Source organism: Cervus elaphus, chromosome 18, assembly GCF_910594005.1.
Source record: "Cervus elaphus chromosome 18, mCerEla1.1, whole genome shotgun sequence".
NCBI classification, from domain to species: Eukaryota; Metazoa; Chordata; class Mammalia; order Artiodactyla; family Cervidae; genus Cervus; species Cervus elaphus.
Window position 1 is genome coordinate 14,497,431 of NC_057832.1, and position 72,089 is coordinate 14,569,519.

Consider the following 72,089-nt stretch of genomic DNA (forward strand, 5'->3'; position numbering starts at 1 on the left):
TAAAGACTCTAGGTGAATGTACATATCTGAGAATTGAGAACCACTGCCTAGGTCATATCCTAATATCTCTCCAAACCTGCCTATTGTGTAGTATAGTGACCAATGTGTCATTTCTGTCTGTTATATCTTAAAATATTTTTCTGAGTTTGTTCTTTTGTTACAATTTTATTGTTAAAAAACAATAGAAGTTTAACAATTCTATTCAGGTCAGAACTTCAGGAGTGATGCCCTTCTGCACTTCCTATGAGATTTTTATCAGGTAGAGTCCAATCAGAGAAGCAGAAGCAGGAGGAAATGTCCACTCAAAGATTTATCACAAAGAATTGACTAGGCAAGTGTAAAATCTGTAAGACAGGCTGTCAGGAAGAAGAGGCTGGAACACACAGGCCAATAATGTTGTTCTCAGGCAGAGTTTCTTCTCTCAGAGAAGCATTAGCCCTGCTTTTAAAGCCTTTCAACTAAAAAAAAAAAAAAAAAAAGAAAAAAAAAAAAGCCTTTCAACTGATTAAATCAGGCTCACTCCAATTATCTAGGATAACTTCCCCTACTGTCAATTGATTATGGACTATAATCTTCAATTACATCTACATAATACTTCACCGAAAGGTTATTCATTTAAACTCAAGGTTCTGATTTTTACTGCATTGTTCTCTGATGAGTAACCAAAGTTATCAAATTCAGATTATGAAGCATGATGGAGACTGTTTCTCTGTTGAGGATTAGCTGTTTTCTCTGATCTTCCATGTTGCCAGGAGGTGATGCCTGGTGATTTCATCTGGGTGTCTCTCATCACACACCTAGTAGGTAATCTGACATCATTTCTTATATATTCAGAGGTGTGTGTGTTTGTGTGTGTGTGCATGTGTGTGAAAAAAGAGAGGGAGTGGATATAGACTATATTTAAGAACTTGAAGAGTTAAAATTTGATCAACTGGTTTTATTTACCTAATTAACATTTGTGACAGCTTTTAATTTGTTTTTGCTGACATTTAGTTCACTGCTTTAATCGATTTATCCCTCTTTCATAATCAAAATTTTGTACATTCATATATATCCAAGTTCATCAGCACCAATTTCTCTAGAATATTTTAACAAGCTAATGTTAAATATTAGCATTCAATGATACTCTTTTAATGTCTTGTAATCAGTAACAAAATCTGTATAATAGAAGATAGTAGTTCTAATCCCACTGTAAATAGGGGGCCTATACACATGACAAAAAGCCAAAACAACATCTATATAAAAATATAATATGGTGAAAATGTACATATACAACATACACATTTAAAAGCACAAATTAAATGGGATATGCACATAAAATTAAAGCAATATACATGTAAACGTGTGGTATAAGAAAAAATTAAATACAATAACATGGGAACACTTCTGAGGGCTAGCAACTATTATAGATTAGGAATAGTTAAGGAAGTTTAGGCTATTTCTGAGAGTTGGCAGATTTCATAGGTCGGGCATATTTAGGGATGCTTACCTGAAAATACAAAAGAATATTTATATTTATTGAGTTGTTTCCAAGTACCATGGTAAGTTGCTTCAGTCATGTCCAACTCTTTGTGACCCCATGGACTGTAGCTCACCAGGCTCCTCTGTCCATGGTATTCTCCAGGCAAGAACACTGGAGTGAGTTGCCACTTCCTCCTCCAGGAGATCTTCTTGATCCAGGGACTGAACGTGCATCTTGTGTCTTTTGCATTGGCAGGCAGATTCTTTACCACTGAGACACCTGAGAAGCTCGTTTCCAAGCACAATACCTCATATTATTCCCTTGTAGCACACTTCAGTTGGATTGAATTTAGCAGGAGCTAAGCTTCAGGGAGATGGAGAGATTTAACTGACCATAAGTGAAGGAGCGGGCAGGATTCCAACCCAACCATATGGATTCCAATTCCCACCCTATGGTTGCCTGTTTTCAGAATCCTCCATATTCCCATTTCTATTTGTCCTTTCTCCCCAGGAGCTTTGTTGCCAGACAGTAAATATCATGAGAATGGATCAAACTCAGCTAGAATTGGCAAATATTCCCTTAAATGTCTTGTACATTCCTTAAAATGTACATGACTTTTTCAAGTTCCTTTGTTATGCATTCATGTTATAATAAGAAATAAGGTTTATAATCAGGATCAAAAATCTCTTAAGTCTCTGCCTGACACCAGAACATCACCTCTCAGCCCAGATACCATGCTGCAGTATAACTTACGGGGGCTCATCCTCTATTGACTTCCCCTGAAAGAAAGAGAAAATGATAGTGCAGTTAAGAACAACATAACTGAAGAGCTAAACACACAGGAGCAAGAATACATGTTGTCTAGGAACTCAGCTCTTCCCTCCCTCATTTCAACCCAGGGCGAATTCAACCAGGCATCATGCAAGAGTGAGTGCGAACTTGCCTCCAGATTCAAAAAGCACCTGCAGGCAGATGGGATGAAATGTTAGCTAAACACAGTCCCCCAGTCTCTGGGCTTTCATATGTAAATAAACTGAAATTATCTTGAATCTTCCAAATGAGACATAAAGATGTAAAGTGTATTTTAGGAACATTTTTCTGACATTGTGTCTCAGAGTCCAAACACTGAGAGTCTGGCCAGAGTAGATCCGTGGAGAAACATGTTGCGGTGTTCTGTCAGGAGGAAAAGCAGTGTGGATTCCCTAAGAGGTGATATCTCCCTCCTTTAGGAACCATCCTCGCTTATCTTAACACAGAAACATGTCAGGACATTTCCAAGCCTCCCCTGATGGGAGTAGATGCATTTTGGGGAACAAAGATAAATCCCTTTTCCATGCGGACATCTCTTCCTTTGCTGTCTTCCCTTGAACCCTGCAGGATGCATTTGGTAAAGACTTTGGATGCTTTGGCTTTGAATTTCTAAATAGCACTTTATGCTTTTAGAAGTACGCTCACAACTCCTGCTCTTGCCCCAGCCTAGCTAGATAGTTACCTGATTGATAAATAAGTGTGTATTTCATTGGAGCCACTGTACTTGCAGTCTATTTTGTTTCAGCTATATAGCCTCCCCAGGTAACACAAAGAAGAATTCCTGAGGAGAGGAAGGTTTTAAGAAGTAGAGACCAAGTAATACACAGGATTAAAAGTAATAACACAATTGCTTTTAATAAGCATCTGATGAGACTCAGAAATTTTACATGTAAGACCTTGTATCCTGAAATCAGGGGCTTCCCAGGCGGCGCTTGTGGGAAAGAATCCCGTCTGCAATGCTAGAGACTTAAGAGATGCAAGTTCGATACCTGGGTCTGGAAGATCCCCTGGAGAAGGAAATAGCAACCCGCTCTAGTAATCTTGCCTGGATAATCCCCATGGACAGAGAGTCTGGTGGGTCCACAGAGTGACAGGGTCAGACATAACTGAAGTGACTTTGTGCACACACATACACACACACACACACACATCCCAAAATCAGGAGCTGCCAGAAGTAGCTTCTGTTTTTCCCATTTTATCAATAACAAAACTGAGACTGAGACCTATCTTACTTTATGAGATAAGAAAATGTGCTTGATGTGATTCAATTTATTTCAATTATGACTTCAAAAATGCATGCTTTTCACAAATGCCATACTCAGATTTTCCATACATACTTGTGAGATGAGGAAAACAACGTTTCACTCAGCTTTTGTCTCCCAAAGAGAATCTACACTTCATTTGTTCTGAAGAGAATCTACACTTCATTCAGATTGGGAAATTCAACAAAGGTTAAAGAGGATATACCATACTTGAGAAAGTGACTCTTATCTCTTCGATGGTTTTAATTGTTTAACAGTGTTATTGGTCTTTGTTTACATTATAGAAATACTGAAGCTGTCTTCACTTGAGAGAAAACACAATTCTTAAAGTAAAGCCTTAGAGACACTTAGTAGCTTACTAGACTTTTAGTAGAGCACTTCATCTGCAACTTTAATAGCCTTATGCTTGCAACAAACCTTTATAGACATAAAACAGGTTTCCTTTGGAAGACCACAGTACCATATCATTTCAGAGGTAGGAGGCCACTCAGAGGTCATGTGGCCCAGCTCCTCTATTTCAGATAGTGACAGAAAGACCCAGAAGTGGAAAGGAACTTACTCAATGACGTAAAACTTGCTTGAGACAAAAGCAAGAGCCTCTCTATTCCTTGTATTACTTATAAGATTTTTCCTCTGCCTGCAACTGACTCACTGCTGGGTTCCCATCTGTCATAGTCTTCTTCAGAGAAAGGAGATAGGCCCGATTTAAGCTGCAGAACATAGTTGGCTTTTCTAATACAAACACGGGCTTCCCTGGTAGTTCAGTGGTAAAGAACCTGCCTGATAGCGCACAAGACATAAGAGATGAGAGGTCACTTACTGAGTTGGTAAAATCACCTGGGGAAGGCAATGGCAACCCGCTCCAGTATTCTTGCCTGGGGAATCCCAAGAACAGAGGAGCCTGGTGGGCTACCATCCATGGGGTCACAAAAGAGTCAGACATGAGTTAGTGACTAAAAACAATAGAAACATTGCTAGCTTCATGAAAGGTATCTATTGATCAGCAGTATGTTTTATAGAAAAAGCAAGGGAATTCCAAAAAAATAATTACTTCTGTTTCATTGACTATGCTAAAGACTTTTACTGTGTGGATCACAACAAACTGTGGAATATATTTAATGAGATGGGAATACCAGACCACATCACCTGCCTCTTGAAAAACCTGTATGCAGTACAAGAAGCAACAATTAGAAACGGACATGAAACGATGGACTGATTCCAAATTAGGAAAGGGGTATGTCAAGGCTGTGTATTGTAACCCTGCTTATTTAATTTATATGCAAAGTATATCATGAAAAATGCGGGGCTGGATGAATCACAAACTGGAATCAAGATTGCTGGGTGAAATAACAACCACCTCAGACCTGCAGAAGATACTACTTTAATGGCAGAAAGTGAAGAGGAACTAAAGAGTCTGTCGATGAAGTGTAAGAGGAGAGTGAAAAAAGCTGGCTTAAAACTCAACATTTAAAAAACTAAGATCACAGCATCTGGTCCTATCCCTCCATGACAAATAGATGGAGAAAATGTGGAAAGAATCAGATTTCATTTTCTTGACTCCAAAATCAAGGCAGACAGTGATTGCAGCCATGAAATTAAAAGATGCTTAATCCTTGGACGAATAGATGACAAACCTAGACAGCATATTAAAAAGCAGAGACATCACTTTGCCAACAAAGGTCCATATAGTCAAAGCTATGGTCTTTCCAGTAGTCACATATGAATGTGAGAGTTGGATCATAAAGAAGGCTGAGTGCTAAAGAATTGTCACTTTCAAACTGTGGTACTGGAGAATATTCTTTACAGTCCCTTGGACAACAAGGAGATCCAAACAGTCAATCCTAAAGGCAGTTAACCCTGAATATTCATTAGAAGGACTGATGCTAAAGCTGAACCTCCAATACTTTGGCCACCTGATGTGAAGGGACGGATCACTGGAAGAGAACCTGATGCTTGTAAAGACTGAGGGCAAGAGGAGAAGGGGTCAACAGAGGATAAGATGGTTTGATGGCATCACTGACTCAATGGACATGAGTTTGAGCAAATGCAGGGAGATACTGAAGGACAGAGAAGCCTGGTGTGCTGCAAAGAGTAGCATGGGATAGCAAAGAGTCAGACATGACTTAGAGACTGAACAACAACATGTTTTATTTTGCTGAAGTTTATTATGTCAATTTTTATTTTATTTTTATAAGACAAATTTTATATTTATTATATATTCTTAGATAATTATATTATATAGCTAGTATATATTTATTTTATAAGACAAATTAAAGATGGATTTTTATATGCTTGTTTTTGGTTGAAAAGCAAATAATCTTCAGCTTTCCAGAAAGACGTTTTTAACTCTCCACCTAAGTGCAGCTGTTCAAAGTTATCTTTTGATGTCAAGGAGAGAGAAAGAAACAGAAAGAGAGACAAAGACACAGAGAGAGGCAGAGAGACAAACAGAATGAATGTCCTACTCTAAATGTATACCCCATCTAGGGCTTAACACAGGGAGGCCTTGAAGGGCTATTTGGTTATGTGAATACAAATGTCTCATTCATTTGTGTTGATTGAATGTCCTACTTAGGATCTCTGGGGCAAAGTTGGGTAAACATGATGACATCTCTAACCGTAGTTTCATCACCTATCCCAGCAAGAAAACTTCTAATATGTTATTTTTTGGAAGATGTCTCATAGAGTATTAAGAAAATTATAGCTTGTTTATGTTTTATTTTAATTATAAATGAGTTTCAAATTTTATCAAACTTTTTTGTATGTCTGTTAAGATTATCATACATATTTCTTCTTTTTATTTGGTTAGTGTTGAAATTAATGTTCTCTATATTGTTATATTAAATTTGTTCATATTTTCTTCAGGAACATGCCTTGTTGTTTAAGAGAAAAACTGATCACATTTCACTGTGATGTACTTTTCCAGAACTGGAATCAACATTCTGCTGACCTCAAAAAATCAGTCAGGAATAGTCTCAAGTTTAAATTTGGACGAGGCTATCTTTATGGCTTTATTCTTTAAATGTTTTACTCCTTATGTGCTGTTCCTTAAATAAATGGAATTTACTAGAGAAGTCATCTGAGTCTATAGATGTTTCATGCAAAGTTTTAAGAATAGGATGTGATGTAGTACTATTAAGATATTTTCATTTGTTTTTTCATCAGTTATTATAAACTTTTAGCCAATGAATTTAGGCATTCCTCTTAAATAAGTAAATTTGAAATTTATTGACAAAAAATGTTCATATTATCCTTCTAGTTTCTATTTTTTTATTATCAGAAACAGAAATGATTCTTGAAGTATTATTAACTAGGGGATGCTCTTTTTTCTTAATCTTTGTAAAGACTTACCAAATTTTATATGAAATGTGGAGAAAAGTTTTTTACTGAATTCCTTGTTTCTATTTTATTAATTGCTTTTATCATTTCTGCATCTTTTTTTCATTATTCTGATTAAAACTGTTTATATGGATGTTTAATTCATTGATTTCTAGCTCTTCTGGATGACAAGCTCAAATTTGTGGATAATGTTGGTCAAAAATTCTATTTGCTTTATAAATTATTGAGATGTTTGAAATATTTTCTACTACGAGTTTGAATTCCATTATTCATCTTTGAAATTCATGGACTTAATAGTACATATAAGTTGAAACTAAATTATTAGACATACTCAAAACAAAAATTGCTAGATTTTGCATTTAAATAGAAATTCCTCTCAAGTATCTCAATTAATTCCCAGAAATGCTTATTTCTTCTTCTCTTAACTATGTTTTTTTTTAACTTTCTGTTACTAGTATGACTATTTCAATGTATATTTCTGTTTGCTTGATGTAACTTTTTCCTTTCTTTCATTTTCAGCCTTTCCATGTCTTTCTTTTAAACTGAATTTCTTGAAACTAGCACAATTTTTTTCAGAATGATGCATGTTGCTTTTTATGTGATATTTTTAATACACTTAAATTCAATGTAACCAGTAACATCAGTCAGTTCATTCACTCAGTCATGTTCGAGTCTTTGCGACCCCATGGACTGCAGCATACCAGCCTTCCATGTCCATGGCCAACATCCGGAGATGGCTCAAACTCATGTCCATCAAGTCGGTGATGCCATCCAACCATCTCATCCTCTGTTGTCCCCTTCTCTTCCTGCCTTCAACCTTTCCCAGCACCAGGGTCTTATCCAATGAGTCAGTTCTTCACATCAGGTGGCCAAAGTGTTGGAGTTTCAGCTTCAGCATCAGTCCTTCTGATTATTCAGGACTTATTTCCTTTAGGATGGACTGGTTGGATCTTCTTGCAGTCTAAGAGAGTCTCAAGAGTCTTCTCCAACATCACAGTGCAAAAGCATCAATTCTTCGGCACTCAGCTTTCTTTTTAGTCCAACTCTCACATCCATACATGACTACTGTAAAAGCCATAGCTTTGACTAGATGGACCTTTGTTGGCAAAGTAATGTCTCTGCTTTTTAATATGCTGTCTAGTTTGGTCATAGCTTTTCTTCCAAGGAGCAAGCATCTTTTAATTTCAATTCTAGTCTCTACTCTCTAAATATTAATATTTCAATAGTTATACTAAATATCACATAATTTCTAGTCTTCCATTTTTTAAACTTTTTATATTATATTTCAATAGAGTTGATTAGCAATGTCGTGATAGTTTCAGGAGGATAACAAAGGGCCTCAGCGATATATACACATGTATCCAATTCTCCCCAAACACCACTCCCATCCATGCTGCCACATATCATGGATTAAGTTCCCTGTTCTATAAAGTAGATCCTTGTTTGTTATCCATTTTAAATACAGAATTGTTTACATGTCCATCCCCAACTCCCTAACTATCCCTTATCCTTATCCTTCCACCCTGGTAACCACACACTCATTCTCAATGCCTGTGAGTCTGTTTCTGTTTTGTAAATAAGGCCGTTTTTATATTTCTTTTTGGAATCCGCATATAAGGTATGTTTTAAAATATTTCTCCTTCTCTGTCTGAAGTATACTTTTAACACATCTTTAAAGGCTGAATGTAGCCTGGCATCAGAATTCAGCATCCCTATATCTCTATGTCCCAAATTGCTATTTGATCCTTTTTTATACTCTTCATTTTTCTGCTGAAACATCTTATTTGATCTCGCATGTTGTGGACTTTTTCCATAAGAGCCTTTAACATGTTGATCATAGTCATCTAAATTCTAATAGTTTCAATAATCCCCATCGCAGTCTGATCCTGATGATCACTGTGTATCTTCAGATGGTGCTATTTCTTCGCTGTTTGTACGCTTTGTAATGTTCCATTGAAAGCCAGAAGCACTGTATAGTACTCAGATGCATAATTATGCTTCAGGATAAGCACACACTTCCTTCTGCTGGGACTCTGCTGTGTGGATTTTTGTTTATCTGCTTAGGAGTTGTGGGCTTCAAGTGTGCTGTTGCTGTGGCTATCCTCAGTGCGACGGAGGCTTCCAGTCCCTCTAGCAGTGAATCCCCAAGGACAGGACCACAGGGGTTTCCACACTGTCTAGTCTGGGTTTGGCCTTAGGTCCTCCCCAGAGAAAATCCATCTCTTGCAGCTCCCCTGATGTATTCTACTTAAAGCTTCTCAGTGTAGTTGCAGGGCAGGGGAGGGTGCATTATGTGATGTTCTGAGGAAGCCTCAGAACTAGGAAGGGCCGCTGTCAACCAGAATTTCTTCTGCTTCTTTTCTGGATTTAATATTGAACCTATACCTACTGCTGCCCCTAAACTGGGGTAGAGATTTTTTCTTTTCTCTCTTTCCCTCTCTTAATTACAGTGATTTTTCACCATGTGCTCAGCAATGTTCTCAATAGTTTTTCTTGCCTTTCCTCCTTCAGATTAAGGCTTTGGCTCCATATAAAGAAATATGGAGGGATGTTTCTGGGCAGAATTATCCCAGAGACTGCTGTTACACTCTCCTAGTTCTACATGGGAAACTTTCCAAGGACTCTCCACAGTATTCCTTGTAAGCACCAGGTGTGTGCAAACCCACAATGAGGAAAAGCTTACAAGAGGGTCCAAATGCCTCCACATCTGTAGCCAACAAGGGCTTCACTCCCAGGCTGGCCCATAGCAATCCATAAGCAGTTGGTTAGAAATATCTGGCTGAACCTTCCCATCAGCTGATATGGCCTTGATGATGTCTCCCCAGTAAGAAAATCCCTAGGTCCTGCTTCTCTCTCCAGCCCTCTATCTTTCTAGATTTCAGGTTAGCTGTTTGCTCTGTAACATCAGTTTTCAGATAATTCCAAGAAACCTTTATAATTTGCTGTTTGTCCAGCTTTTCACTTGGTCGGATGGAAGTAGCAAAGACTCTCTCCTTGACCAGACTCCCGGCAGGGCCTTCTGAGTCCTCTTCTCAACTAGCCCTCCCCCTCAGCCCCTGAAGACTTGGACAAACACTGACATAGTTTCTAACAGCTCAAGGCTGCCTTCCTTGATATGCCTGCTTGAAAAAACTCAAGGCTTACAAGGAATTTGCTGTTTGTCCCAGCCAGCACCTGAGACGGGGCTGCTGTCCCCTCCCCCCACCTCCAGAAGGGCCAGGTGGAAACGCTTGTGTGTCACAGGTCAGCCACCCCTTCCCGCTTTCTGCAACTTTCCACTTCCCTGATTCTTTGGAGCCCCCGGTCACCCCATTCCCGCCTCCTTTCTTTGCCTTAAAACGCCTGTCACCTGTCCACAGATCACAGTGGAGTTCAGTTCACTGCACCTTTCCTACTGCCCATTAAGATCTGCCATGATTACTCTCCCTTGCCGCAGGCTTTGTTGATGTTTACAGAGCACCACTCTTTCCAGCCCTCTGTATTTCCGAGCTGAACCTGAAAGTGTGAATTATGACATGGGTTTATGTGCACTTAAATACAATGCTTTTCTTATTTATAAGTACCTCCTGTATCCCATACGAACATCCTTGACTATCCACTCAATAGCCTGAACAGAGAACCTTCAATGTCTTGAATATGTCCAACTGCAGCCCTGAGACATAAGTGTCTTATTTCTGAGAGTACCTAACTGTCCCGCCAAATAATGTATGAATATAAATGAGACAGAAGTTCTGAATTCTTTAATTCAGAACTTTAATTCAGTCTAAAAAATCAGTCTTCCTGGTAATTCCTTGTTGCAGAAGCTGAAAGTCATCCCTAGACTTACCTAATAACTTTTCAGTTTCTAACTAATACAGAAAAGTGAAGCTTTATACCTCTTGAACATAAAAGAAATGACTTTTATTTCATTCCCAAGATCTGTCAAATTTAGCTTTCCAATTCAATGCAGAAGAGTTATATCTCTGCATATTTACTGAGAGCCAAAACCTTAGACTTGTGTTTCTCACATTTGAGTGGCTCTCAGAAGTACAGTGGTTGATGAAGTAAAATGCCACTTTCAGTGACTTGTGCATCTAAAGCAAAATGCTTTCTGGGAAGTCAACTGAAATGCTTTCGTTACTGATGTGATCACTTTTATGTTGGAACTATAAAGTTAATAAAAGCACAGTGGAGGGTAGTCTACCATGCCCTTTGTTTTATTTTATCCAAGGGGAGCCTAACTTTTGCAGTTACAGTAAAGTATGGTGCTGTTTCCATTATAAATTCCAATTTACATGACTTTATAGCATAGCTCTGAGAGTTCAAGACGGACTCCAATTTCCAAAGCAGCATCAGCCCAGGAGCAAGATTGGAAATGGCTTGTCCCTGTTATAAAATTCAAAGGACGGGAAATATGAAATAGGAGTTTTCTTGACTGCATGCCTTTTTCCTCTGATAAAATACATACCAATAACTGAAAATATATGCTAGCATATTGAATGCAGTATTGCAAGTCATTTCTGTTTATTGTGTGCTGCCGGGTCCTTGAATATGATGTCAAAATAATAGCTTGCATAATAATAAAACTTTGAATAGCCTCAAAAACAGTCAGTACCAAAAATCTTATTTTCTCCTAAATTCAATAACATAGTAGCTGAAGAAAAATTAGAATAGGTGGCATAATTATAAATAGTGCATTATAATTTATTAAAATCTATGACTATGAACAAAAATAACACATTATTAGAGTAAAATACTAAGCTTGAATAAAGAATATTCAATTCCAGATTCTAAATCATACATATCTAAATGTGTGGTGCTCTACTTAACATTGAAATTGAACTGGATTGGAGAGTCTAAGAAAATAAGACTCTGATAATTTTGATAGTCAACATAATGGTCAAATATGCAAAAATAAAAAGTCTACCAAATCTATTCCTTATGCAAAATCCAAATTATTTTAAAATTAATGATAAACATACTTACAGATGAGAGTGAAACTAAAATTATGAGTGCAGGTTAATAATTGCTCTTTTAGGAATGGATTTGGTATATGAAATCACTTGAAATACTGTACACTTTTCTACTGCTTATTAATTTCATTTGTGAGAAAGCAAAACTTACAGATTAGTTTGTCAATCTTGTGTCTTCCTTTCAAAAATATACATTAGGGACATCCCTGGTGGTTCAGTCCAGTCTTTAAGAATTTACCTTCCTGGAAATAGAACTGCCATATGACCCAGCAACCCCACTTCTGGGCATACACACTGAGGAAACCAGATCTGAAAGAGACACATGCACCCCAATGTTCATCGCAGCACTGTTTATAATAGCCAGGACATGGAAGCAACCTAGATGTCCATCAGTAGACAAATGGATAAGGAAGTTGTGGTACATATACACAATGGAATATTACTCAGTCATTAAAAAGAATTCATTTGGATCAGTTCTAATGAGATGGATGAAACTGGAGCCCATTATACAGAGTGAAGTAAGCCAGAAAGATAAAGACCAATACAGTATACTAATGCATATATATAGAATTTAGAAAGATGGTAACGATAACCCTATATGCAAAACAGAAAAAGAGACACAGATGTACAGAACAGAATTTTGGACTCTGTGGGAGAAGGCGAGGGTGGGATGTTTCAAGAGAACAGCATCGAAACATGTATATTATCAAGGGTGAAACAGATCACCAGCCCAGGCTGGATGCATGAGACAAGTGCTCGGGCCTGGTGCACTGGGCAGACACAGAGGAATCGGGTGGAGAGGGAGGTGGGAGGGGGGATCTGGATGGGGAATACATGTAAATCCATGGCTGATTCATGTCAATGAGAACACCCTTAGTAGCTGTTATTTACTAATTTATATAGAGACATAACCTTTCTTTTTCATCCTCTTTTTGTTATTTTCTCAGATACTCAGAGTAAGTTTTGGAAGAATCATGCTGGTATTTTAGCCTTAATTGAAAATTTTAATTTTTAATCCCAGCCAAAATCAGTTGCTTCATTTGGAATTCAGAAACATTTACTGTACATAGTTTAATTGTGTTTAACATTTGCAGAAAAAAAAAAAGTAGAATTCAGAAACATAGAATTCTGAGTCCAGGTGGAATTTTCCAAGAAAACAAATATACATAATTGATTTATTAGAAAATAATGAAAAAGAAGTAAAAATGAGCATCTTTCTTCAAGGACTCAGAGAGCAAATTTAGCAGCAGTCCTATACATTTATACTTGGGTTAGTCATCACATATGCAAATAAGTATACAAATAATTTCTAATTCTACATATGTTGGTAGCTGTATCATCATTGCTAATGTGGCCAAGTAAAATTTAATTTTAAATCATATATGTTAATGTAATAGCTAACTAGGACTCTTTCAAATTAGGAAAAGACAATTTTACCAATTGTCTTGGTATTTACTTTGTATTTACTTCCCACTATTTCCTATTTCTAATATGCATTTAGTTTTTAAAGCATGAAGTCATGATATCACTGCCAGGAGAGTAGTCTTCTGCAACATTTTTAAATGTTTTGTAAAACAAGAGCAAGAACATTGCTTTCCTACAGCAAGACATTGAAAAGAACAAAATCCTAAAGGGTGTTTGTAAAGCACTGTAGCTGCTATAATGAGTGTGACAAATTGTTCTCGGCACCACAGTGGATGAGAAAGCAGCCTCCCTGAGCTGCAGCAGGGCAGTCAGGAACCTCAGGCTGCTATTTCATGCTCTGAAAAGCACCATCTCTGCTTATTTCTAGAAAAGTGTTAGGGGCTTCTGTTCCTTGAGGGTGCTCATCCACCACCCTCCATGATGGCCTAGGGGATGAGACCACTTTCAGGTGAGAAGGGTTCATTTGTTTGATAGAAGATCCTCTCAGTTCTCCTTCTATGAGCTGAGAAGACAAATTTGTATAGTCTTGGAGGCTCCCCCTTTCTCAGATTATGGTAACTTAGTGAGAGCTGGTCCAGCAAATCTGAGGTCAGATCAAAATTGCAAGCACAAGTCATTAGGCTTAGAGCCTCCTTTCCTGGTTCTGGACACTTTCCTGATTACACAGTCACTTAACTCCCCTGCGCTTCACCCATAATTATGGACTGCATGAATGGGGTGGGTCTTTTTTGAGGGAATGCTGGCCAGAGGGCCTGCTGACCACCTATATCTGACCTGAAATGCCAGCTGTGAAGATGTCCATAGAAGGTGGACCCTGTATCACTTCTTTACCTGTTGATGCCTCTTTTTTTTATATACTACATTTTAAAAATTTCTATATTGAGAATTATATGAAAATATCAATTTCTCATGCAGTATAATTTTAGTTAAAGAACATTTTCTACAATAGCACAATCATATCCATTTGCCTCTGCTCTATTTGGAAAAAAAAAACAATTATCTTAGTGATACTCTTATTAGAAATTATCCCAGTTTCAACATATTAGCATTTTGTTTCCAAGTTTAAATTATAGTATTTTAGGCAGCCATGCATAATGACATGTCCCTACACCAGAGTCACAAAGTTGAGTGGATGAAAATGTATTAATATTCAGATGAAGTGAATTGCCTAGGTCACTGCCACATGGAAAGAGTCAGGAACAAAGCCATAACAAAGACCATAGCATCCAATATCACTGAGGAAAGTAGATTCAAAAATCCATAACAAAATTCTGCCAAACAACATATTAAAAGGATCATACATTGTGATCATGTGGGCTTTATCCCAGGGATCTAAGGATCCTTGAATATACTCAAATAAATCAATGTGAGAATCCATACTAACAAATTCAGAAATAAAAATCATATGACCATCTCAATAGATGCAGAGAAAGCTTTGAACAAAATTCAATACCCATTTATGACAAAAACTGTCCAGAAAGTAAGCACAGAAGAAACCTAACTCAACATAGTAAAGGGCTTACATGACAAACCCACAACAAACATTATTCTCAATGGTGAAAAATTGAAAGTATTTCTCTAAATTAGAAACAAGACAAGGGTACCCACTCTTGCCACTATTATTCAACATAATCTTGGAAGTCCTAGCCATGGCAACTAGAGAAGAAAAAGAAATTAAAGGAGTCCAGATTGGAAAAGAAGTAAAACTCTCACTGCTTATAGATGGCATGATACTATACAGATAAAACCCTAAAGATACCACCAGAAAATTAATAGAACTAATCAATGAATATTAAAAAGTTGCAGGGTATAAAATAAATGCACAGAAATCACTTGCATTCCTATACACTATCAATGAAAAATCAGAAAGAGAAATTAAGGGAGCAGTCACATTCACCATTGTAACAAAATGATAAAATACCTAGGAGTAAACCTTTGTAAAAAGACAAAAATCCTGTATGCAGAAAACTGTAAGAAGCTGATGAAGGAAATTAAAGGTGATACAAATAGATGGAGAAATATACCATGCTTTTGGATTGGAAGAATTGATATAGTGAAAATGAGTATGCTATCCAAATCAATCTACAGATTCAATGCAATGCCTATCAAACTACCAATAATATTTATCACATAACTAGAACAAAAATTTCACAGTGTGTATGGAAACACACACACACACACACACACACACACACACACGCACACACACAAAACCCTAAATAGCCAAAGCATCTTGAGGAAAAAAAAAAAAAACAGCTGGAGGAGTCTATCTTCCTGACTTCAGACTACAGTCATCAAGACAGTATGATACTAGCACCAAAAAAAAAAAAAAAAAAAAAGACCAATGGGATAAGATAGGAAGCCCAGAAATAAACTCATGCACCTATTGGCACCTTATATTTAACAAAGGAAGCAGTCACAAAGGGGGCAAGAATATACCATGGAGGAAAGACAGCTTCTTCATTAAGTGGTGCTGGAAAGCTGAACATCTATGTGTAAAAGAATGAAGTTAGATGGCTGATATCCAAAAGTCTACAAGCAATAAATGCTGGAGAGGGTGTGGAGAAAAGGGAACCCTCTTACACTGTTGATGGGAATGCAAACTAGTACAGCTGCTATGGAGAACAGTGTGGAGATTTCTTAAAAAACTGGAAATAGAACTGCCATATGACCCAGCAACCCCACTTCTGGGCATACACACCAAGGAAACCAGATCTGAAAGAGACACGTGCACCCCAATGTTCATCGCAGCACTGTTTATAAGAGCCAGGACATGGAAGCAACCTAGATGTCCATCAGCAGATGAATGGATAAGGAAGCTATGGCACATATACACAATGGAATATTACTCAGCCATTAAAAAGAATTCATCTGGATCAGTTCTAATGAGATGGATGAAACTGGAGCCCATCATACAGAGTGAAGTAAGCCAGAAAGATAAAGACCACTACAGTATACTAATGCATATATACGGAATTTAGAAAGATGGTAATGATAACCCTATATGCAAAACAGAAAAAGAGACACAGATGTACAGAACAGAATTTTGAACTCTGTGGGAGAAGGCGAGGGTGGGATGTTTCGAGAGAACAGCATCGAAACATGTATATTATTTAGGGTGAAACAGATCACCAGCCCAGGCTGGATGCATGAGACAAGTACTCGGGGCTGGTGCACTGGGCAGACCCAGAGGAATCGGGTGGAGAGGGAGGTGGGAGGAGGGATCGGGATGGGGAATACATGTAAATCCATGGCTGAATTGACATGGCTGAGTCATGTCAATGTATGGCAAAAACCACTACAATATTATAAAGTAATTAGCCTCCAACTAATAAAAATAAATGGAAAAAAAAAAAAAAAGAATGAAGTTAGAACATGTCCTAACACCATGCCAAAAAATAAACTCAAAATGGATTAAAAACTTAAATGTAAGGCCAGAAAATATAAAGCTCTTAGAGGAAAATACGGGCAGTTCACCCTTTGACATCGATCACAGCAAGATCCTCTTTGACCTCCTAATGTAACAGAAATAAAAGCAAAAAATAGACAAATGGAACCTAATTAAACTTAAAAACTTTTGCACAGCAAAGGAAATAATAAACAAGACTTTAATACAACCCTCAGAATGGCAGAAAATAATGGCAAATGAAACAACTGATAAAAGATTAAGCTTCAAAATATATAAGCAGCTCATATAGATCAATAGCAGGGGAAAAAATTAAAACATAGCCCAATCAAAAAATGGGTAGAAGATCTAAACAGACATTTCTGCAAAGTAGACATGCAGAAGATCTAAACAAACACATGAAAAGAAGCGTAACATCACTCATCATTAGAGAAATGCTAATCAAAACTACAATGAGTATCAACTCATAAAAACTCTACAAACAATAAATGCTGGAGAGGATTTGGAAAAAAGGGAACGCTTCTACATTATTGGTGGGAATGTAAACTGATACAGCCATTATGGAGAAGAGTACGGCATTTTCTTAAAAGTCTAGGAATAAATCCCCCAAATGACCCAATAATCTCCCTAATGGGCATATACGCTGAGAAAGCTACAATTCTAAAAGACACATGTACCCCAGTGCTCATTGCAGCACTGTTTACAATAACCAGGACATAGAAGCAACCAATGTCCATTGTCAGACAAGTGGATAAAGATGTTGTGGTACATATACAAAATGGAATATTACTCAACCATAAAAAAAGAATGAATTTGAGTCTGTTCTGATGAGGAGGATGAACCTAGAGCCTGTTATACAGATGAAGTTAAGTCAGAAATAGAAAAACAAATATTGTATTTTAACACATATATTTGGAATTTAGAAAAACGGTATTGATGAACCTATTTGCAGGGAACAAATGGAGACACAGATGTAGAGAATGGACTTGTGGACACAGTGAGAAAAGAAGATCATGGAATGAACACAGAAAGTAGTATCAATGTATATACACTACCATATGCAAAATAGATAGCTAGTGAAAAGTTGCTATTCAACACAGGGAGCCCAGGCTGGTGCCCACCTGGATGGGTGGGTTGAGGGACGGGAAGGAGGCTCATGAAGGAGAGTGTACATATAATTATGGCTGGTTTGCATTGTTTTATGGCAGAAACCAACACAAATTTGTAAAGCAATTTTCTTCTAATTAAAAAATAAATAAAAAATTTCAACCCTCCCCGAAAAGAATAGGCACATGTATAACTGAATCACTTTGCTGTACGCCTGAAGCTAGCACAACATTGTTAATTAACTGGACTCCAACATAAATAAAAATTTTAACAATAAATCAGTTAATAAAAACCTGTCTTAAACCAGTTGCTATAGGGTCTGGCATAAAGTGAAGCCCTAATGAAGATTATCTTTGTTTTTCTCTATTGCTTAATATTTGTTAATAACTGTCAAGGGATTTCCAGAGTTAAATGGGTTTTAAATAATTTCTGTCCTTAATGCAATATTAGTTTTTATTATTATTATTATTATTATTTGTACTTATCTATCGACATGTATCTCTTAACTGGCATTAAAGGCACATAGTAAATCTGAGGTCTGGGAAGATTTTTCACAATTTAAATCTTTTAATATATTGTTAAGGAAATGCTGGAGCCTCAGTTGGGACCTAGTGTCATTTTTCTCTCTGACCAAAGATATGCTATTGGAACACAATGGTAATTCACTTACATTAATCTTGGCAGATTTAGAAGCCAACCCTTGCCATGGCTTTCGGTTCTACTTTGCTGGGACTACATTATATCAGTGTTTAGGCTTCATTTTTAATCAACTTTGCCAGATGATTCAAGAGCTCTTAAGACTTTATTTGCTAAATGTTAAAATGGACAGAGTCCTCAGCGGGTATAATAATACATACCAGCTACAAAAGCAGCACTCTCCTGATTTGTACCCAACTTTCCAACTCATGTGGCCCAACGATCATGCTCAGAATTGTACCATGGATACTTTTGTGCATGGTGGTCCTTAAAAAGCATTGGTTTCAGAAGCTGAAGATGAATACAAAGAGAGTCACTGTCATATCTGTGTAGTGGATTCCAGTGTCAGAAAACATTAGAGGTTGCTAGCTGTGCTGAAAACTGTTGAAGAACTGAAAAACAGTAATTTATAAGCATGATGCCCCAATTTCCTAATTTACAGAAAGTGATCAACAACATATTCTGTGAAGGATAGATGCATGACTGACATGTGACTGAGGAGGTAGGGAACTTACCATGTTTCACTGATGAGCGTTCATTCCTGTTGGCTCTCCTCGAGTTGCTTTATGTACATTTCCTTTTTCAAAAGCTTAAAGCCTGGCAGTGAGGGAGCCATACTCACTTCTGAGAAGTGCTGAGTGTGATGCCTGTCGTGATGCCTGTCATGATGCCATTAGGATGCCTGCACTGGGGACTATACTTCCTCCCCAGGATGCGATGGGCCTCTGCGTCCTGCAGGCTCTCACATTAGGTGTTTATGCATTTACCTTTTCTAGCTGGTTCTGTGAAGGTGTGCATCTCTTTTATCAGACAGAATTACTATAAGCACATGAAAACAACCTGTTTTCTACTGGAGAAAGCAGGTTTTTTTTTTTTCTTGTTTATTTCACATACCTATTATAGCATTCTGCATTTGCATAGTATTTGGGAAAGGTGTGATTAGGGTAAGATTTCTGACAAAGGACAGCTTACTCTTCTGAAAAACTTTATACTGAATTTATCTATCTGTAAAATAGATATCATCTAACTATGTATTGTTGTTGTTGTTCAATCACCCTGTCATGTCTGACTCTTTGTGACCCCATGGACTGCAGCACCCAGGCCTCCCTGTCCCTCATCATCTCTCAGAGTTTGCCCAAGTTCATGTCCATTGCATTGGTGATACCATCCAGCCATCTAATCCTCTGACACCCTCTTCTCCTTTTGCCCTCAATCATTTCCAGCATCAGGGACTTTTCAATGAGTCAGCTGTTCACATCAGATGACCACAATACTGGAGCTTCAGCTTCAACATCATTCATTCCAATAATTATTCAGGGTTGGTTTCCCTTAAGATTGACTGGTTTGATCTCCCTGCTGTGCAATGGAGTTTCAAAAGTCTTCTCCAGCACCACAGTTCAAAGGCATCAATTCTTTGGCATTCTGCCTTCTTTATGGTCCAGCTCTCACACCCATATGTGACCCCTGGGAAGACCATAGCCTTGCTTATATAGACTTTGTCGGCAGAGTAATGTCTCTGCTTTCAACACACTGCATAGTTGTCATAGCTCTCCTGCTAAGAAACAATCATCTTCCAATTTCGTGGCTGCAGTCACCATCCTCAGTGATTTTAGAGCCCAAAAAGAAGAAATCTGTCACTACTTACACCTTTTCCCTTTCTATTTGCCATGAAGCAGTGGGGCCAGACGCTATGATCTTAAGATTTTTTAATATTTACTTTTAAGCTGGATCTTTCACTCTCCTCCTTCATCCTCATCAAGAGACTCTTTAGTTCCTTTTCACTTTCTGCCGTTTGAGTGGCATCACCTGCATCTCTGAGGCTGATGATGTTTCTCCCACCCGTCTTGATTCTAGCTTGTACTCCATCCAGCCCCGCATTTCTCATGATGTGCTCAGGGTATAGATTAAGCAAACAGGGTGATAGCAGACAGCCCAGTCTTACTCTTTCCCCATTCTTGAGCCAATCAGTTGTTGCATACAGGGTTCTAACTGTTGCCTCTTGACCTACATATGGGCTTCTCAGGGGACAGGTAAGATGGTCTGGTATTCCCATCTCTTTAAGAGCTTTTCACAGTTTGTTATGATCCACATAGTGTGGATAGTGTGCTAGGTGAAACAAAGATAGATTTTTTTTCTAGAATTCCCTTGCTTTATCCATGATCCAGCAAATGTTGGCAATTTGACCTCTTGTTCCTCTTCCTTTTCTAAACCCAGCTTGGACATCTGGGATTTCTTGGTTCATATAATGCTGAAACCTGGCATGTAAGATTTTTAACTACATTCAAGGGATTAGATCTAGTTAACAATGTGCCTAAAGAACTATGGACAGAGGTCCACAGTACTGTGCTGGAGGCAGTGAACAAAATCATACCAAAGTAAAAGAAAAGCCTGAAGGCAAAATGGTTATTTGAGGAGGCTTTACAAATAACTAACAATTATCTATCCACATTAAGAGAAAATGACAGTAAGGATAAGAGAGAGGGCAAATGTTCAAAGCTAAGTAAAAGGTATTTATACTATTAAAAGCTTCCACATTTCCAAAAATGCAATTTTATGTGCCTTTTAGTCATAAGTTTGATCATGAATTTCAGAATTTTCAGTACATTTTTAATGTTTTATCTTACATTTCATAATTTACTGAAAGTTAGAGTAATTCATTCTAAGTGTTTTCTGCATTTACCTTGTCTAATGCCTTATATCTTTGAAAAAGTACACTGTTTGTATTAAAGCTACACTTACCACAAGATCAGGGCTTTAACTTTTCTATTTCAACATATGTGAAATAATTAAGGAATATATGATTAAATATTTAAATCATTTCTGAAGATATAATTATTCCTGAAATGAACATGTTCTGTTTACATCAGTATGTCTAAGCAGTATTTTCCCCCTGTTTGTCTATCTTATGATACTTCAAAATTCTGGGTGGGTTTGCAAAAGCAGTTTATGAAGTGAGTGAGAGACTGCCCCACTGTGCCCAGAACAGCCCTCCTCTGTGCAAGTTGTTCCAACATAACCAAGAACCATCTCTTTTCCTTCTTCAGTCTGGACAAATAATTACGTCCTTATGCATTTTACTGGTGTTTGTGTACCATGTGAATCATTGTGTATTACTAAAATGCTATACACAAACTTGAGGAAATCTGGCCAGAAAGTGACAAAATTTAGTGTGAGATACCTATTTTTGTGTATTTTATATAATTTAGGTGACTATTTTAAAAATGCATTTCAATATTTGAGTTATCAATTTCAACTGTTCTCACTTTGATCCTGCCAACAAGTAAGAGATTCCTTCCAAACACATAAAGGAGTGACCTATGTGTGAATGTATGTGTTTCCTACAAATGGGATTATTCAAAAGTTTAGATTAATCAAGCATGCATGTTTTGAACCAAACAAGGCCCCATGTTCAATATTATAGGTTTACCAAAATTAAATTAGATACAATTGTTATAAGGAGTTATCATTTATTTGGGTGAGCAGAATAGAATAGATATTCATTCTTACTGATTTCTATGCTTTCCTATGTTTTTCTACTCATGGAAAAATGTTTCTGCTGTGGGTCAAATGTGTACCCAGGAAAATGTGATAGAAGATGGCAAATTTGATGGTGAGCAAAGAGATAAATTGTGGTTTTACTTTTGCTCTCTGTTATTGTACTTTTCAACCACTTCTCATCTCTCATGCTGCCACATACAGCAGTAAGAGAATGTATCAATTCCCTTCAGCCAGCACGGTTAAAAAAAGCAGTGAAGATGTAGCGTTTGGCCACCAAAGACTATGCTCCCTGTTAAGCATCCCTTTACAGAAATCGTCTGTGTTACATGGAATGATACCCAGCATCACTTAGGTGAACTGAAATTATTCCTCCAGCCACAGCAGGAGGACCGGGCCATGAAAGTCTAGGATTTAGTGACTTAGGATTCAGTTATTTTGTTTTTCCCCTACAAGGTGACAATTCCATAGGAAAATAGAATTTGCAGAAGTGTGAAGTTCAAAAAATTCCATGTACATTTGGGTGAACTCCAGGAAATATCAGCTGACAGAGGTGTAGAGAGCCTATTGGAAGGAGCAGAATCTGAACATGGAAAGGCAATTTGAAGATATATTTGTAAATCTTAAATTCCAGGTTATGGTGACTATAACATATTTTTGAGCATTAGAAATATTACTATATAATAATAGCTAAATGTAATAAGAAAGACTGAAAAGGTAAATGTTTCACTTTTTTTTAATTTCATTGGCAAATTAAAATTAAAGCTATGTTTTCACAGGTTATAAAGGTAGTGAAGAAGAAGATACTAATAAATAATTATATAAAGTATGCATTTGAAAAGGAATACTTTAGTGTAAATCTACCATATTGCAAAACTCAAAAGAATAACATTTCATGCTGCAATCTGTATAGGGAAATGACATTTTTATTGGAAGAAAAAAAGATGTATCTTGGGCTCTGAGGTTGATCTAAAGCAGGGATTCATTTGTATCTCAGAGAGAAGTAAAATCCTGACTTCCTATTCTCATTTCTGCTTTTGTTCAATATGCTGCCTTTATTCTGGTTTCTCAAGAAAGAAGATTGCTTTACCCACATGGTGTAGAACATGGCAACCAACTTTCCCTTCATTTTATTTTATGGCTTCAATCATTGAATTTAGAACAAATTTACTGTCTTAGTTCATGTCCAAATCTCCCAAAGAAAAAGATGGGTATACAGAGTCATATGTTACTAGCCTGACATGGGTGTTCTGATAACAGTATGTGCATACAAAAGAACTGAGAGAGAGGAATAGCAATTTATTTTAAGAGAAGAATGCATACTGATAAATAATAGATATGAACTACAATCATGGGCATATAATGATTTGCAGGTGCTACTTGATTAATTTAACAAATTTGTATTGAGGGCCTATTATAAGTCATACACAATGACAGACAATAGAATACTATATGAGATAAGATTGAGTTCTTTCCCTCATGGAGGGCATAGTATACATTGTATTTTTAAAATAAATTCTTAGATCTAGATTTAACTCCAAGGGTGTGAGAAATTAAATGAGTTTACCTAGGTAAAGAATTTAAAGTCCCTGGTATATAGTATCAATAGCATGAAGTGAAGTGAAGTGAAGTCACTAAGTCATGTCCGACTCTTTGCGACCCCATGGACTGTAGCCTGTCAGGATCCTCAGTCCATGGGATTTTCCAGGCAAGAATACTGGAGTGGGTTGCCATTTCCTTCTCCAATCAATAGCATATGTATGTATTAATAAAAAATGATCAAACTTTTAATGCCTTGAGCCTAGAGAGGTACTTACAGATCTTATACAGATTTGGATGCTGCTACCAATATCATCACGTCTAATCAAGATCATTTTGCTTGCCAAGGAAGGAAATCTGAATCAAACTGTTTTTGTGAAAAAGGTAAAATTATAAACTCATTCAATCAGCTGACAGGATGTCAGCTGTATTGAGAGGAGTCTTTGTTAACAATGAACATAAATGAACTTTAGAAAATTTAAGCAATTTGGTTGCTTACTGGGAAGACAAGAGTTTATTCATAATTGAGTATAATCTGAAGAATGATGCCTCAAAAAGACAAAACTCGGAGCAGAGTGAGGAATCTGGAAAGTCAGATCTAAAAGCCAGAGGTTAGAGAAATGGGATGCGGTCATCTGTGACTCTCTTGGTCTAGTGTCACTCAGCCCAAGCTGCAAAGCTGTGAAAGACGGCTCTTGACTCACCAATAATGGGTAGGTCTTCCCTCTTGGCCAGAAACCCTAGATGGAAAATTTTACCAAGAATATGTTGAGTCGTGGAGGCAAAAGTAGGAAACTTTGTACTTTCTAGAACAAGGGGAAATGATTTTGGAGAGAAAAGCAAGAGATATGTAGCACACTATGTCAGAAATCAGTGATGTCGGGGAATTCTGCAGGTTCTTTAGTTTGAACAAGATATGCATGCTATAACTTATGTCCATCAGTTTAAAGCAAATTCTGAACAATGCATTTTCTTTAAAATTCCTAAAGCATAATTATTGGTGCTTAAATTTTCACTTTTCATTTCTAATGGATTTCTTTTGAGGAAAACAGCAATAACAAAAAACTAAATTATAACCCAAATGCCCTCTCTCTGCCATCCCACCCTCTAAGCACACTACACTATGGCTCTCTGACAATATAAGATCTGAATTAATAATTTATATGTGGAATTAAAAGGAAAAATATTTTTAACTCTGCAGTTTGTCCTAAATTTCTATCATTATTGATAAGACACAGCAATTATCACAACTCTGTATGTAAATAGGATTTGGATTCCTTTTTATCAGTTTTCTTATCACCAGGATACCATTTTCCAAACTAAAGCGATACAGTGAAAACGGTTTTTAAAAATGTGTATGCTTATTTGAAATTTTCAAATGTAATCCAAGTCCAAAGGTTGGTTAAGTATGCTTTCCCCTTCTTTCACCTGAAATACAATCCCCCTTCATAACTATCAGCAGACGTTACTTAGTATCCACAGTTATCAATTTTGGGGGGAATAAAAAGATATTTTCAGTGTTTTGGGTTTCACTAGAATTCCCATTTTATATTTGCAATAAAATCTGCCAGGATAGATGAACCAACCAAGAATCATTAAGTATCTATGCATTCAGGTAAAAAGCCAAGTTTGCATTTGGGTAAAGACCTGGCAGACTCCCCAGCCTAGTGAGTGATGAATGAGTCTTTATAAATCTCTCTCACACCAGGAATTTGGAAAGGAGAGATTGACCCATAGCTATTCCTGCTCAAGTCACATGCACGGGTGGCCCCGTGATATAATCTATGTATCTAAATTCTGATTTTCTTTTTTGTATGTTCAGTTAAATAATTCACACTCTGTGTTTCTTGTCATAACAGTAGAACAATGTATTAATGCAAAACAGCACAGATTTCTCAGGCATGAGTTTAACTATTTTTTAAGATGCTGTAAAATACATATTTATCCAGGCATTTAAAGCATCCTTGGGGCAAGAAGACCCAGAGCAGGATTAAATGCAGTGACCTGAATCCTGACTACTTCTCATCTGTCTGCCCACCTTTGCTTCATCAGAGTTTCATGCTCCATTTTCTCCCCCAGTTTTTGGATCCATAGGTCAGGTAAAAGAGGCCAAAACCACAAATGGTATTTCAAATGATGTAGAATAAACACAAGTGGAGTAGGAAATGACAACCCACTCCAGTATTCTTGCCTGGAAAATTCCATGGACAGAGGAACTTGCAGACTATAGTCCACAGGGGTTGTAAAGTTGGATATGAGTGAGGACACATGCACACTCATGGAGAAAAAACACAATAATTAACCTGTAAAATTTACTAAAAGTCTACTCTGTTAGTCTGTGACAAAAGGAGCCTTGACCTTCCTAGAGTTAATGGACTGACCAACCAGAAAGACAAGCTAAAAACTGTGTAATGGTAAGATGTAATGCAACAATAAACCCTTTAGCCTGATGTTTGCACCACTTACCTGTAGGGTACACACAGGACTAATCTGGGGCAACATAGGCACCTCTTAGCTCAATTGGAGGTGATGAAGGATTAAGTCACAGAGGAGCCAAGTCTTAAAGATAGTCAGGAATTGAGTAGAAGAAATGGTTAATGGTAAAGATTCTAGACAGTGGGAAAGGCACATATGAATTTATGAATGCAACAAAAAAAAATAAAAATGAACAATCAGAAGAAAAAAAGTTGGCCTAAACTGAATCTGTATCAGAAGTCAAAGAAGCACGTGAACAAAGAACATGGATGAATCAGTATGACCAGAAACTTGGAAAGATAGAAAAGAGGCCAGACTGAGTGCAAGCAAAGATGGAGGTAAGACTTGGGTACTGTAAGAACTGATTCAGGAAGTCAGTGTGGGGTCCTGAATCTTAGCAACATCATCCTTTTCCCATGGGATATTCGCATCAGGCAGAGGCATGGCTAAAAAGACACACCCTGAACATTATGTCCTTCAATAAGTGACTTATTTTTTCCACCCTTCTGTATCCTAGCTCCTTGGAAAGAAAATCTTCAGTAACTGCATCAATGATATCAACTACACATATTCTTTATTTTATTTTGATCGGATAAAATACACAAAGTGCAAAGGTATTGAAAAGAAGATGGCAAATGGTAACTCGCCTACTATTTACCAGGATCCTCCCTGGTTTCTCTTTCTGATCCACTCTCCTTTAACCACGCAGCTCTGCACCCCAAGCTGGACCCATGCTTAGTGTCAACATAACCCTTTCCCCCTGACTTCTGGTTTAGTTCAGCCAAAGAGGACCACAAGTTTAAGGAAGAAAGAAGAGTGAGATATAGGTTTCTACTTTTATCTCCATCCATGATGCACAACTTGGGCAGGGTTCTTTGACCAGAAGTTCCAGTTCCTATCAGAAGTTTCTTTAACACCTTCCTCTCCCTCCCTCCTCTGCCCTTCCTCCCGTCTCTCATTTCTCTCCCATGATAACCACTACCTCCCTTATCCTTCCAGGCTTGCGGTGGTGAGGATGCCTCCGCTCTAATTAGTCCTGGATACTGGAATCTTTTTGGTTTCTCTACACACTGATTACCACATTATAAATAGTTTCTATATCATCCAAATCATCCAAATTGAGTGTGCCATCTGTTACACTGTCTGGACTCTGGCTGATCCGGTAATCAGCACCAGGAGTCTGAGGACATAGACCCTTAGAACACTCTGCAGTCACATTGCTCCCATTTGGAGAAGTGCAGAGTGACTGCCCAGTTGGGTGGGAACAAAACTCAGATGATCGTGGCTGCAGTAGAATCGTGCCTGCAGGTGCATCTCATGGCCCTGGACACTCATGTACCTGAGGCAATGGGCCACTCTGGGATTCCAAGTGGTTTTAAAAATGAAGCCTCAGCTGACTTCTTGATGGTCCAAGTACTGAAGGAACAGAAAAAATTAATTGTTGGACATTCAGTTGATAATAATTCAACAGAAAACATAAGAAACCTTCCATGACAGGTCTGAGGAGGGCTCTGTCCCTTGCACTCAAAGCCTGGTGAGAAGAATCTTTTACACTAGAATAGGACTTCCCTGATAGCTCAGTTGGTAAAGAATCTGCCTGCAATACAGGAGACCCCGGTTCAATTCCTCAGTCTGGAAGATCCAGTGGAGAAGGGATAGGCTACCACTCCAGTATTCTTGAGCTTCCCTTGTGCCTCAGCTGGCAAAGAATCCTCCTGCAATGAGGGAGACCTGGGTTCGATCCCCCTGGGTTGGAAAGATCCCCTGGAGAAGAGAAAGGCCGCTCACTCCAGTATTCCGGCCTGGAGAATTCCATGGACTATATAGTCCATGGGGTCACAAAGAGTTAGACACGACCAAGTGACTTTCACACTAGAATAATGGGCACTGAATAAACCATGAGATCAGGAATGGGAACATTTAAATAGACACAGAAAAGTCAGAGAGTCCTAAACCCCAGACTTTTAAGGGAGACAACATTCTTCTCAAATGATTTCCAATTATACCTCCTGAAGTGCTTGCTTATAAAAGCTCCTGAAGTCAGACCTGCCATCTTCCATCACTGTGAGGCCACTGTGAGATTTAAGTCCCAGGATGAAGGAGAGAGATACAAGAGCCAATTGTGAGGAAGAACTCACCCTCACACTGAAAAATGTGCGTACGTAGGCAGCACTCTGTGGAGTATGTACGACAGGTGAAGGTCACTGTAAGTCCAGATGGACTGGGTTAATTAAAATGAGCTTTCTCACCTAGGATTTAATGGGTTGACTCATGAACCTGATACTGGCACTGACTTTCTGCTATTAGTTTAATTGGACCCTGATGCAATGCTTTCATAAGTTAAGTAAGGTTCAGAATTTGAGACATCTTTGTTACACTATCAGAGGGAGACAAAGTTTCAAGGGGGTGGTGTGGTTTGAAGGGACTATGTGTAAACAAGTCACTCAGCCTCCAATCACACTCCCCAGGAGAGCTCGGAAGATGCTTTCTTCACTGAGCCAAAATAATTTGATGAGGGGTGTGCAGTGTCCTTGACATTTTCCTGTCCTTTGAAGTTCTGGGAGGGAAAAGAGTGGTGGAAATTTTGCAGCAGAACTAGGTCCTCAGTCTCTGTGGAAGTAACATGATCTGGCAGTGAGGGTGGTGTGACCTGCACAGATGTATGGGAATCCCAGTTCTCCCAAAAGAAATGAACTACATGCTAATGGGCTGTTACAAAGTTTCTAGAAATGATGGGCATAAACAAGTCACTCAGTGGTGTCTGACTCCTTGCTACCCCATGGACTGTAGTCCGCCAAGCTCCTCTGTCCATGGAATTTCACAGGTATGAATACTGGAGTGGATAGACATTCCCTTCTCCAGGGGCTCTGCCTGATCCAGGGAATGAACCCAGGTCTCCTAAGTGGCAGGTAGGTTCTTTACCTATTGAGCCAAGATAACTGAAGATAAACTGTCCTTTTCATTAAAGGGGTCTGGAATGCAAAAGTAGAAAGTCAAGAGATACCTGGAAAAACAGGAAAATTTGGTCTTGGAGTACAAAACAAAGCAAGTCAAGGCTAACAGAGTATGTCAAGAGGACATACTAGTCATAGCAAACACCCGCTTCCAACAACACAGGAGCAGACTCTACGCATGGTTATCACCAAATTGCCAATGCTGAAATTGGGTTGATCATATCATTTGTAGCCAAAGATGGAGAAGCTCATTACAGTCTGCAAAAAGAAGGCCGGGAGCTGACTATGACTCAGATCATGACCTCCTTATTGCCAAATTCAGACTTATATTGAAGAAAGTAGGGAAAACCACTAGACTATTCAGGTATGACCTAACCAAATCTCTTATGATATTGCAGTGGAAGTAACTAATAGATTCAAGGAATTAGATCTGATAGACAGAGTGCCTTAAGAACTGTGGATGGAGATTCATGACATCGTACAAGAGGCAGTGATCAAGAACTTCCCCAAGAAAAAGAAATACAAAAAGGAAAAATGGTTGTCTGAGGAGGCCTTACAAATAGCTGAGAAAAGAAGAGAAGCTAAAGGCAAAGGAGAAAAGGAAAGATACCAATTTGAATGTAGAATTCCAAAGAATAGAGTGAGTGATAATAAAGTCTTCCTCAGTGGTCAATGCAAAGAAATAGAGGAAAATAATAAAATGGGAAAGATGAGAGATTGCTTCAAGAAAATGAGAGATAACCAAGGAACATTTCATGCAATGATGAGCACAATAAAGGACAGAAATGGTATGGACCTAACAGAAGCAGAAGATATTAAGAAGAGGTGCCAAGAATTCACAGAAGAACTATACAAAGAAGATCTTCATGACCCAGATAACCACGATGGTGTGATCACGGACCTAGAGCCAGACATCCTGGAATGTGAGCTAGTGGGCCTTAGGAAGCATCACTACAAACAAAGCTACTGGAGGTGATGGGATTCCATTGAGCTATTTCACATCCTGAAAGATGATGCTGTGAAAGTGCTGCATTCAACATGCCAGCAAATTTGGAAAACTCAGCAGTGGCCACAGGACTGGAAAGGTGTTTTCTTTCCAATCCCAAAGAAAGGCAATGCCAAAGAATGCTCAAACGACTGCAAAATTGCACACATCTCACACGCTAGCAAAGAAATGCTCAAGATTGTCCAAGTCAGACTTCAACAGTACATGAACTGTGAACTTCCAGATGTTCAAGCTGGATTTAAAAAAGGCAGAAGAACCAGAGATCAAATTGCCAGCATCTGTTAGATCACTGAAAAAGCAAGAGAGGTCCAGAAAAACATCAACTTTTTCTTTATTTACTATGGCAAAGCCTTTGACTGTATGGATCACAACAAACTGTGGAAAATTCTTCAAGAGATGGGAATACCAGACCACATGACCTGTCTCCTAAGAAATCTGTATGCAGGTCAAGAAGCAACAGTTAGAATTTGACATGGAACAACAAACTGATTCCAAATAGGGAAAGGAGTACTTCAAGGCTGTATATTGTCACCCTGCTTATTTAACTTATATGCAGAGTACTTCATGCAAAATGCCAGGCTTCATGAAGTACAAGATGAAATCAAGATTCCTGGGAGAAATATCAATAACCTCAGATATTCTGATGTCACTAACCTTATGGCAGAAAGTGAAGAAGAACTAAAGAGCCTCATGATGAAAATGAAAGAGAAGAGTGAAAAAGTTGTTCCATCACCAACACCTGGAGCTTACTCAAACTCATGTTCATCGAGTTGGTGATGCCATCCAACCATCTCATCCTCTGTTGTCAAAATCTCCTCCTGCCTTCAAACTTTTCCAGCATCGGGGTCTTTTCCAATGAGTCAGTTATTCACAGCAGATGGCCAAAGTATTAGACTTCCAGCTTCAGCATCAGTCCTTCCAATGAATATTCAGGAATGATTTCCTTTAGGATGGACCGGTTGGATCTCCTTGCAGTCCAAGGGACTCTCAAGAGTCTTCTCTAACACCACAGTTCAAAAGCATCCATTCTTTAGTGCTCAGTTTTCTTTGAAATCCAACTCTCACATCCATATATGACTACTGGAAAAACCGTACTTTTGACTACATGGACATTTGTTGGTAAAGTAATATCTCTACTTCTTAATATGCTGTCTAAGTTGGTCATAGCTTTTCTTGCAAGGAGCACGTGTCTTTTAATTTCATAGCTACAGTCACCATCTGCAGTTATTTTGAAGCCCAGAAAGATAAAGTCTCTCACTGTTTCCATTGTTTCCCCATCTATTTGCCATGAAGTGGTGGGACCAGATGCCATGATCTTAGTTTTCTGAATGTTGAATTTTAGGCCAATTTTTTCATTCTTCTCTTTCATTTTCATCAAGAGGCTCTTTAGTTCTTCGCTTTCTGCCATGAGGGTGGTGTCATCTGCATATCTGAGGTTATTGTAATTTCTCCCAGGAATCTTGATTCCAGCTTGTGCTTCATCCTGCCCAGCATTTCTCATGATATACTCTGCATATAAGTTAAATAAGCACGGCAACAATATGCAGCCTTGAGGTACTTCTTTCTCTATTTGGAACCAGTTTGTTGTTCCATGCCCAGTTCTAACTGTTGCTTCTTGACCTGCTTGTAAATTTCTCAGGAGGCAGGTCAGGTGGTCTGGTATTCCCATCTCAAATAATTTTCCACAGTTTGTTGTGATCCACACAGTCAAATAATTTGGCATAATCGATAAAGCAGAAAGAGATGTTTTTCTGGAACTCTCTTGCTTTTTTGATGATCCAGTGGATGTTGGCAATTTGATCTCTTGTTCCTCTGCCTTTTCTAAATCCAGCTTGAACATCTGGAAGTTCATGGTTCACATACTGTTGAAGTCTGACTTGGAGAATGTTGAGCATTGCTTTGCTAATGTGTGAGATGAGTGCAATTGTGTGGTACTTTGAACACTTTTAGGCATTGCCTTTCTTTGGAATTGGAATGAATACTGACCTTTTCAAGTCCTGTGGCCACTGCTGAGTTTTCCAGATTTGCTGACATTTTGAGTGCAGCACTTTCAGAGCATCATCTTTTAGAATTTGAAATAGTTCACTGGAACTCCATCACCTCCACTAGCTTTGTTCATAGTATGCTTCCTAAGGCCCACTTGACTTCACATTTCAGGATGTCTGGCTCTAGGTCAGTGATCACACCATTGTGGTTATCTGGGTCATGAAGATCTTTTTTGTATAGTTCTTTTGTGTATTCTTGCCACCTCTTCTTAATATCTTCTACTTTTGTTAGGTCCATGCCATATCTCCTTTTTGTGCTCATCTTTGCATGAAAGGTTCCCTTGGTATAACTAATTTACTTAATGAGATCTCTAGTCTTTCCCATTTTATTGTTTTCCTCTATTTCTTTGCGTTGATTACTAAGGAAGGTTTTCTCATCTTTCTTTTCTATTCTTTGGAACTCTGCATTCAAATGGTTATATCTTTCCTTTTCTCCTTTGCCTTTCACTTCTCTTCTTTTCTCGGCTATTTGTAAGGCCTTATCAACCATTTTGCCTTTTTGCATTTCTTTTTTTGGTGATAGTCTGGATCCCTGTCTCCTCTACAATGTCATGAACCTCCATCTGTAGTTCTTCAGGCACTCTGTCTATCAGATCTAATCCCTTGAATCTATTTGTCATTCCCACTATATAATTATAAAGGATTTGATTTAGGTCATACCGGAATGGTGTAGTGGTTTTCCCTACTTTCTTCAATTTAAGTCTGAATTTGGCAATAAGGAGTTTATTATCTGAGCCACAGTCAGCTCCCAGCCTTCTTTTTGCTGACTGCAAAAAGATAGAACTTCTCCATCTTTGGCTCCAAAGAATATAATCATCTAATTTCAGTATTGACCATCTGGTTATGTCCATGCATAGAGTCTTCTCTTGTGTGTTGGAAGAGGGTATTTGCTATGACCAGGGCATTCTTTTGGCAAAAATCTATTAGACTTTGACCTGCTTTGTTATTAGCTAATACCTGCTTCATATTAGCCTTTGACCTGACCGTACTCCAAGGCCAAATTTTCCTGTTTTTCCAGGTATGTCTTGGCTTTGTACTTTTACATTCCAATCTCCTATAATGAAGAGGACATCTTTTTTGGGTGTTAGTTCTAGCAGGTCTTGTAGGTCTTCATAGAACCTTTCAACTTCAGCTTCTTCAGCATTACTGGTTGAGATACAGACTTGGATTATTATGATATTGACTGGTTTGCCCTGGAAATGAACACAGATCATTCTGTTGCTTTTGAGATTGCATCCAATTACTGAATTTCACACTCTTTCATTGACTATGAGAGTTATTCCATTTCTTCCAAAGGATTCCTGTCCACAGTAGTAAATATAATGGTCATCTGAGTTAAGTTCACCCATTCCAGTCCATTTTAGTTTGCTGATTCCTAGAATGTTGACATTCACTCTTGCCATCTCCTGTTTGACCACTTCCAATTTGCCTTGATTCATGGACCTAACATTCCAGGTTTCTATGCAATATTGCTCTTTACAGCATCAGACCTTGCTTCTATCACCAGTCACATCCACAACTGGGTGTTGTTTTTGCTTTGGCTCCATCCGTTCATTCTTTCTGGACTTATTTCTCCACTTCTCTCCAGTAGCATATTGGGCACCTACCAACCTGGCAATTTCATCTTTCAGTGTTCTATCTTTTTGCCTTTTCATGCTGTTCATGGGGTTCTCAAGGCATGAATACTGAACTGGTTTGACATTCCCTTCTGCAGTGGACCACATTTTGTCAGACTTCTCTGCCATGACCCATCTGTCTTGGGTGGCCCTACTGGGCATGGCTCATAGTTTCATTGAGTTAGACAATGCTGTGGCCCTTATGATCAGTTTGGTTAGTTTTCTGTGACTGTGGTTTTCATTCTGACTGCTCTCTGATGGATAAGGATAAGAGGCTTATGGAAGCTTCCTGATGGGAGAGACTGACTGAGGGGGAAACTGGGTCTTGTTCTGCTGGGTGGGGTCACGTTCAGTAAATCTTTAATCCAATTTTCTGTTGACTGCGTTCCCTCCGTGTTGCTTGACCTGAGGCCAAACTATGGTGGAGGTAATGAAGATAATGGTGACCTTCTTCAAAAGGTGCCATACATGCACTGCCGCAATCAGCGCCTCTGAGACTGAAGCAAGCTACCGCCGACCCACGCCTCTGCCTGAGACTCCGGGACCCTCATGGGCATGTCTGGGTCAGCTTCTTGTGGGGTCCCTGCTCCTTTCTCCTGGGTCCTGTCTCACAAGGTTTCATTTGTGCCCTCCCAGAGTCTGTTTCCCCAGTCCTGTGTAAGTTCTGGTGGTTCTATGGTGAGGTTAATGGCGACCTCTTCCAAGAGGTTTTAAGCCATACCCAGGTCTGCTACACCCAGAGCCCATGCAAGCAGGCCATTGCTGACCCATACCTTCACAGGAGACACTCAGAAACAGTTCTGGCTCAGTTTCTGTGGGTTGGGTGCGCGTTCTGTGCCCTTCCCAGGTCTGAGCAGCTCAAGGGACCAGGTGCTTGGTATTTAGTGTTGTAAATACCTTTGGTGAGTATTTAGACTGTTTCTTGCTTTGCATTATTATAGGTAAAGCTGTTATGAAATATTTTGCACATATCTTGGTGGATATATATATATATGGATTTATTTGTATATAAAAGTTACAGGGTATATATATGTTTAATTTTCATAAGTAAAAAGTAATGATAGACTATATTTCAAAATGACAATATCAAATATATCATCCCACTAAGTGCATAGGAATTACAACGGTTACATATCTTCACTAACATGAGTATCTGTAGCCATTTAATTTCAGTTATTCTGGGGAGTTTGTAGCATTATCTCATTATAGTTTCACTCACCTATAAAGTGATGTAACCAGTAGTCAAAGTCAAGACTGTTGGATTTCCGTTTATTCTCTAGTCTAAAGCTTAGTGGCCTAACTTCACTAACGCAGTGAAATTGGCTAATTGAAATTTCTAAATTTTAAAATATTATATTTCCTTTGAAACAGCCATGAGCAAATAACAAATGTGCCATTAAGTAGTTTTTTTTTTTTCCTTTAAATTTCTAATATATAGGCATAGTTTATGGAAACACTCAGTGAGCTATCTGAAAAAAACATTGTGTTTTCAGGGCACAGACAATTAAATGAACAAAGAAAGGAAGGAGGGATTGGAGAAAAGAAGAGGAGGAAGGGGGATTCTTCTTCTTACTGATGACACCACCTTTCAGCCTTTTATTTGTAACAATATTTTTTTCCTGAGAGGAATAACAACCCCATGCAAGAAAGTTATTTAAATTGTATTTGCCAGTGTAATTAAGCTTTAAATAGATGAGGCTTAGAGGCAATGAAGTATACCTGTGTGTATCATTTCTGAAGATAATGTGCATCAGGATGTGAATATGATTCCATGTATCTTTTGCATAGGCATCTTCCTGCTATTATCAAGTTGCAATCCCACAGTTTTCCAGTGATTGTCATGTCATGGATCTGCCCCTGTGGGATGTACAGAGGTCTGAGTGTGTGTGTGTGTGTGTGTGTGTGTGTGTGTGTGTGTTTGTGTGTGCTTGTGTTTCCAGTACTAAAGTATAGTGAAATTGCCCCCAAAATTGTGACAAATAATGTTTAAATATATTTTCAAGATATCTTGTTTTCATATCAAGACAAAACTACAGAAGCCAAAACAAAATATGAACTAAATAGCAAATAATCTCAATATCTTAGAAAATATTCATTTAAGCATTTAACTAGCACACAGTATAGCAATATAAAAATTAGAGTTTATATACTCATAATCCCTCTAGAAAAAATATACTTTATATATTTGATATAAAGGACACTGTGTAATGCCGGGAAAGACTGAGAGCAGGAGGAGAAGGGCACAACAGAATATGAGGTGGTTAGATAGCATCACTGACTCAATGGACTTGAGTTTGAGCAAACTCTGGGAGATAGTGAAGGACAGGGGGCCTGGTGTGCATCGTCCATGGGGTTGCAAAGAATCAGTCTTGACCTAGAGACTGAACAACAACAAAAGACTTTAAAATTAATTACTTATGAAATAAATTACTGATAAAGTGTGAATAAATATACTCAGTAATAACATACACTTTTTGTAATTAAAATTATATTAATATTTCATGTAAATTTGAGATATTTAGAAGCATTTAATCACTATCGGAGACTATGTTGCTCTGAGTGTGGGCAGTCAAATGCGGTCATAATCTTATTTAACACTGCACTAACAAAGAGACTGTTGGTCATGCTCTCTTCCTTAATTGCCCTCGAGTCAGCCTGAAATCTATGCTCCAGTAAAAATGCATCAGAATTAATTGCACATTTTATTTATTTATTCACACAACCATCACTTTGGTTTATGAGGAAAGAAAGAAGGAAAAGAGCAAAATACTTACTAAATTGTTCTTAAGTTCCTAAAATCTCTACACTACAAATTGTTTAGTTGTGTGTCCATGAGATATAATATCTTTCAAAAAACACTAAAAATAAATGTCATAAATAAATAAAACACACAAACGACTATGTTGGAACAAAGCCATTCTCAAAGTGAAATAAAAATTAACATAATTTTCTCAAATTATCAAATCCATCAATGACCAAAGCATAGAGTTGTTACAAAACTTGAAGTAAATAAATTATTCTTTATATTAATCCTTAGCTTAATTGAAGATATATTTCTTTAGAATTTTAAACCGATGTGCCATATATTTGCTATGCATCTTTGAATCCTTCGGCAGTGTATGCACTGGTTCATGTGCACACACATGCACACACACACATACATACATACTTGCTTCTATGACTGAGCAGAGAGGACCTTGGCATGTAGTTCATTTGTGGAGAACAGTGAATGGACTGAGGCTTTCAACTGCCTGGTTCAACAGAGCAGCATATTTACTTATTATGTGTCGCATTCACTGGGCTTCTGTGTAACATACAATTGGGGAAAAACAAAATTGGCAATCTTATCCTCCTCTTCACAGGCAGATAAGAAATAATAGGCTCATCATGAAGGATTTGGTTTGGATAGGTCAAGAAGTAAGTCATAAGATTTCGGTAAATGCCGGACCTCATCATCATTATCATTATATTGTTGGGTGGTTATTATCATCATTATAATTAAAAAGGAAATATACTTTCATACAAGACAGTCTGAAAAACACTTTCTGCCACATGTATCACCTGAGGAATGGCCCCCGGAGGACAGAGATGCACAGTTTTCTCTTCTCTCCCCTGCCATTTCCACAATCATAGTAGGAAACATATTTATGGTTTTCAGATTGAAGTGGAAAGAACACAGTTTAAGAATTGCAAACCCTGTGAAAAGTTTATTTTTGTAATATTTCTTCAATTAAAGTCATATGGTATTTTTAGGCTTAATTTGGTTTACATGCCCTGAAGGACTCCTGTGCAAGTGAGGGAGAATGGTCTGGTTTAGCGCTGAAGTATTGATAACCAGGCTTTCCTGGGTCCAGGCCCAGAGCTGGAGTTGAGCTATGTCATGATGACAGGGAGGTGACGTTCCTGTGCAGAGTGGAAGGCAGGTGATAGCTATTGGAAAATCAGACAGCTGGCTGTCATTATCCTGCTGTCTGATATGCTCTAAGGTAACACACGGTGCATAGACAGAAAATGAGTAAAACACTGTTACACTGATTTAGGAATAAATGAGTGCTGTCACATCACCCCAGCACCCTAGAAACTCGCACTATTGTCACTTCCCAACCACGGGTTACTGCTTATAGAAAACCACTGTCCTCAACTTTCTGATACTCCTAAACTTGCCTTTCTTTACAAACTATATGTGCATTTTTTTTTTTTCTGTTCTTGCCTTCTATAGTAAATTGAGTTTCATTCCTTTCCTTTTTTCACACAAAATTATGACTGCAAGGATCAGTCCATATTTGATAACTGTAGTTTGTTCATTGTCATTTCTGCATAGTACTCTATTATATGAATTAGCAGTGTATTCATCAATTCTACTTTTGATGGATGTTTGCTCTCATTTGTTTCCTTTTCTTTAGCTATCGTGGTGTTCCATATACAAATCTGAAGTACACAGAAATGGATGCTTTTAAGACATCTATTCAAGAGTGAAATTTCTGGGTCACAAAGTCTTTTATTCAACTTTCATAGGTATTGCCCAACTCTATACCAAATGACAGAAGCCAATTAATATTCTTTTTTAGCACATGGAAGTTTCTGTTGTTCCAATCTGATTAATTGTTATATCCTGACACTTAAAGTTTGGGCTATCAAATCATTTCTAATTATACCTCATTGTGGATTTAAATGGCAATTTTCTTGATTTGAAAGTATTTCTAATAAAGGAAACTTTACATATTCTGAGATCTTAATGATTCTGGAATATATTATCTTCTAAAATAAGTATAATATTGGTCTAAATAGTTAAGTTTGCAATCTACCTGAAGCTGAGGCTGAAGTAGTAACATTCCTTTATCTCTTTCCTTCTTTCTCTTTCTTTTTGCACCTGATAAGCCTTCTGCCCAACCAACATTTACTGAACTGACTCTTCTTCATCTACTGCTCTGTTGGGGCACATCTGTTATACACCAGGTCGGGGGGGTGCACATTATAGACTTTGTGTTGTCTCATTAGTCTCTCTGTCTCTCTGTATTTAAATAATGCTGTGTTATTTATATTATCTCTATGTTTAGTTGTAATAAATGATTGAGCAAGAATTTAGCTTTATTCTTTTTCATCAAGTGTGTCTAAGCTCCTCTTGATTTCCTCACCATATAATTTTTGGAATAAGCTTGTCAATTTTCATGAAATACTCTTTTGAGGAATTTGATTGTAATTTAGGTAAATCTAGAATTCAATTTTTCAAATAATTTATGTGTGATACATTTAAGTTTACAATCTGTGAAACCAATCATATTTCTCATTATATAAAGGTCTTTAATTTTTTTCCAACATAATTCTACAAAGTCTTACACAGATTTTATAACATACAGTCCTAGGCAATTACAAATTTCATTTAATTTATCTCTGGCCTTTAAACTACAACCCTATATATTACTTTGTAATGGTCATTTCAGATAGAATATATATTTCTTTATATTTACTTAGAGTTAATGTTGTACCATTTCCCATTAAATGTAAAAATGTTGTAATTGCATAGGTCCATTTGTTATGACCTTCATTTTTTATTCATTGGTAACCATATATACTAGTTGTATATATTCTGAAGAATTTAAGACAGAAATTCTTTTACACTTCCCCACTGAAAAGGCAAAAAGATATGACACTGAAAGATGAACTCCCCAGGTCAATAGGTCCCCAATAAGCAAATGGAAAAGAGTGGAGAAATAGCTCCAGAAGGAATGAAAAGGCTCAATCAAAGCAGAAACAACACAAAGTTATGGATGTTTCTGGTGGTGAAAGTAAAGTCTGATGCTAAAAGGAATAATATTGCATAGGAACCTGGAATGTTAGGTTCATGAATCAAAGTAAATAGGAACTGGTCAAATAGGAGATGGCAAGAGTAAACATTGACAATTTACTAATCCATGAACTAAAATGGACCAGAATGGGCAAATTTAGTTCAGATGACCATTATATCTACTACTGTGGGCAATAATCCCTTAGAAGAAATGGAGTAACCCCCAAAGTCAACAAGAGAATATGAAACACAGGACTTGGGTGCAATCTCAAAAATGAAAGGATGATCTCAATTCATTTCCAAGGCAAACCATTCAATATCAGAGTAATCCAAGTTTATGCCCCAACCACTAATGCCAAAGAAGCTGAAGTTGAACATTGCTATGAAGATATACAAGACCTTCTAGAACTAACACCCAGAAAAGTTGTGTTTTTCATCATAGGGGACTGGGATGCAAAAGTAGGAAGTCAAGAGATACCTGGAGTAACAAGCAAGTTTGGCCTTGGAGTACAAAATTAAGCTGCACAAACACTAACAGAGTGTTGCCAAGAGAACGCACTGGTCACAGCAGACAACCTCTTCCAACAACACAAGAAACAACTCTACGCATGGACATCACCAGATAGCCAATACCAAAATCAGTTTGATTATATTCTTTGCAGCAGAAGATGGAGAAGCTCCACACAGTTGGCACCACAAGACCAGGAGCTGACTATGGCTCAGATCATGACCTATTCCTTATTAAAAAATTCAGGCTTAAATTGAAGAAAGCAGGGGAAACCACTAGACCATTCAGGTATGACTTAAATCTAATCCTTTATAAATATACAGTGGAAGTGACAAATAGATTTAAGGGATTAGGTCTGATAGAGTGCCTGAAGAACTGTGGATAGAGGTTCATAATATTGTACAGAACACAGTGATCAAAACCATAACAAGAAAAAGAAATGCAAAAAGGCAAATGGTTATCTGAGGAGGCCTTACAAACAGCTGAGAAAAGAAGAGAAGTGAAAGGCAAGTGAGAAAATAAAAGCTATACCCATCTGAAAGAAGAGTTCCAAAGAATAGCAAGGAGAGACAAGAAGGCCTTCCTAAGTGATCAGTTAAAATAAATCGAGGAAAACAATAAAGCAGGAAAGACTAGAGATCTGTTCAAAAAATTAGAGATACCAAGGGAACATTTCATGAAAAGATGGGCATGATAGAGGGCATAAATGTTATGAACCTAACAAAAGCAGAAGATATTAAGAGGAGGTGGTAAGAATACACAGAAGAACTATACAAAAAAGATCAAAATGACCTGGATAACTATGATGATGTTATCCTATTGTAGATGATGTAATCCTATTATGATGATGATCACTCACCTAGAGCCACACATCCTGGAGTGTGAAGCTAAGTGGACCTTAGGAAGCATTGTTATGAACAAAGTTAGTGGAGGTGATGGAATTCCAGCTGAGCTCCTTCAAATCCTAAAAGATTATGCTGTTAATGTGCTGAACTCAATATATCAGCAAATTTGCACAACTCAGCAGTGTCCACATGACTGGAAAAGTCAGTTTTCTTTCCAATCCCAAAGAAGGAAAATGCCAAAGAATGTTCAAAATACTGCAAAATTGCACTCATTTCACATGCCATCAAGGTAATGCTCAAAGTCCTCCAAGCTAGGCTTCAACATAATATGAATCAAGAACTTCCAATGTAAAAGCTGGATTTTAAAAAGGTAGAGGAACCAGATATCAAATTGCCAACATCCCTTGGATCATAGAAAAAGTAAGAGAATTCCAGAAAACATCTACTTCTGTTTCGTTGACTACACTAAAGCCTTTGACTGTGTGGACCACAATGAACTGTGAAAAATTCTGCAAGAGATGGGAATACCAGACCACCTTAGCTGCCTCCTGAGAAATATGTGTGCAGGTCAAGAAGCAACAGTTAGAACTGGGCATGGAACAAGGGACTAGTTCAAAACTGGTAAAGGAGATCATCATGGCTGTATATTGTCAGCCTGCTTATTTAATTTATATGGAGTACATCATGCAAAATGCCAGACTGGATAAAGCACAAGCTGGAAGCAAGATTGCTGGGAGAAATATCAATAATCTAAAATATGCATATAATACCACCCTTATGATAGAAAGTGAAGGGGAACTAAAGAGCCTCTTGATGAAAGTAAAACAAGAGAGTGAAAAGGCTGGCTTAAAACTCAAGAGTCAAAAAATGAAGATCATGGCATCCAGTCCCGTCGCTTCATGACAAACGGATGGGGAAACAGTGGAAACAGTGACAGACCATTTTCTTGGGCTCCAAAATCACTGTGAATGGTGACTGCAGCCACAGTATTAAAAGATGTTTGCTTCTTGGAAGAAAAGCTATGACAAACCTACACAGCATATTAAAAAGCAGAAACAAAGGTCCATTTAGTCAAAGGTATAGTTTTTGCAGTAGTCTTGTATGGGTGTGAGTGTTGGACCATAAAGAAAGCTGAGCACCAAAGTATTGATGCTGTTGAACTGTCGTGTTGGAGAAGACTTGAGAGTCCTTTGGACTGCAAAGAGATCAAGCCAGTCAATCCTAAAGGAAATCAACCCTAAATATTCATTGGAAGGACTGATGCTGAAGCTGAAGCTCCAATACTTTGGCCACCTGATGCAAAGAGCTGACTCAGTGGAAAAGACCCTGAAGCTGGGAAAGGTTGAAGGCAGGAGGAGAAAGGGACAGCAGAAGATGAGAGGGTTGGATGGCATCACTAATTCAATGGACATAAGTTTGAGCAAGCTCCAGCAAATGGTGAAGGACAGGGAGGCTCTGAATGCTGTAGTGCATGGGGTCACAGAGAGTCGGACTATACTGAGCAACTGAAATGAACTGAACTGAACATATTTATCATTTATGATAGTCTCCCTTTCTTTCTGATGATATGAGTGTTTATTGTTATCATTTCATTTCAACCTCAATCACCTTCAAAATCTCTTGTGGCTCAGGTCAATTGATAACTATGCAGTTGTTGGAAAATGTTTCTATTTAACCTTCATTGTTAAAGGATATTTTCACTGGCTACAGAATTCCAGATTGGCAATTCTGTTTGTCATCATTTTAAGATGGTTTCACGTCTTCTGGTCTTCATTATTTAGGAGGGGAATTCATTGCTGATTTGTATTGCTGTTGTTGTTCAGTCACTCTGTCGTGTCTGACTCTGTGATCCTACGGACTGTAGCACATCAAGTTTCCCTATCCTTCACCATTTCCCAGAGTTTGCTCAAACTCATGTCCATTGAGTCTGTTGTCCCCTTTGCCTGCTGTCTTCTATCTTCTGAGCATCAGGGTCAAAATCCTTCAAGCTAGGCTTCTGCAGTATGTGAATTTAGAAATGCCAGATATTCAATCTGGAATTAGAAAAGGCAGCTGAACCAGAGATCAAATTGCCAACATCCATTGGATCATAGATATAGGTAGAGAATTCCAGAAAGGCATCTACTTCTTCCCCCACATATGTTTGTGCTGTTGTTTATCCACTGAATGATTTAAAGATTTTCTATTCATGTTTAATTTTCAGTAGTTTTATTATGAAATACCTGGACATGTCTTACTTTGACTTAGCCCAGTTGATATTCTCAAAATTCTGATAAAGATGGTACTTACAAGGCAGTGGTGAAAAATGGTCTTTTCAATAAATGGTGGCTCCGTTGGAGATACATGTAGGTCAAAAAGGAATCTGTATTATCTCATCACACACAAAAAAATCCCCAGTATATTCTGGACTAAGAATGGTAAAACTTTGAGACTCTTAGAAGAAACATAAGGACAGCTTCATGACCTTGAGTTGAGCAAAAATTTTCTTAAATAAAACTTAGCTAGCACTAGTCAATATAAAGTTAGGCTAAATTTTAACAATGTTTGGAACCTCTATCAACTGACACCATTTAGACAGTAAAAAGGCAAGTCATAAAATAGGAAAAGTTGGCTACAACATATGTATCTGATAAAGGGCTCATACCTTAAATACCTCAAGGATTAACAAAACTCAATAACAGAAAGATAAGCAAAGAAACAACAACAACAAAAAAAAAAATGGACAAAACTCTTGAATAAGCTCTTCGAAATGAGGTTGTTTAAACGAGCAATAATTGTATTAAAACTTTATGACCAGGTGTTCAACATCATTAGTTGCCATGGAAATGCAAATAAAAACTGTAATTAACCACCATAATAGGATTACAAGATGGCTAAAGTCAAAAAGGCTGACAATAGCAAGGATATGTAGTGACCAGAGCTCAACTTCTCTACTATGGGACGGAAAACTATTCAACCACATAAAAAAAACTACCTGGCAGAATCTTGTAAATTTAAAAAATACACTGTCTTGGCCTAGGTCTTATAGTTGCAGAATCATAACTAAGGATTAAGAGGCCACCCTTTTATAAGATGAAAGTTCATGGCACAGAGGAAGCAAGGAAACAACAGACACAAAGCAATGGCATGTCATATGTTATTTCACTGGCCGTTACTTCACAATTAGTGCAAGTTGCATTGAAATGTTTGCATGGAGGAATAAGCTCCAAAATATACTAGGACAAATAAAAATTAAAAAGAAATTTATCTGCCTTGTATTCTGCTGGTCTAGGTTGACATAAAGGGGGGATAATTATTCTATTTCCTATTCAGCTTTTTAAAATTTTAGCTCAGAAATGATTTCTGCATTTGAACATCAGTGGAACTTAGGACTATTTCAAGTTTGGAGCTAGTAGATATAATGCTGCTTCAGTTGTTTCTGAACAATTTTGTGCATGTGAAAAAAAGTGAAAATGTTAGTCATTCAGTCATGTCCAACTCTTTGTGACCCCTTGGTCTTTGGCCTGCCTAGCTTCTCTGTCCATGGAATTCTCTAGGCAAGAATCCTGGAATGGGACTTCCTGGTGGTCCAGTGGCTAGGACTCCAGTCTCCCAATGCATGGGACCTGGGTTTGATCCCTGGTCAAGGAACTAGATCCCACAGGCTGCAACTAAGATCTGGTACAGCCAAATAAATAAATAAAAACCAATACTGGTATTGATAGTCATTCCCTTCTTCAGGGGCTGTTCCTGACCCAGGCATCGAACCTGGGTCTCCTGTATTTCAGGCAGATTCTTTACCACCTGAGCCACCCACGTCCATGCATTTCTATTAGTTTCATAACTAGGGGTAAATTTCTGGGCCATACAGTGTGAATGATTAGATGTATCTTTTAAGGTTCCCAGAAATGTTTCCATGTTTCTATAACTTGTAAAGTATTTCACTAGCACAATGTTGGACTTTTGGTCTGAAGGTAAAATTAATTTATTTGTCATTTCCATAGCAATTGAAATATCTTTAACATTATCTTCTTATTTTAATGTTTTGAGCTATATCAATAAAAGTAAAATACAAAAAAAATCCCTTAACTAAAATGCCATTGCTAAGTCACATCTGATTTTTGTGACCCCATGGATGGTAGCCTGTCAGGCTCCTCTGTCCGTGGAATTTTCCAGGCAAGAATACTGAAGTGGGTTGCTATTTGCTCTTCCAAGGGATCTTCTCAACCCAGGCATCAAAACTGCAACTCCTTTGTCTCCTGCTGCAGGCAGGCAGATTCTTTACCCCCGAGCCACCAGGGCATGCCTTACTAAAATGAATTTGTTTCTAATATGGTATTCTTTTCATATATTACTGGACTTGTTTTGCTAACTTTAAAAGATTTTTGCATCTATGTTTATAAATGAGATCAACCTCTAATATGTGTTTCTTATAATGTCTTTGTCTGGCTTGTAGTTCACCAGGAGTCTTGCTGGACTATATAAACTCCTTTCTTGTATTGTAAATGTTTCTGTTTTTCTATTCCCTGGAAGAATGCTGCTGTTTTTAAAATGCTAATGTTTTTCTTTAAATACTTAGTAGACTTGATTATCATTTGAGAAATATAGGACGGAGTTTAATTGGAAAATATTTTTTATCAAGATTCGATATATTTAACATATATGAGCTATTTAGGTTTTCTCTTTCTTTTGTTTCAGTTTTGGTAAGTTGTTTTTTTACAAAGTTACATATTTTTTTCTAAATTTTATTTGCATGAATATAGTAAGGACTGAGGATCAATTGCTTAAAGAAATCAGTAGGAGATTAAAAGGAAAAATTGCAAAAGAAACTATAACTACAATAAATAGATAAGAGGTAAAGATAAAAGTGCAAAATGTGATATCAAAAACACAAAATTGGAGAATAGCAGTAAAAAAATGTAGACTTTTTAGAATTTAACTGAACCTAAATGATTCTACTTTAAAATAAGTAGAAATAGTTAGATGGCAGCATATACAAACCCATGGTAACCAAGAATCCAAAATCTATAACAGACACAGTAAAATTAAAAAGATATGAGCACGTGCATAGTACTAAAGAAATTCATCAAACCACAAGGGAAAAAACAAAAAATAAGAATAAATAAACAAGGAAGAAGTAAGAAAAAAAAAGAAAAATTGAAAACAGGTAACAAAATGGGAATAAGTACAAGCATATCAATAATAACTTTATATGTGAACAGACTAAATACTCTAATCAAAAGATGTAGGATGGCTGATTGGATATTTAAAAAAGAAATAGAGACTTCAATATGCTGCCTACCAGAGATTCACTTCAGGGCTGAATAGATACACAGAGTGAAAGTGAGGGGATGGGAAAAGAAATTTTATGAAAATGGAAATGATGAGAAAGTGGGAGCAGTGATACTCACATCAAACAAAACAGATTTTAAAACAAAACTAATAACAAAAGACAAATAAATGCACAATACAATGATAAAGATATAAATAAAAGAACAGGATATTGTATTCACTAACATAAACGTACCCTCTACAGAATCATGTAAATACATGAAGTAAACAGTAACAATCATAAAGGGAGAAACTGAAAACAACACAGTAATAGTAGGGGACTTTAACACCCCACTTAAGTCGATACACAGAACATATAGACAGAAAATTAAAAAGATAACAGAGATATTAAATGACAAAATAGACCTGTTGGAGATAATAGATATCTACAGAACACGGCATCCAAAACCAGCAGAATACACACTTTTTTCAAGTGCACACAGAATGTTTTCCAGTATAGATTACACACTAGGCCACACAAGTCTCAATAAATTTTAGAGGGTAGAAATTACATTAAGTATTTTTTTCTGACCACAACCAGTATGAAATTAGAAATCAACTACAAGAAGTAAAATAGGAAAAGAATAAACCCATGGAGACTAAATAAGTTGCTACTAAATAATGAATGGGTCAATGAAGAAATCAGAGAGGAAATCAGAAAACACATCAACACAAATGAAAATGGAAATACAGCACTCCAAAATATATGAAATGTGGCAAAAGCAGTTGTAAGAGGGAAGCTTAGAGGGATACTGTCCCTCAATGTACCCCCCCCCAAAAAAAACAAACTCAAATAAACAATATAACCTACCACCTAAAAAAATTAGGTAAAGAAGAACAAATAAAGCCTAAGGCCACAAGAAGGAAGAAAATAATAAAATCAGAGTAAAAAAAAAATAGAAATAAAAATATGGAAAAGATCAATGAAATCAAGAGATGGTGTTTTTAAAAAGCTAAAATAAATAAATAAATAGGTAAAATTTTATCCAGTCTCACCAAATAGAAAAAAGAGAGGACACAAATGAAAAGAATAAGAAATGGAAAAAGAGAAATAACAACCAATACCACAGAGATGCATAAAGTTATAAGAGAATACTATCAGCAGCTACATGCTAATAAATTGATCATCCTAGAAGAAATGAAAAAAAAAATACAGAAATGAAACAAGAAAACTGACAAGACTGAATCAATAAGAAACAGACAATTTGAACAGACTAATCATTATTAGTATGGCAGGAGGGTTCTTTACTACTAGTGCTACCTGGGAAGCCTTCACTATTAAAAAAAATTCACAAGATCATCTCAATAGCTGCAGAAATGCATTTGACAAAATTCAGCGTTTGTTCATGTTAAAAGTTCTTATCAAAGTGGCTGTAGAGGAAATGGGTCTCAATATTACAAAGACAGTTATGAAAAGCCCAGAATAAATATCATATTTAATGGTGAAAACCTGAAAACCCTTCCGCTAGAATCAGGAACAAGACAAGAATGCCCACTCTCATGACTTCTCTCCAGCAATGTATTGGAAATCCTAGCCACAGAAATTGGACAACAAAAATAAATAGAAGACATCCAAATTGGAAAGGTAAAGGTAAGACTGTCAATATTTGCAGATTACATAATACTTTATAAATAAAAAACACTTAAGTCTCCACTCAAAACCAATTAGAACTAATCAATAAATTCAGCAAAGTTGTTGTATGCAAGATTAATGTACATAAATCTGTTGCTTCACTATATCCTAAAAATAAACTATCAGAAAGAGACAGTAAAAATAATCCCATTCAAGATCTCATCAAAATGAAAGAAGAAAACAAAAATAGCTAGGAATATATTTAACCAAAGTGTTGAAAGACCTGTACTTTGAATACTATAAAAATTTATGAAGGAAATTGAAGATGATACTAATAAATAGAATGATATCCCATGCTTTTGGATTGGAAGAATTAATATTGTTATAACACCCATACACATACACAAAACAAGGTTTAGATTTAATGATTTCCCTATGAAAATATCCATGAAATTTTTCACAGAACTAGAACAAATGATTATAAAGCCATATGGAACCACAGAAGATACCAAATTGCCAAAGTAATTTTTAGTAAAAAGAACAAAGCTACAACTTTTACCCTCTCAGACACAAAACCATAATATGGAGCTATGATAACCAAAACAACATGGTACTGGGACTAAAACAGACACATAGATCAAAGTAACAGAATAGAGAGCCCAGAAATAAAGCCACACATCCATGGTCAATTAATCTATGACAAAGGAAGCAAGAATACATAATGGAGAAAACACATTCTCTTCAATGAGTACTGCTGGAAAAACTGGACCACTACATATAAGAATAAGATTAGAACATTTCCTCACATCATGCAAAAAAAAAGAAAAAACTCAAAATGGATTAAAGGCCTAAATGTAAGATACCAAAATATAAAATTCCTAGAAAATAACACAGGCAGAATACTCTTCAACATAAACTAGAGCAATTTTATTTTTTGTATCTGTCACCTAAGTCAAAATAAATAAAAGCAAAAATAAAGAGCAGAACCTAAATAAACTTAACATCTTTTCACAGCAATGGAAATCATCTGCAAAACAAAAAGACAGCCTACTGAATGGAGAAAATATTTTCATATAATATAATTGACAAGGCATTAATATATAAAGCATTAATATGAATATTAATTAGAGAGCTTATACAACTCAACATCAAAAAAAAAAAAACCAATCAAAAAATGGACAGATGATCTAAATAAACATTTTGCTAAAGAAGATATATAGATAGCTGACACATAAAAAGATGCTCAATGTTACTAATTATTAAAGAAATGCAAATCAAAACAATAATGAGATATCACCTCATACCTAACAGAGTGGCAGTTATCAAAGAATCTACAAATTCCAAATGTTGGTGAGAGTGTGGATAAAAGGGAATCCTTTGTATATTGTTGGTGAGAATGTAAATTGGTGCAACCACTATGGAAAATATTATGGAGGTTCCTCAAAAAAACAAAACATAGAACAACCATATGATTCAGCAATTTCATTCATGGGTATATACTTGGAAAAAATTAAAACTACAATTTGAAAAAGTAAATACATTTTTACTCTATGTTACAATAGCGAAGCTGTGGAAAAAACCTGAGGGTTCATCAACAGATGAATGGATAAAGATGTGGTAGATATCCCATGAAATATTATGCAGCCATGAAAACAATAAAATGCTTTCCATTTGCATCAAGTCAAGGTGGATGGAGTAGAAAATACTAAACTCAGTAAAATAAGTCAGAGAGTATAAGACAAATACTGTAAGATGTAACTTACATGTGGAATCCAAAAATCATACAAACGGATATAGCAAAATAGAAACAAACACAATAAAGGAAACAAACTAGTTGTTGCCATAGGTGAGAGGAAAGGGAGGTGGGCCAAGTTAGGGTATGGGATTAAGAGACACAAGCCACTATCAACAAAATAGGTAAGCAGCAGAGTATACTGTTTAGCCCTTCCCTGGTGGCTCAGATGGTAAAGAATCTGCCTGCAATGCGGGAGACCCAGATCTGATTTCTGGGTCAGGAAGATCCTCCGGACAAGGATATGGCAACCCACTCTATTATTCCTGCCTGGAGAATTCTATGGACAGAGGAGCCTGGAGGGCTATAGTCCATGGGATTGCAAAGAGTCAGACAGGACTAAGCAACTAAAACACACATCTTATAGTAACTTTGAATGGAGTATAACCTATAAAAATATTGAAAAGCTATCCTGAACAGCTGAAATTAATACATACATATTATAAATAAAAACTACACTTCAAAATAAAATTTAAAATATGAATTTTATTTGCATACATTTGCTGATATTATTTGATTCCCTTTTAAATATCTTCAGTATATTTTGATATTCTTTTTTTTATTACCAGTATTGGTCATATCTGTCTTCATAAACACTCTTATTCATTCCTTCCAGAGATTTATTAATTAATCACAATTGCCTGAATCAATTATTATATAGGATGGGCAAAAATCATGCTTTTCCTGATTCATTCATTTATTCCCTATTTATTGGCTGGCATTATTCTTTGGGGTAAAAAAAAACACTATGGTTTCTGAAACAATAAAATGTTCCATACTCACACTGATGATATTTTTTTTTTTCTGCCTGGAACAAATAATTAAGCCTTTTGTCCAAGGAATGCCAATTCCTTACAAATGGAAAGAGATTTACAATATAAACTCTAGGTGATCTCATCACCAATTGGCTATCAATGCTTCTGAGCAGTGAATTCATCCCAAAACTTCAAATTCAAATCTAATTTCTTTTGATTTGAGAAATCCACTATTGAATTTGTTCTCAGATTGCTCCACCTATGTGGATTTTCCCCTTCTCCCTTAGTTGGTTATAAAAACTAGCAATAATTTTACTCATTTAATGTATCCTACAATACACATAAAAATAGTTTCAGGATGGTGATATTTATAATATTTGAGACAAGTTTACTACGTAAATTTCAAATTTTTTTGTATATTTGTTTTTTTTTTTGTTTTGTTTTCCTTGTTTGAATTGCCCTGCATATTTTGTGGGTGTTTTTAGCCATGCTGCTGCTGCTAAGGCGCTTCAGTCGGGTCCAAGTCTGTGTGACCCCATATATGGCAGCCCACCAGGCTCCCCCATCCCTGGAATTCTCCAGGCAAGAACACTGGAGTGGGTTGCCATTAGCCATATCATCTCTAAAATAAACTTATCTAGCTCTAGAGATAGGGGTTTACAGTTTTTTTAAGTATAATTGCATAAAACATATAGTTTTACAAACGGAGATTAGATATATTCATTAAGTTGAATCATCCAATCCAAGAACAAGACTTTTTAATTTGGCTTATACCTACTTTTGTGCTTCTGAGGGATATTTAACAAAGTTTCTCATAGATATTTTGCATATTTCTCATTATGCTGCTTTCCTAGGTATTTTTAATTTTTGTTATCAAAATGAAAAGGTATTTTCTTTTCCTTATACCACCAAACAATGCATTGTTTGCATATATAAATGCCATTGATTTATATATACAAACTTACTGAGATATTGCAAAAGTTCGACTGCACTATCTACTTTAATCTGCTTTGACAAATATAATCACCTGGTAATGATCTTCAAAACCAGATGTAGACTATTTCCTTCATGTTAGAAAATTGCCTCACGTTATTATGCAGTCAATCTCCCCACTCCCAGCAGCAGACCTAGGCTGTCACTGCATATTAGGTTTTGTTTGTGTATATAATATATGTAATATAATATATATAATTATTTACTTATTCATTTATGTATTTATTTGACCGTGTTGGGTCTTAGTTGCAGCACATGCGATCTTTTGATTAGGTGCATGGATTCTCTAGGGTTTCCCTCATAGCTCAGTGGGTAAAGAATCTACCTGCAATGCAGGAGACACAGGTTCGATCCCTACATCAGGAAGATCCCTGGAGAAGAGCATGGCAACCCACTCCACTATTCTTGCCTGGAGAATTCCATGGACAGAGGAGCCTGGCAGGCTACAGTCCATGGGGTTGCACGTGACTTAGCTCCTAAACCACCACCACCATGGATTCCCTAGTTATGGTGTGAGGGCTCAGTAGTGTGGTGCACAAGCTTAGTGGTTGTGGCACATGTAGCCTTACTTGTTCCAGTGTGTGTGGAATCTTAGATCCCCAACCAGGGATCACAGCTGCAATCCCTGCATCACAAGCTGGACTCTTTACCAGTGCATCACAAGGGAAGTCCCAGGCTTGCTTTGTTCTTGAATTTCACAAAAATATATTCAAACAAATGGTGTCAGAGTGATATATACACATTAACCCCTCATATCTGTGAATGCTGCCTTACACTGCAAAAAGAAATTTGTCAATGACAAGAAACAGTCTGCAAAGGCACTATACACGTTGTGACGAGCTACAATGTGGGGTGGAGTAGGGAGGAGAAAAAGCCATACACAAGATGATTTTGAATGCGCTCCCGCTGTACATCCTGTCTGAACAAGGAGAATCAGTCTTCATTTTGTGTGTTTCCTTTTTCTCGCTGTAATGTCATTGAAATTCATTCATGCTGTCATCTGTTTTAATGTTGAGAAATATTGTACCATGTGTCCATAACACAACATATTTATCCAATTTTCTTGATGTTGTTCTAAGCAAATGACTGTTATCAATAAAGCTGCATTTTAGAATCATAAACTTTCATTTATAATAAGTGACAAGCAGAATAGCTGAGTCATTAAGTAATTTTATGTTTAGTTATATAAACCATGGCCAACTTGTTGTTTAACAGCAGTTATATAATTTTATACTATCACCAACAGTGTAAGGGAATTCCAGTTTCTTCATCCATTCTGGCCATGGGTTCCAATCTTCTTTATTTTACTCAATCTGTGATGGTGTCTCATTCTTATCTTAATTTGCAAATCCCATTTTTGCATTCTATTAACATTTCAATTTATATCTCATTTTAGACAGTATTTGTTCATTAAAATGTAATTCCCAAATATAACAATTAAATAAATAATTAAAATTCATATTAGGGATGTTTTTCTTATTATTAAATTGTAACAGTTCTTTATATCTTCTGAGTAGAAGACCTTTAACGTAAGTATATATCGCAAATATGAGACAGTAGCTTGACCTGTCACTTCTACATGATATTTTTTAACTTTTATTTTGTATGGGGTCTTAGTCAATTAACAAACAATGTTGTGATAGTTTCAGGTGAACACCAATGAAACTTGGACATACATATATATATATGCATATATACATGTATGTATATATATATATGTGTGTATATATATGCATATACATGTATTAATTCTGCCCCAAACTCCCCTCCCATTCAGGCTGCCACATAATATTGAACAGAGTTCCATGTGTTACAGAGAAGGTCCTTGTTGGTAATCCATTTTAAATATAGTAGTGCGTACATTCTTATCCCAAACTCCCCAAAAATCCTATCCCCCCATGCTTCCTTCTGGCAACCATAAGCTTGTCTTGAAGTTTGTGACTGGTCCTGTTTTTTAAGTTCTTTTGTATCATTTCAGTTCGGTTCAGTCACTTAGTCATGTCCGACTCTTTGCAACCCCATGAACCACAGCACACCAGGCCTGCCTGTCCACCACCAACTCCCAGAGTCCACCCAAACCCATGTCCATTGTGTCAGTGAGGCCATCCAACCATCTCATCCTCCATCGTCCACTTCTCCTCCTGCCCTCAATCTTTCCCAGCATCAGGATCTTTTCAAATGAGTCAACTCTCCGCATCGGGTGGCCAAAGTACTGGAGTTTCAGCTTCAAAATCAGTCCTTCCAATGAACACCCAGTACTGATTTCCATTAGGATGGACTGGTTGGATCTCCTTGCAATCCAAGGGACTCTCAAGGGTCTTCTCCAACACCACAGTTCAAAAGCATCAATTCTTCGGCACTCAGCTTTCTTTATAGTCCAAATCTCATATCCATACATGACCACTGGAAAAACCATAGCCTCGACTAGACGGACATTTGTTGGCAAATTAATGTCTCTGCTTTTTAATATGCTGTCTAGGTTGGTCATAACTTTCCTTCCAAGGAGTAGGCGTCTTTTAATTTCATGGCTGCAAACACCATCTGCAGTGATTTTGGAGCCCAGAAAAATAAAGTCAGCCACTGTTTCCACTGCTTCCCCATCTATTTGCCATGAAGTGATGGGACCAGATGCCATATCTTCGTTTTCTGAATGTTGAGCTTTAAGCCAACTTTTTCACTCTCCTCTTTTCACTTTCATCAAGAGGCTCTTTAGTTCTTCACTTTCTGCCATAAGGGTGGTGTCATCTGCATATCTGAGGTTATTGATATTTCTCCCGGCAATCTTGATTCCAACTTATGCTTCCTCCAGCCCAACATTTCTCATGATGTACTCTGCATATAAGTTAAATAAGTAGAGTGACAATATACAGCCTTGAAGTACTCCTTTTCCTATTTGGAACCAGTCTGTTGTTCCATGTCCAGTTCTAACTGTTGCTTCCTTACCTGCATACAGATTTCTCAAAAGGCAGGTCAGGTGGTCTGGTATGCCCATCTCTTGAAGAATTTTCCACAGTTTACTGTGATCCACACAGTCAAAGGCTTTGGCATAGCCAATAAAACAGAAATAGATGTTTCTCTGGAACTCTCTTGCTTTTTTGATGATCCAGCAGATGTTGGCAATTTGATCTTTGTGTCATTTAGATTCTATATATAAGGGATGTCACATGATATTTCTCCTTCTGTCACTGCTTCACTCCGTATAACATTCTCTAGGTCAACCCATGTTGCTGCAGATGGCACTGTTTCATTCTTTTTGATGGCTCAGTAATATTCCATTGTATATATGTATCACATATTCCTTATCAATTCCTCTGTTGATGAATATTTAGGTTGTTTGATGTTTGGGCTATTATATATAGTGCTTCAATAAGCACTAGGGTGCATATCTTTTTGAATCATGTTTTTTTTTCTGATATATATGCCCATGATTGGGATTTCAGGGTCATATGATAACTCTCAACATGCATGCTCAATTGCTTCAGTAGTGTCTGACACTGTGTGACCTTATGGACTATAGCACACACAGCTCCTCTGTCCATGGGATTCTCCAGGCAAGGACACTGGAGTGGGTTTCCATGCCCTCCTCCAGATCTTCCCAACCCAGGGATTGAAGCAGCATTTTATGTGTCTCCTGCATTACAAACAGATTCTTTACCACTGAACTGCCAAGGAAGCCTGCACATGGTAACTCTATTTTTAGTTTTTCAGGAAACTTCATACTGTTATCCAAAGTAGCTGTACCAACTTACATTCCCACCAACTGTGGAGGAAGGTTTTCTCCATTCCACACCTTCTCTAGCATTTACTGTTTATGGACTTTTTCATGGTAGCCATTCTAGCTGGTGTGAGGTGATACCACATTTTAGATTTGATTTGCATTTCTCTAATAATTAGTGATGTTGAACATCTTTTCATGTGTCTACTGGCCATCTGTATGTTTTCTTTAGAGAAATACTATTTAGATGTTCTGCCCATTTTTTTGAGTGGGTCATTTGTTTTGATGGCATTAAGTATCATGAGCTGTTTGCAAATTTTATAGGTCAATCTTTTACTGGTTACATCATTCACATTCTCTTCCAGTCTGTGGGTTTTGTTTTCATTTTGTTTATTGTTTCTTTTACTGTGCAAAGCTTTAGAGTTTAGGTAGGTCTTTTGTTTAATTTTGTTTTAATTTCCATTATCCTGTGAGACAGATTAAAAAAGATACTGCTGCAATTTACATCAGAGAGTATTCTGCCTATGTTTTCCTCTAGGAGTTTTACAGTGAACATGCCTCAACATAATGAAGCCCATGTATGACGAACCTACAACTATCATCATACTCAGTGGTGAAAAGCTAAAAGCATTCCCTCTAAGATCAGGAATAAGACAAGGATATCCACTATCACCACTTTTATTTAACATAGTTTTGGAAGTCCCAACTACAGCAATTAGAGAAGAGAAAGAAATAAAAGGAATCAAATTGGAAAAGAAGAGCTGTCATGTTTGCAGATGACATGATACTACACATAGAGGTTCCTAAAAATGGTACCAGAAAACTGCTAGAACTCATCAAGAAATCTGGTAATGCTGCAGGTTACAAGGAGAAGGCAATGGCAACCCACTCCAATCATCTTGCCTGTAAAATCCCATGGACGGAGGAGCCTGATAGGCTGCAGTCCATGGGGTCGCAAGAGTCGGACATGACTAAAGCAACTTAGCAGTAGCAGCAGCAGGTTACAAAATTAATACACAGAAATCTGTTGCATTTCTATGTACTAAACAATGAAAGATCACAAAGGGAAATTCAAGAAACAATTCCATTTACCATCCCATCAAAAATAATAAAATATCTAGAAATAAACCTACATAAAGGATGCAAAAGACCTGTATTCCAATAAAGGTAAGACTCTGATGAAAGAAATCAAAGAAAACAAACAAATGGAAAGATACATATTCATGGATTTGAAGAATCTATATTGTCAAAATGACCAAGAAAATCTACAGATTGAGTGAAATCCCTATGAAATTACCAATGACATTTTTCACAGAACTAGAATAAAAATAAAAATAAAAAAACACACTCAAAATTTGCATAGAGAAACAAAAGACCCCAAATAACCAAAGCAAACTTGAGAAGGAAAATTGAAGCTGGAGGAATCAGACTCCCTGACTTCAGACTATACTGCGAAGCTATAGTCACCAAAACATTATGATACTGGTACAGACATAGAAATATAGATTAATAGAATAGAATAGAAAATCCAAAAATAAGCCCACACACCTATAGTAAATTAATCTTTGAGAAAGGAGGCAAGACCACACAATTTTGGAAAAACCATCTGTTCTACAAATAGTGCTTGGGAAACTGGACAACTACAGGTACAAAAAAAAAAAAAAAAATGAGATTATCCTTTAACTCCATATTGAAGAAGGAAATGGCAACCCACTCTTGCCTAGAGAATCCTGTGGACAGAGGAGCCTTGTAGGCTGCAGTCCATAGGGTCACACAGAGTCAGACACAACTGAAGTGACTTAGCATGCATAGCGTGCATTAACTCCATATGCCAAAGGCGGGGGGGGGGGGGGGGGGGGGGCGGCGGGGGGGGGGGGGTGGGGTGGGGGCGGCGGGGCGGGGGGTGAAGCTCAAAATGGATTAAAGTCTTAAATACAAACCTGGACATGATATTCCTTTTAAATTTATTTTTCCAACAATCAGAAGCTAGTGTTAGTAATACAGTTGGTGTTTCCTATCTTTTTTTCTCTCTGAATGAAATCAGTGTTTGTTTGTTTGTTTTTTGTTCTTTTCAATGTAGATAGTTTTATTTTTCTTTTCTAATTGCATTTTTGAAGTTATTTCATAAAATATTTAATAAGTGATGAGTAGATATCCTTACATTTTCCCTGATCTTACTGATATGTGTTCAATGTTTAACATTTAAGTATTTTAATAGCTACAGTTTTCTTCATAGATATTTGCATTAGTTTTCAATCAGTAAATAACAAATTGCCATAAGTTTATCAACTTTGAAACTTGTCTTAAAATGACATAGGTCAGAAATTCAGAACAGGTCTCACTGATTAAAATGAAGGCATGGGTAAAGCTATGTTCCTTTCTAAAATTTCTAGGACAGGATCTTTTGTTTTAAATTCACCTTCTTTTCCTAGCTTCTTAAGGTGGAAATTTAGATCATTGAAATCGACATTTTTTTTTTTCTTTTAAAATGTCACATCATTATGAGACTGAGTCATCTAATCTATGAATTATCTGTTGTATTCATTTAAGTCTCTTCTTTTCTTTTGGAAATGTTTTGATGTTTAAATGTGTAGGTGTTGTACATATCTTGTCATGTTTCCTGTTATTTTACTCTAATTGCACAATAAAAGGTATTGCCTTTTGCTTTATTTCAGCAGATTAGGCTTTAATTTTGAACATATGAAGCCTTTATTTATTTATTTATTTTTAATTTGTGAGTGATACTTAATATTGGTTTTCTAGTTTTTTCATTAGTCAAATATAAAATTTTAAACATTTGATTCTAATTTTTATAGCACCCACTTCAGTATTCTTACCTGGAGAACTGCATGGACAGAGGTACAGTCCATGGGGTCACAAGGAATTGTACACTACTGAGTGACTAATATTTTATAGCACTGTTTGCTTATATTTGAATATAATAGTTACATTCTGTGAAATGTTAATTTATATTTGACATAGTTGCTTTTCTTTTATAAATATCTAAGTGGAAACATCTCTAGCATTTACACATTAAGTAGAATGCTAGCTATTGAGCTGGGTATATATATATACATATATATATACATATATATATGTATTTTGTCATGTTAAAGATTTACCAATAAATTTTCATTGTTTGCTGTTTTGAATATGAATGAGTGCTTAAAGTTTTAACAGCATTTTTCACATCTGTGGCAATAATCCTGCCATTTTTTTCCTTAGATGAATTAATATGATGAATATAACAATGCTTTCCTAATAGCAGGATAATTTTACATTTCTGAAATAAATCCTTCATTTTGGTTTGTTAGCTGTTTACCATGCTGTTGAATTTTGTTTGCAAATATTTTACCTAGATATTTTATATTGCCATATTGATATGAAAGCTTTATTTTTGCTATTGTTATCAGGTTGGAGTTTTAAAGGTATCCTCTCTACACAGCGAGAAATTGAATTTTTCTGTAATTCTTTTTCTCATGATTTGTGAATTATTAGAACCTATACCTTAGAAGGGTTTACAGAATACTTACGTTAAAACGCTGGGCATACTGATTATTTATGGAGGCTCTTGGATACATTTGGATAAATTCCTTCATTTTCAATTGTAACATACTATAATTTCCCCAGAAATTATCCATATTACCTGGGTTTCCAAATTGATTTGTAAAGAGTTATTCAAACTTAATCTCATAATTTTTTTTTTCTATTTAAATCATTATTTCCACTTATGCCAACATTTGCATGTTTATGTTTTCTTGGTTTTCTTTATTGTATATGTAGTAGTTTATTCATGTTGTTTAAAATTAAAGACTAAACATTATGATTTATTTTGCAGTTCTCTGATTTTTTTTGTTTTCTTTATTAGTTTTAGATGTTGCCTTGTCTTTCCTTCTTTAATTTATTTTCTCTTTGGATTCCTATGCTTTTTGGATTGGGCATTTACTTATTTTTATTATTTCACTTGTATTCTTATAAATATTCAAGGCTATGATTTTTGGGGGGGAGCTGCTTTACTTTAGTGCATAGATTCTGATTTGTAGTGCATTATAATTGCTGTTATAACAAAATATGAAGATTTGAATTTTCATATATCTAGAATCAAATGTTGATTGTTAGAACTTCAAAATTTTCAAATATATGTGACATTTTTTCTTGACTGTTGTTACTAATCTATGGTTGTATTGCATAGGATTTCCCATACCATTTAGTGAGGTTTTTGCATGAAAATTAACTACCAAGACTCTTGCGTTCTGTTAAAATGTCAATAACTCTTCTTTAAAAAAAAAAAAAAAAGCTGCATTTACTATTATTGTTATTTGAAAATTATGTATACATACATATATGTATATGTGTAAGCTTTAAACAAATTTTATTGTTTATCACTTCTATATTTTAATTGGGCTCCTCTGGTGGTACAAACAGTAAACAGTCTGCCTGCAATGTGGTAGGCCCAGGTTCAATCTCTGGGTCTGGGCTGGGAAGATCCCCTGGAGAAGTAAACAGCTACCCACTCCAGTATTCTTGCCTGAAGAATTCCATAGACAGAGGAGCCTGGCAGGCTCCTGTCCATGGGCTTGTTTCTTCTTTAGAAAATTGGTGCTGTGTTATCCAATGTATTCTGTGTATTTTATGATATATATTGTGTTTTATTTCTCAATGTGATTTGTCTTTTATAATTGTATTATTGATTCCTTTTTGTGCATATAAAACTGTACATTTTTGTGCAAATAGAAGACTTTCATACTTCTTATAATGTACTGAACTCTATTTTCGCTCATTTTAGTTTCTATTGTTTGTTTATTTTTAATAGTAGTATCTGAAGTGCACCTATTCTTTATCATAAATTAATACTACCTTGATCTTTTTATGATTCTTTTCCTCCAATTTTAATTTGTTTTTATTTAATTAAATCATATAGCATTGTATTTAAAAAATCTTCTTCCATTCCAAATTTACTTCTTTTTAAATGAGATTTGTAATTAAATTCAGTTGATGGTTACTGCCAGGCATATTCCCTCAGTCATTTCTTAGTGCATTAACCAAGTTTCTCTCAGATTCTTTACAAGATGCTTTTGCAAATACTTTCCTGATATTAGGGAAACGCATACTAAAACTACAATGGGACACCACTAGTCATATATTGAATGAATTTTTTAAAAAACTGAAAATATTGAGCTTTGGCATAGACATGGAGCAATCTGTAGACATTGCAATGGAATTGCAAAATGGTGCAGCTGCTTTGAAATAAACTTAGGCCATTTCTTAGAAAATGAAACACACTTATATAACCTAGCAATCCACTTTTAGCTGTTTACACAAGAGAAATGAAAACCAATATTCAAAGGAAATAGCATGTCTTGAATACTCTTTGGCATTTTATATCCCAATAAAGTAAGAAATTCTTTCTCAATTTTAATCAATTTAAATCAGGCTGGGGAGAATTGACTTCTTTATATTTTTGAGTCTTCATTAAGAAAAGAGGTATTTTTAATATATTATATTGCTTTTTGCTGTAATAAAACACAGAGTTAACTTAGGCGTTTTGACCTTTTATCCAATAAGCTTGACAACTAATGATATCTTCTAATGATTTATATAGAAGTGTTTTTAAGATTTTTTTACATCCATAAACATGTCTTCTGTAAAGCAAGGTTAATTAAACCAGGAATTTGTTTGCCTAGAAGCTGGCTTGTTGATGCAACTTAGTGTTGAATGAGGATACCAGGTCGCCTCTCCTTCCTTGTTGAAGATCACTTTTTGTCTCATTAGCCATAAGAGTGTGTACACATTTTTGCTCAGTTGTCAGTTTCTTAGCCCTTCTACTGGAAGCAGAAACCAAAAAACAATACTGTTTTCATGAATTGTCAGCAGCTTCCAGAAGAAATATGGTCGCAAATACTGGATCCACTGTTGTCTCAATTTCTTTAGTATTTCAAGCATAATAGTCAGCCTTCAGTTAACTTAACATTTCAAATTATGAGACAAATATGAGACATTATGAAGATCATAATGTCTTTTATGTGATATTCTTGTCAAATTGCAATGGTAAGTCAAATTATGAGAAAACATGAGAAATAAAAAACATGAGGGCTTTTGCACAATGATTAGTTTGTAATTTTCAATACTATCATGATGAGATAATAATTTCTGTACATTCTAGGTGATCAATGGTAAACTTTTTCTAGAATGGCTGGGTGTAAAAGGCGAGGTCAAGTTTATAGCTTCCAAAATCACAGTCCTTCACACCTTTAAGAATCCTTTTAAATTCATAGGCAATGAGCTCTCTGTAAATGTCTGCATCACAAAGAAAAATTCCTTCATTAAAAATAATTTGCTAAATGAATTTTCATATAAATATATTCACAAGCAGAAAAGGGAAAAGAAAATAGGCAATATTTTTGTTGTTGTTTACTTGTGTTCCAAGACATTTAGTCAGTGATCTATTAAGAATAGGTGTCCACGAGAATTATCAGCTTTTCCACAAGTTTCTTAGCTCAGGATGAATTAGTCAGAGACGGAGATCCTAATACTTTTCAACAATAGTGATCCCCATACTTTTGTAAATGTCTGGAAATTAGCTAGGATTAACTATGTCAATGCAAAGAACAGGGAAGCCTGGCATGCTACAGTCCATGGGGTAGCAGAGTCGGACATGACCTAGCAACTGAACAATAACCAACAGTATGTCAATACAGCAACTCTTACTGTAGATGATATTCATTTTCCCAGAAGCGTAAGAATCAATCCAGAACGATTTTATACAAAGTCAACAGAAAAGAAAGTCATTTGTCTACTAAGAAAATCAGGGAGATTTTCTTCTCCAGAACATTTACATAAACTCAAATTTCCCAAAAGCACATTAAAATATGATCAAATTCAATCTTCTGGTAACAAAGATAAACAATAAGCACAGTGCAAGGCAGCTGACAATGATGGTGCTGAAGTATATAACAAAACTTATTAAATCATAAGACAAATCCTGATCCCTAAGACTGTGAAAACATTTAATCTCATCAATTGTTTCTTGACAGAGTTCCTTAAAGGTTAATGGCTAGTTAGGTCAATATTGAGTTAATCATGACAGGTGATAAATCAATCAATAGCAATAGAAGATGTATCTTCTAAATACTATGCCACAAACAGTGTAAAGCTTTAGATCTTTAAACTGAAGAACTACCAAGCCAAATATTTAAGAAATATGTGTTTGATAGCACAGTGTTAGAAATAACTTCTAACCACAGGAATAGTTAATTTGAAAGTGCTTCCTGAAAAACCTTATCATAAATGAAAAAAAAAAAAACTATATATATATATATATATATATATATATACACACACACACACACACACACACGCACAAATATATATGGGCTTCCCAGGTGTCACTAGTGGTAAAGGACCCACCTGCCAACTCAGGAAACATAAGAAACATGGGTTCAATCTCTCAGAAATTCCCCTGGAGGAGGAAATGGCAACCTACTCTACTATTCTTGCCTGGAGAATCCCATGGACAGAGGAGCCTGGTGGGCTACAGTCCATAGGGTCTCAAGAGTTGGACACAGTGGAAGCGACTTAGCAGTCATGCATGCATATGTATATATGAGTATATATACATATGTACCTGTGCTCTTTAAAAAAGATTTCTTTATAAGCAGAACAGTCTTAAAGTACATATGAAAGTAAAATATATTTGCCTTTTCTGACAAGCAATATTTTTTAAAAAGATAATTTATAAGAAATTAATTTTATTATAAAATAGACAGTATTTGTAGAAAATTCAGAGAGAAAGAAGCTAGATTATAATAATTCTGCCATCTAGAGATAATTAATGAAAACATTTCATTTTATTAGGGAAAAAAATAAGCCTACCTTGCAGTATAATCTTGTGAGAGAGACTCTTTAGATGTGTTGCCTTTTCAAATTCCTGGCTTCTTTCTCTTGTGACTCATTATTATCTGTTTCTTTGAAATGCTGAGTGAAGTTGTGTAGTTGTGTCTGACTCTTTGCAACACTATGGACTGTAGCCTACCAGGCTCCTCTGTCCATGGGATTTTCCAGGCAAGAATACTGGAGTGGGTTGCCATTTCCTTCTCCAGGGGATCTTCCTGACCCAGGGATCGAACTCAGGTCTCCCATCTGAGCCAAAAGGGAAGTTAGTCTTTGTGAAATAAACTACTCTCTGAGATATTAGATATCCACCAATCCACTCCCTGCCCATGTCCCAGAAAAGAAAAATGTTTTAGAGGAGGACAGTGATCAAAGCTGAGACTCAGAAAAGGTTGAAATTAATAGTCTGTGTTTCTTTGGGAATCTCATATTTGCCTATATAATCTAGACTAAAAAAAAGCATGATTTCCATGACAAACAAATATATCATCTTTTTGCTTTTATCATTACAGATGAGTGGCATATTCAAACTTATAAGTGTAGTTAGGAGCACAACATTTGCCTTGCTGGTAATAGTAAATGAGATAAACCAAAGTAACTCTTCTACTGAGGAAACTGGAAAAATCTGATGAAAATATTGTAAAAGCCCCCTGAAAAGAAAAAAAAAAAGTTTAAAAAGCAACTATGCAAGGATAAATAATTAATGATTGTAGAGATCATTATTTGGATGGGGAGGCATTATTAAGTGAAGAGAACCAATGACTCAAGAAGGTTGTTTCCTAATGAGAGCATCTTTACACTTGACTTGATATTTGGGAATATAGTGAAGAGCTGGAAAGCTCTGGGTAATTTTGATAGCCTCAAGGGGCTCAAAGAATGGGAATTGAAGTCCAGGACTATGTAGAGGGAATTATGTGAATGCTCTTCACTTTGAGTTGTGATCCTAAAGAATTATGCCATAGGATAAATGTAACCAGAAATAAATATATAATCAATAAATATATTGTCTAAATATATTGACTAAATCAATATATAGTCAATTAAATTATAATTTAATTTAATTCTGAATTATTTTGATCCCCAAAATGTTTCATACGGTTTCTATAAACAATTTTGGAAAAACAAAGCCTGTACAGTCTACAAACACTATAACAAGAGACAAAGAAAGACATTGTATAATAATAAAAGCATAAATTCAAGAAGATATATCAATTGAAAATATGAATGCACTCAAAATAAGAGCACCTAAATACATAAAGGAAATATTAACAGAGATAAAAAGAGATATTGACAGTAACACAGTAATGTGGGATTTTAACATTCTATATTCTTCTAGGTTTTACAATAAATTGGTCAATTTTCTGGAAACATACCATCTGCCAAAATTAAATCAAGAAAGAAACAGATCATTTTCTGTGGGCAAATCATTAGAAGTGAATTAAAATATAATGATAATAAGACCCTGCAAATCAAAGTCCAGGACTGGATGGCTTTACTAGGGCAATATATTAAACATTTAGAGAGGAGGTAACATCTGTCTTTCTGATACTATTCCAAATATTTAGAGAAAAGTATTCTAAACTTGTTCTTTAAGATCAACATCACTCTGATACCAAAACCAGACAGAGCTATTACACACAAAAAGTATAGAAAATTAAAGGCAAATATCACCAATGAACATAGATGCAAAAATCTTCTGCAAAATGTTAGTAACCCAAATTCAACAATACAGTAAAAAGATCATACACCATGATCAAATGGAATTTATCCCAGTAATACAAGAATGGTTCAATATCTGCAAATCAATCAGTGTTATCACATTTATAAATTGAAAAATAAAAATCATATAATTATTTTATTAGATGCAAAATAGTTTTTTACAAAATTCAGTATTAGTTTATGATTAAAACTCTCAACAAAATGGGTATAGAGGGAACACTCCTCAGCAAACTAAAGGCTATGTATGATAAGCCCACAGATAACTTTATACAAACAGGGAAAAGCTGAAAGTATTTCCTGTAAGATCAGGAACAAGATAAGGATCCTGACTCTTGATATTTGTATTCAACTTATTATTGAAAGTAAAAGCCAGAATAATAAAATAAGAAAAGTAAGTAAAAATAGTTCAGATTGGAAAAGAAGAAGTAAAACTGTCACTGTTAGCAGATGACATGACACATACATAGAAAAATCTCAAAGATATTACAAAAAAAAAAAAAACTGTTATAGCTCATCAGTGGATTTGGTAAAGGTGCAGAATACCAAATTAATATAAAAATTAAAACAGTACCATTTTCAAGAATAGACTGCCTAGGAATAAATCTAAGGACATAAAAAAACCTTTACTCAGAAAACTATAAGATACTGCTGAAAAAATTGAAGAAGAAATAAATAAATGGAAAGATACCTATGTTCATGGGTTAAAAGAATTAATATTGTTAAAATAACCATAATACACAAGGCAGTCTACAGATTCAAAGCAATTCCTGTTGATTGCCAATGGCATTTTTCACACAGCTAAAATATACAGTTCTGAAATTTGTGTGGAAACACAAAAGTCCCCAGATAGTAGAAATAAGTATGAGAAAGAAAAACAAAGCTGGAAGTGCCATAACCCTAATTTCAATTATACCGCAAAGTTGCAGCAATCAAAAGAGTATGGAACTGGCACAAAAACAGACACGGAACAGAATAAAGACCTCAAAAATGAACCCCCATTTATATGGGCAATTATTCAGGAAAAAGGAGACAAGAATATTCAATAGGGAAAAACAATCTCTCCAATAAGTGGTGTTGAGAAAATGGACATCTACATGCAAAAATATTAAACTGAACTACTCTCTCATGCCATGAACAAAATTAAATTTAAAATAGAAAAGTCAAACACAAGACATGAAGGCATACAGTTCCTGTAATAAAATACAGGCAGTACAGCCTCTGACATTGGTCTTAGTGAATATTTTATTGAGTATTCTCCTCAGGCCAGGAAAACAAAAGCCAAAATAAGCAAAAGGGGTTAATTTTATTTTTTTTTATTTTTTATTTTTTTTTTTTTTTGACGGTGTTAGGAAATGTTTATTGTGGTAATGTGAATAACAGTGCAAATCTACATATGCTTCAAAAATATTTGTTGAAAACAGATCTAATAGTTATGTGAATTTGAAACCTTTTATCTTACATTGAAAAATTACACTAATGAAGACAACTCTGAATAAAAAAAAAATACGCTGAGCTTTTTTTTTTTTTTTAATAAGCTCTGGCAAGTAATACTGTCTATGGTTAAATGTCAAAACACACATGTAACTATTAGACTGTATTTACTATCAATCCAATTACTCTCTCTTCAGTTTCTTGTTTGCATTAGGATGGCAAATGAAGTACAAAATTTCAATTTCAAATGTGCATATAACATTAACTGTGCCTTTTTTTTTTTTTTGGCATTTACCACAAGTAAATTATTTGAGTATTCTTTAAAAGAAGAACTATTTTTTTTTTTTTTTGTAATTAGTTTTTTTTTTTTTTCCAGTGGGTTTTGTCATACATTGATATGAATCAGCCATGGATTTACATGTATTCCCAATCCCGATCCCCCCTCCCACCTCCCTCTCCACCCGATTCCTCTGGGTCTTCCCAGTGCACCAGGCCGGAGCACTTGTCTCATGCATCCCACGTGGGCTGGTGATCTGTTTCACCATAGATAGTATACATGCTGTTCTTTTGAAATATCCCACCCTCACATTCTCCCACAGAGTTCAAAAGTCTGTTCTGTATTTCTGTGTCTCTTATTTTAAATAAATCATTTTGCAAAATGAAGGAAACTCATCCACAAAATAAAAAGGCCAGTTACTTTTGGGAAAAGATATTTGGAAATATTATATCTGATAATGGGTTAATATACAAAATTAAAGAAATAGCTCATACAACTAAACATGAAAAAAATAACCAATTAAAATTTGGCAGAATATCTGAATAGACATTTTTGTAATGAAGACATACAGATGACCAAAAGAAATCTAAAAAGTGCTAAACATCACTAATCATCAGAGAAATGCAAATCAAAACTATAATCTGATATCACCTTATACATGGCACAGTAGCCATTATAAAAAGGATAACGAATAACAAGTGTCTGTCAGGATGTGGAGAAAAGGGAACACTTGTGAAATTTTGGTGGGAATGTGAATTAGTGTAACCACTATAGAAAACTTCAAAAAGCCACTATGGTGAACTTCAAAAAATTAAAAATAAAACTAGGCAGCAATTCCACTCTTTGGGATTTTCCCAAAGACAATTAAAGCACAAATTGGAAATGATATTGTTGTTCTTCTGTCACTATGTCGTGTCTGACTCTTTTTGACCCTGTGGACTGTAAGCCCAGGCTCCTCTGTCCTCCACTATCTCCCAGAGATTGTTCAAATTCATGCCCATTGAGTTGGTGATGCTATATAAGCATCTCATCTTCTGTGGCTCCCTTCTCCTTTTGTCTTCTATCTTTCCCAGCACCAGGTTCTTTTCCAATGAGTCAGCTCTTTGCATCAGATGACCAAAGTATTGGAACTTCAGCATCAGTCCTTCCGATGAATATTCAGGACTAACTTCCTTTAGGATTGACTGGTTTGATCTCCTTGCAGCCCAAGGGACACTCAAGAGTCTTCTAAAGCATCAGTTCTTTGGTACTCAGCCTTCTTTATGGCCCAACTCTCACATCTGTAGAAGACTACTAGAAAAACCAAGCTTTGACTATACAGATCTTTGCATCAAAGTAATGTCTTTGCTTTGTAATACATTGTCTAGTTTTGTCATAGCTTTTCTTCCAAGGAGCAAACATCTTTTAGTTTCATGGTTGCAGTCACCATTGCAGTGATTTTGGAACCCAGGAAAATGAAATCTGTCACTGCTTCCACTTTTTCCCCTTCTATTTGCCAGAAAGCAATGGGACTGGATGCCATCCAAGATCTTTTTTTTTTTTTTTTTAATGTTGAGTTTTAAGCCAGCTTCTTCACTCTTCTCTTTCACCCTCAAAAAGAGGCTCTTTAGTTTCCTCTTCACTTTCTGCCACTAGAGTAGTATCATGTGCATATCTGAGGTTGTTGATATTTCACCCTGCAATCTTGTTATTCCAGCTTGTGATTCATCCAGCCTGGCGTTTCACATGTTGCACTCTGCATACTTGCTAAATAAACAGGGTGACAATATACAGCCTTGTCATACTCCTTCCCCAAGTTTTGAACTAGTCCTTTGTTCCATGTCTGGTTCTAACTGTTGCTTCTTGATCTGCATACAGGTTTCTCAGGAAACAGGTAAGATGGTCTTGTATTTCCATTTTTAAAAAATTTGCCAAAGTTTGTGGTGATCCACACAGTCAAAGGTTTTAGCACTGTCAATGGAGCAGAAGTAGATGTTTTTCTGGAACTCCCTTGCTTTATTCATGATCTAATAATTGTTGGCAATTTGATCTTTGGTGCCTCTGCCTCTGCTAAGCCCAGACTATACATCTGAAAGTTCTCAATTCATAGGTTGCTGAGACCTAGCTTGAAGGACTTTGATTATCACCCTTACATTCATCACAACGTGATTTACAGTAGCCAAAATATGGACACAATCACTGATAGATGAATAGATAAAGAATATATATATATATGGAATATATATATAATGGAATATTATTCACCTACAAAAAGAATGAAATCTTGCCATTTGTGACAACATGGATAGATCTAGAAGATATCATGTTAAGTCAAACAAGCCAAACAAAGAAAGACAAACAATGTATAATTTCACTTATATGTGAAAATTTAAAAAAATGAACAAACACAATGAAACAAAAACAGTTTTATAGATATAGAGAAGAAACAGGTGGTTACTAAAGAGGTGGAATGTGAGGGGAGTAAAGAAATGGATAAGGGAGATAAAGAGTTACAAAATTGCAATTATAAAATAAACAAATCATAGGAATGAAATGTGTGAGAAATATACGGTAACCTATCATGACTGATTTATCATGGTGATCAGTTTGAAATTTATGGAAATATAGAATAACTGTGTTGTGTAACAGGAAATGAAAAAATATCCTAGACCTCGCATTATTTCTATGAACAATTTTGTAAAGCAATGCCTAGTACACAATAAACAATAACCAGACATATCTGGAGAAAATATACTATTAGAAAAACAAATATAAGCAATGGAACATTAAAAACAGACCAATAGAAATACTCAATACTCACATTATCATGCACAGATACCAACATTGTGCTCAGTTTTAGAGATAAGATGATGACATAGAAATAAGACTTAATCTATTCAATCCTTCCTCCCTAAACTGATAAATGAAGTAGGATAACAGAAAAAAAAAAAATGTCCAGATAATATCTTCCAAAAAAATCAAGTGATAATATTTTTCTAAAGATATCAGATGCTATGTTAAGAAAAATATTAATAGAGAAGAGGCCAGTCCATCAAGAGTAATTATAAAATATTAATGCTATTTTTCCCAAAAGGAAATCCCACACTTTAATTGAATACTCAATAGATAGATCTGTGACAGCCATTGAAGCTGTGTTAAACCTTGAAGTTTTCATTATGAATATACCCAGCAGGGGATGGAAGCAAACAGTGAGTATGATAAGGCAAACTAGGCCTTCTAAATCTCAGAAATTTTCTGCGAAATGTAAAGGTTTACATTGAGTAAAATTTGATCACAACAGAATAGAAATTCTTCATACAGATAACTCTGATATTGAAGCAGAGAGATTCCTTGTTGGCATGAAATAAGAAAGGACATATGTCTGAAAGTATTGAAGAAACTACCTTAATAAGAGATCATTATCTTGAAGACTCTAAAGTCAGAAATTCCACTCTTGGGTATATAGTCAAAGAAAATGATATTGAAGTGATATCTGTACTCCCAAGTTCATTACAGCCAAGAAATGGAAACAATCTAAATGTCTTTAATTGGATGAACAGATAGAGAAAATATGGTATACATATACACAATGGAATATTATTCAGCTATTCATAATAAGGAAATGCTGATATTTGCAACCACATGGATAGAATTTGAGGGCATTATGCTAAATTATATGTCAGCAAGAGAAATACAAACATTGTATATCACATATATGCAAAATGTAAAAAAAAAAAAAAAAAGCTTATTTCATGGACAGAGGCTAGAATGTGATTGTCAGGGACCCGGGGCAAGTTTATGTAGTGTTTGAAAACTAATGGCTGAGAAACGTCTGGTTCTGACAGAAAGCACTGGGCTATAGTTTATAGAGGCCAGCCCAGCAGCAAGGGGTAGGACTGGTGGAAAGTACAGGAGAGAGAAACACAGACCAGACCAACAGCCCCAAAGGAATAGAAAGAAAACTGCCATCCCACATAAATAAAACAAAGAAATAAGAAAATGGTAGCAGAAAAAATTACTGCCAGCTAGAGTTAAAATCTATCATTAACATATTTCAAGAATTGAGGATAGAAGAAGATATTTTTAGACAACAAAATGAGAAAAAATTTGTGACCCTGACCCACAGACCTCTCATAAAAGCAAGAGAAAGGGATGTTTTTATCAGAGAAGAAAGAGAATCTTAGAGGGAAAGCTCAAGAGGTGAAAAAGAACAGAAAGCAATTGTTGTTCAGTCAGTCAGTCATGTCTGACTCTTTGCAACCCCATGGACTTCAGCACACCAGGCTTCCCTGTCCATCACCAACTCCTGGAGCTTGCTCAAGCTCATCTGTTGAGTCTGTGATGCCATCCAACCATCTAGTCCCCTGTCATCCCCTTCTGCTGCCTTCAATCTTTCTCAGCATCAGGGTCTTTTCTAAGGAGTCAGCTCCTCACATCAGGTGGCCAAAGTATTGGAGCTTCAGTATCAGACCTTCCAATGAATATTCAGAATTGGTTTCATTTAGGAATGACTGGTTCACTCTCTTTGCATCCAAGGGATTCTCAAGAGTCTTCTCCAACACCACAGTTCAAAAGCATCAACTCTTCAGAGCTCAGCCTTCTTTATGGTTCAATTCTCACATCCAAACATGATTACTGGAAAAACCATAGCTTTGACTTTACAGACTTTTCTTGGGACAGTAATGTCTCTGGTTTTTAATATACTGTCTATGTTTGTCATTGCTTTCCTTCCAAGCAGCAATCGACTTAATTTCATGGCTGCAGTCACTGTCCACAGTGATTTTGGAGCCCAAGAAAATAAAGTCAGTCACTGTTTCCATTGTTTCCCCATTTATTTGCCATGAAGTGATGGAACCAGATGCCTTACTTTTTTAAATCTTTTAAACGACTTTATTGAGACAAAATTCCCCTACTATATAATTCACCCATTTAAAGTATACAGGTCAGTGGCTTTTAGTATATTCACAGAATTGTGTGTCTATCACCACTATAAATTTTAGAACATTATTGGTGGTGGTGATGGTGGTCTAGTTACTAAGTCATGTCTGACTCTTGTGACCCCATGGACAGTAGCCCACCAGGTTCCTCCATCCATGGGATTTCCCAGGCAAGAATACTGGAGTGGGTTGCCATTTTCTTCTTCAGGGGATCTTCCTGACTCAGGGATCGAACCAGGTCTCATGGATTGCAGGCAGATTCTTTACCGACCTCAGAAAACTTTGAACTTTAAGTCTCCGCTTCTCAATACTTTTAAATTCTTCAGGTCTGCTGCTGCTGCTGCTAAGTCACTTCAGTTGTGTCCGACCCTGTGTGACCCCATAGATGGCAGCCCACCAGGCTCCCCCATCCCTGGGATTCTCCAGGCAAGAACACTGCCTCCAGGTCTAGGCAACTACTAATTTTCTGCTTTATGTTTCTACAAAGTTGCCTATTATGTACACTTTATAAAAATTGAATTATAGAACACGTGGTCCTTTATACAATGGAATATTATTCAGCCACAAAAAAGATTTTGATTTTTCAATGATGAGTTTTAAGCCAGTTTTTTCACTCTCCTCTTTCACCCTCATTAAGAGGCTCTTTAGTTCCTCTTTGCTTTCTGCCATATGGGTGGTGGCATCTGCATATCTGGGGTTATTGATATTTCTCCTGGCAATCTTGATTCCACCTTGCTTTATCCAGCCCAGCATTTCACATGATATACTCTGCATCTAAGTTAAATAAGAGGGTGACCATATACAGCCTTGATGTACTCCTTTCCCAATTTGGAACTAAACAGTTGTTCCATGTCTGGTTCTGTTGTTTCTTAATCTGCATAGACGTTTTTCAGAAGGTAGGTATGGTGGTCTGGCATTCCCATATCTTTAAGAATTTCCAAAATTTTCTATGATTCACACAGTCAAAGTCTTTAGTGCAGTCAATGTACTA